At 42.6% G+C, this 72,089-nt stretch overlaps 1 protein-coding gene across 1 annotated transcript; it reads right to left on the minus strand.

Moving 5' to 3' along the window:
- Nucleotides 1–19,444: 19,444 nt before the first annotated feature.
- On the minus strand, nucleotides 19,445–38,519 carry LOC136878696 (uncharacterized). The gene is made up of 2 exons (XM_067152120.2): nucleotides 38,387–38,519; nucleotides 19,445–21,011 (listed from the first exon to the last, which is right to left on the minus strand). The coding sequence occupies exon 2, from the start codon at nucleotides 21,005–21,007 to the stop codon at nucleotides 20,690–20,692; it is 318 nt and encodes a 105-aa protein (XP_067008221.1). The 5' UTR covers nucleotides 21,008–21,011; nucleotides 38,387–38,519; the 3' UTR covers nucleotides 19,445–20,689.
- Nucleotides 38,520–72,089: the final 33,570 nt, after the last annotated feature.

A 72,089-nucleotide genomic window follows, 5' to 3' on the forward strand; every position in this document is an offset into this window, starting at 1 on the left:
AACAGGGGCCCTGTGGAGGGATGGGAAGATTGGAAGGGGCACACAAGGAAGAGGGAAGGAAGCGGCCTTGGCCTTTAGTTAGGTACCATCCCGGCATTTGCTAGAGGAGAAGTGGGAAACCACGGAAAACCACTTCCAGGATGGCTGAGGTGGGAATCGAACCCACCTCTACTCAGTTGACCTCCCCAGCCTGAGTGGACCCCGTTCCAGCCCTCGTACCACTTTTCAAATTTCGTGGCAGAGCCGGGAATCGAACCCGGACCTCCGGGGGTGGCAGCTAATCACGCTAACCACTACACCACAGAGGCGGACGTCACCTGTCATGCTAGGACCTAATATCTTACGTAAAATTTTCCTTTCTGTCTTCCTCATCTCCCCACCTTCTGTTTTTCTTTTCTGGGTTAGACATTCCGATACATACAGTGCTTCTGGCCCTTTTACTGTATTGTAGTGTCTTAATTTTGTTCGTATCGACAGTGATATTTTGTTATATGCGTTTTGTGTGAGTTTGTAAGCTAATTCCATTTTTCTGATCTTATTATTCGCTTCATTATTAACAGGGGGCCGGGATGAGTGGCTCAGACGGTTGAGGCGCTGGCCTTCTGTCCCCAACTTGGCAGGTTCGATCCTGGCTCAGTCCGGTGGTATTTGAAGCTGCTCAAATACGTCAGCCTCGTGTCGGTAGATTTACTGGCACGTAAAATAACTCCTGCGGGACTAAATTCCGGCACCTCGGCGTCTCCGAAAACCGTAAAAGAGTAGTTAGTGGGACATAAAGCAAATAGCATTATTATTATCAACATGGGTATATTTTTTTATATTTTTGCTTCAACCTATTAAAATTTGTAAAAAATATGGCTATAGAATTAATTGTGGCTTACTTCTTTATTAGAGCGTAATATTAAAGATATTATAATATGTTATTATGTTGTGTAGTGTGGCACTGAACTCGTGTTCGCGTGTAACCCAGCGGCACGCATGTCATAGGTTCGCCATCCGTGGTCTAGGACGACATGTATTTTAACCCTGTTAATTCGTGTTAGTGCAAGTATTTATTTGTTTCACTAGTCTAAACAATGTTATTCTTAGCTTACAATAGACATTATGAATGAATGAATGAGTGAATGAGTAAATGAGTGGACGAATGAGTGACTAAATACCTTATTTTCCTGATTGGGTTATATTAGTACACTACTTGACTGAATGTATGACGAATTAATTAATGAGTTGAATGCTCTCCGCTTACATCTGAGCTCCAGGAGATATAGCGTGAACATTCCACGTAGTTAAAGGCCTGACTAATGAATGGATGACCTGTATTCATGCATGCATTAATTTCGTGTGGCTATTTCTAGCCGAGTGCAGCCCTTGTAAGGCAGACCCTCCAATGAGGGTGGGCGGCATCTGCCATGTGTAGGTAACTGCGTGTTATTGTGGTGGAGGATAATGTTATGTGTGGTGTTTGAGTTGCAGGGATGTTGGGGACAGTACAAACTCCCAGTCCCGGAGCCAAGGGAATTAACCATTTAAGGTTAAAATCACCGACCGGGCCGGGAACCGAACCTGAGACCCCCTGGACCAAAGGCCAGCACGCTAAATATTTAGCCATGGAGCCGGACCATGCATGCATGAAAAGAGGTCTGTCTCCTAGTCACGGATAACACCAACTGGTGGGAGAGATTTTATTATGAATGAATGAATGAATGAATGAATTGTTTGATTGGATTGTATTTCGTGAGTGAATGAACACTCCTTTCTCCCAGTCTCGGATAGCCACCAACAGGGGAGGGAGCATTCGTTAATGAATGAATGAGTGATTGAATAAATTGAATGTTCTAAGCCTACTTCTACGGCACTCCGGCAGATAAGGACATCACCACACAGCAGAAACTAACCCGTCAACGACGGGCACGTATGAGCTAGTAATAAGTAAGTGTACAGTACTTAGAAGACAGACAAAGCAGGCTTTTAGTTTTCCGTATATGTTGATATAGCAACGGGATCTCTAGGTTTAAGCAGAATTCGAACCACAGCCGTGTGGCTATTACAAACATTTCAAGAAACCCAGGTGTCTTATCCAGTACTAGCTGTTACCCACGGCTTCGCTCGCGAGGATTTCGTAAGTTGATAAAAATTAATTGCTCCCCGCTACTGCACTAATTCAATAGCGAAGTGGATTCGACAACAGGAGATGTTCTGTGTGATTTCTCTCGCAGAACTCAAGTCTGTTTTCGGAAGATGTATCAAACGCCACCAACTGACGATGTTACCACACACACGGACATTATCTGAAACCCCCAAATTATAAAAACTTGCCGAATAATTGCATTTCATTTACCTCAGAACCTCTTTGTAAACCACGTTTGTGGCATTGCCTTTTGGGGCTAAGAAGACCAAGCTATTGGCAGAGCTAACTCTGGAACATGCGACATGGAACTCTTTTAAGTCGAAAAAAAATTTACGCGTGTCTTAATTTTAAACCAAACCGAACCAAACCAAACCCCATGGCACTACAGCCCTTGAAGGGCCTTGTCCTATCAAGCGACCGCTGCTCAGACCGAAGGCCTGCAGATTACGAGGTGGCGCGTGGTCAGCACGACGAATCCTCTCGGCCGTTATTCTTGGCTTTCTAGACCAGGGCCGCTATCTCACCATCAGATAGCTCCTCAATTCTAATCACGTAGGCTGAGTGGACCTCGAACGAGCCCTCAGGTCCAAGTAAAAATCCCTGACGTGGCCGGGAATCGAACCCCAGGGCCTCTGGGTAAGAGGCAGGCACGCTACCCCTACACCACGGGACCGGCTCTTAAAGGAGATTACAAATACCAATTTTCACGTCCGTAACGTGCTACGTTTATGAGATATACTACAGATATACTCATTTAAAAACTGCCCCACTCCTTGGCTGAGTGGTCAGCATTGAGGCCTTCGGTTCACAGGGTTCAGGGTTCGATTCCTGGCTAGGTCGGGGGTTTTAATTGCGTGTGATTAATTCACCTGGCTCGGGGGTAGGTTGTTTGTGTTTGTCTCAACACTCTCCTCTTCATATTCACTCAACACACCACTTTACCAATCACAACAGGAACACGCAATAGTAATTACATCCCTGCACACGGGAAGGGCATCCAACCGTAAAACAGTCAAATCCACATTTGCGACCCACAGGTGTGGGGAAAGGGGTAGAATAAAAAGATACTCATTTTAAAAATTCACCCGCTATTTTTATTATCCCCGCCCCCCTTATGTGGATTTTGCAAGGAAGTGTGTTCATTTATTTTTAAAGGAGATTCCAAGGACCAATTTTAGCGTCCTTAACATTTTCAGTTTCTAAGATATGTGTAAAAAAAAAAAACTAAAAAAGCAAACCCCATGGCACTACAGCCCTTGATTGGCCTTGGCCTACCAAGTGACCGCTGCTCAGCCCGAAGGCCTGCAGATTACGAGATGTCGTGTGATCAGCATGACGAATCCCCTCGGCCGTTATTCTTGGCTTTCTAGACCGGGGCCGCTATCTCACCGTCAGATAGCTCCTCAATTCTAATCACGTAGGCTGAGTGGACCTCGAACCAGCCCTCAGGCCCAGGTAAAAATCCCTGACCTGGTTGGGAATCGAACCCAGGACCTGCGAGTAAGGGGCAGGCACGCTACCCCTACACTACGGGGTCGGCCTGAGAAGTATGTATCCTCATATACATATTTAGAATCCTTCCTCATATATTTTCACCTCCCCCCCCCATCACCCCTTAAGTGGATTTTCTCAAAACAAGGTTTGTGTTCTTTTATTTTTAAATGAGATCATAAATACCCGTTTTCTTGTCTGTAACATGTTAGGTTTTTGTAATATAGGCCTATTGTAGATAATCTCGCTGCTGTAGAATCTTGGAGCTGACGTTGCCATGGTTACGGCACTTCATTTCTTTATCCGATTCCCAAAGCAGGGGTAGTATGGTGCCAATATCTCCATAATGGTTGGTTTTAGGGCCTTAAAACATGATTTCCGGGGCCGCAGGGCTTACCGAGTTTTGCCTCTTTGCGTCAAGGGGCTTAAATTGAGCTTTGTCTCGTCCTTGTACGACTAATTCGATATTTCGCCTATATTAGCCTAGTACTTTTATATCTCCCCCCGTACTCCCCCCTCGAATTATTTTGAAAATAAAATCCAGCCCATGTCTCTCAGGGATAATGAATATTTACATTAGTAAAATAATTTTTAGAATCGGTCCAGTAGTTGAGATTAGCCATTACATACAAACAAACTTTAGCTCTTTATATATTATTAGTATAGATTCGAACTAAGGTTGTCTTGTTTAGTAGTCATTGTCACTCAGTTATCACGATCTCTCCTCTAGATAGGCTTAAAAGTAGTTTGTAACGATAGATTTAAATAACAGAGTACAGAAAAATAATTTCCATTAGTATTAACATTAAATGGCAAATGTTAGAGTTTTAAAGCAGGTGGCATTCATTCTACGCAAAGAATTGCTTAAGTAAATACCTTATGACGTGATAAAGCAAGGCATTACCACCAGAAACTCTTCCGTTGTGTTCATAACAAATGTCAATGTCTTTCTTTTGGTTTTTATTTGACAAATTGCATGCAGGTCAATGTCAGTGTGTCCACCTGCCCTTTCGAGACACGTTCAGCAACTTTCCTCGCTTTCACCTCACCTTAACTCTAACCTTTAATTTTTATACTGCTTTCGTGTTCAGTGTGTTGCAATATTCACTTGTGTTTATACTTTCTTATATAGAATTCTTGGTAACTGTTTGCGAGGTGACACAGGCGCGACCGGTTCACCTAATACGATGCAAGTTCGTTTTCCTGTCAGAAGTCGACACATTTTTAAACGAGCCTTCCGCTATGGATCATTTTACAATTTTCGCAGACACACAGGTGCCGGAACTTTTGTACTAAAGGAGCATTTTCTTACCGTTTAATCTACCCACACGATGCTGGTTTATCTCAGCACTTTCAAATATCACTGCGCTGAGCCGGCATCGAACCGGCGAGCCTAGGATAAGTAAGCCAGTGCTCCACTTTCTGAGCCACTCAGCCTGGTATGCAGTTGCCGTTGGCGCTGGAGATACACATTGCTCTAGGATTCGCTCAGCCAACACTAGAAGTGAGTACCATTTTGAATCCTGGGAACAAAGATAGACGAGAATAGATCCTACTTAGAGCTGAGGTTGGAGATTTTGGTAACTTTTCAGTTCCCCCTCCGTTAGGGGCCTTTAGATTGTGTACAGAGATCGCTTCTTTTCAATCAATCAATCAATCAATCAATCAATCAATCAATCAATCAATCAATCAATCAATCAATCAATCAATCAATCAATCAATCAATCAATCAATCAATCAATCAATCAATCAATCAATCAATCAATCAATCAATCAATCAATCAATCACCACTGATCTACATTTATGGCTGCCACCCAGGTAGCACATTCCGGATCAATTGTTTACCTAGATTGTTTTAAATGATTTCAGAGGAATTAGAAATGTATCGACCTTCATCCTTGGTAAATCATTGCAATTCCTAACTACTCCTTCTTATCAATGAATATTTTCCTCAATTTGTCCTCTTGAATTCCAAATACGTCTTCATATGATGTAGCGAGCAAGTTGGCCGTGCAACTGTGAGCTTGCATTCGAAATATAGTGGGTTCGACCCCCCGCTGTCGGCAGCACTGAAGATGGATTTCCGTGATATACCATTTTATGACCAGGCAAATTCTGGGGCTGTATCTTAATTAAGGCCACGGCCACTTCCTTTTCACTCCATCCCATCGTCGCCATATCATCAGCATAGAGTAGAGTCCAAGGTGCAGTTTTCTGTAGATTTTTTGTGACGGTATCCATGAGTGTGATGAAGAGGAGAGGCGAGATATCAGATAATCCAGTAGCTGACTCTTAAGATCATGATGGAACAGTTTGACCAATTTTGCATTCCTATCTGTGTCGGAGCGACGTAAAGCAACTAACAAAAAAAAAAAAATTTTAAAAAAAGTCATATTATGATATTTCCTACTAATGTAATTCCACGCCAAATCTTCGCTGACAATTCGGAACATACCGCTTATTCGACCAGCTCCTTTCCTTACTCTCAAGTCTTCCTAGCCCAAAATTTTCAACATCTTTCGCAACCCTGCTCTTTTGTCGGAAATCAAAAGTAACAAACCAAACACTATGGCGCAAAAGACCCAAAGGGCTATGGCCTACCAAGCGACCGCTGCTCAGCCCGAAGGCCTGCAGATTACGAAATGTCGTGTGATCAGCACGATGAACCGTTATTCTTGGTTTCCTAGACTGCGTCTGCCATCTCACCATCAGATAGCTCCTCAATTGCAATTATGTAGGATGATTGGATTTGAACTAGCCCTCAGATCCAGGTAATCAAACCCGGGGCCTCCACGTAAGAGGAAATTACACGGAACAAGTCATGCTGCTTTACTTTGGATTTTGACCGGTTTGTGGATTAAGTAATCATGGTGCGGGTCCCATAAACTGGAACCATACTCTAATTGGGGTCTTACCAGTGACTTATACACGCTCTCTTTTACATCCTTACTTCTTCTGGTCCCCATGACATTGACGATCATTGTGGCGAATGTTGTGCGTTCTTTTGCCAGATGGACAAGTCTTTCAATAGTGTGAATTCCTGTTCATTATGTGATGTTCCCAAGCTATGATGTTCGCCTCCTCCCGCTACCTCTTCGACCTAGTATTTTGCCTTGTACAGTCCGTGTAAAAGGTGGTAATGGTCGTTTGGCCAAGGTAAGACATCTGCAGCGCTTTATGGATCGAATTAATTCCAGACTTGCTCCTGTGCTTCTGAGAACTTCTTGGTTCGTTAGTCGAGCAACCCACGAAATCCTGAGAATACTCCGGAGGTTCCACATTAGAAAGGCGTCCAATCATTATCATCATCATCATCATCATCATCATCATCATCATTATCATCATCATCATCATCATCATCATCACCTCCTTCTTCTTCCTGGCATTTTTTCAAATTATCCGTTGTCCGCAATTTGTGTCGTACAATCGCAGTTTTACTGCCGGATTTCCCTTCCTGAAGCCACCCCTGCGTGAAGGATTGTTTTCCCTAATGCATGTTTCTGTGGTGGTTTTATCGTGATGTGTTGTATGCAAATGGAGACAAATATTATGACGAACTTACTCTCCCGGCCCTCGACGTGCTAAAAAATACCGGTCCGGCCGTGAAGAAATCGAACCCGGGACCTTCAGAACCGGAGGCCACTCGCTGTTCAGATGAGTACGATCTGTGTAAATAAAATTATATTTTTGTCTGCATCTTAAAAATTTTTTGAAATCGTGTTATTTGTGTTACGTTCCATTACCTACTTTTAAGGTTTTCAGAGACGGCGAGATGCCAAAATGTTGCACCGCGGGAGTTATTCTCATCTTTCTTAACCCGTTTACCCTCCAGGGTTGGCTTTTCCCTCGGACTCAGCGAAGGATCCCACCTCTATGGCCTCAAGGCCAGTGTCCTGGAGCGTGAGACTTTGAGTCAGGAGATAAAACTGGGGAGAAGGACAAGTGCTTTGCCCAGGTGGCCTCACCCGCTATGCTGAACATGGGCCTTGTGAGGGATGGGAAGACTGGAAGGGATAGACAAGGAAAAGGGAAGGAAGAAGCCTTAAGTAGGTTTCATCCCGGCATTTACCTGGAGGAAAAGTGGGAACGAGAATGGCTGAGTTGGGAATCGAAACCGCTGTACTTAGTTGACCTCCCAAGGCTGAGTGGACCCCGTTCCAGCCCTCGTACCATTTTTCAAATTTCGTGGCAGAGCCGAGAATCGAACCCGGATCTCTGGGGATGGCAGATAATCAAGCTAATCACTACACCACAGAGGTGGACGGGAGTTATTTTACTTGCCGATAAATCTACCGAGACGAGGCTGACGAATTTGAGCACCTTCAAATACCACCGGGCTGAGCCGGAATCGAACCTGTCAACTCATGTTCTAGTATGTATTGATAGAAATCTAGCTACGTTCCTTCATTTCGTCGAGAGGCAAGTGGGAGATGTGAAATTTCAAGTTTATCGCTTTCTCTGGCCTTCTGTGTTCGACGTATGGCTGTCGTATTGATCAAGGTCTAGATACACCATGTCAACCTTGAAACTTCGAAGGGCGCAGATTTCTCCTGCTTTGTGGCCTTCTCTGCGAAGTCAGACGACGGAGAGGGTGAAATTAATAATAAATTAATTAATAAATCATCATATTTCTGGCCTTGTTACCCTATTTCTTGTATTCGGCGATTTCTGACGCCAAACCAGTGTGGAGGGATGCAATCACTATTGCGTGTTTCTATGGTGATTTTTACTGTGGTGTGTTGTAACGAAATGTGGCCTATATTAAGGAGAAAGCGAAAACTCAGTCCCCGAGCTAGAGAAATAAACACTATTAACATCCCCGGCCCAGCTGGGAATCGAACCCGGGATCTCCTCAAACGGAGGCCACTGCACTGACCGTTCTAGCCAAGGATCCGGATAGATGAAGTAAATAAATCAAATATGTACCGTATAATATCATGCCCAGCTGGGCTGTGTTCGATTTTCGGCTCTGCTAACCTAAATTTAGATCCTCAAATGAAGTAAAGGTCCGCCTCTGTGGTATAGTGGTTAACGTGATCAGCTGACACCCCCGGAGGCCCGGGTTCGATTCCCGGCTCTGCCACGAAATTTGAAAAGTGGTACGAGGGCTGGAACGGGGTCCACTCAGCCTCGGGAGGTCAACTGAGTAGAGGTGGGTTCGATTCCCACCTCAGCCATCCTGGAAGTGGTTTTTCCGTGGTTTCCCACTTCTCCTCCAGGCGAATGCCGGGATGCTACCTAACTTAAGGCCACGGCCGCTTCCCTCCCTCTTCCTTGCCTATCCCTTCGAATCTTCCCATCCCTCCACAAGGCCCCTGTTCAGCATAGCAGGTGAGGCTGCCTGGGCGAGGTACTGGTCATACTCCCCAGCTGTAACCCCCGACCAAGAGTCTGAAGCTCCAGGACACTGCCCATGAGGCGGTAGAGGTGGGATCCCTCGCTAAGTCCGAGGGAAGAACCGAACCTGGAGGGTAAACAGATGATGATGATGATAATATCATGCCCAGCTGGGCTGTGTTCGATTCTCGGCTCTGCTAACCTAAATTTAGATCCTCAAATGAAGTAAAGGAAACCGAGCAGATACGTACAAGTCATGGTCAGTTGTTACCAAATGCTAGTTCCAATAGTGAACAAAACACGGTCAACACGACCGCCTAGGTTTTTTTTTTTACAATTGGCTTTACGTCGCATCGACACAGATAGGTCTTTTGGCGACGATGGGACAGAAAAGGGCTGGTATTATGAAGAAAACAACACATACACCCAGACCTCGTGCCAGCGAAATTGACCAAGGATGGTTAAAATTTCCGGCCCTACCGGGAATCGAACCCGGCACGCCTCTGACCAAAGACCAGCACGCTAAACATTTAGCCATGGAACCGGACAAACAGATAGATATAAGTAATGAATAAACGTTGACACTGCGGTACATGAAGGAATGTTAAAATGTAACATTTAGTTATTACTTTTTTCCAGGACACTGCCCTTGAGGCGGTAGAGGTGGGATCCCTCGCCGAGTCCGAGCGAAAAGCCGAACCTGGAGAGCAAACAGATTAAGAAAAAGAAGAAGAAAGAAGAAGTTATTACTTTTATTTAATTATTTACTTCCCCTTACGAGGTCCGGCTCCATGGCTAAATGGTTAGCGTGCTGGCCTTTGTCCACAGGGGTCCCGGGTTCGATTCCCGGCAGGGTCGGCAATTTTAACCATCATTGGTTAATTTCTCCGGCACGGGGACTGGGTGTGTGTGTTGTCTTCATCATCATTTCATCTTCATCACGACGCGCAGGTCACCTATAGGTGTCAAATCGAAAGACCTGCACCTGGTGAGCCGAACATGTCCTTGGACACTCCCGGCACTAAAAGCCATACGCCATTTCATTCCCCTTACGAGATCTTAAACATGCCAGAAGTCAACGCCATTCGAACTATTTAATTTGAACGCCCTTAAATGGCGCCTAATCCTGCGGAGAGGTAAAGTGTTAACTTATGGGAACAAGAGTTTGTTCGTAGCAGTGGGAAACATGATCGTGAATATTTACTAGGATTACCACATGTAAACAAAAAAGTTTCTCCCGTTAACAAGTCGCAAAAGGCGAGATCAAACATAGCGTTCTTATGCAACAGAGTAGCTCACAATTCTTACCGCTTCTTGTTTCAGACGTAGCCGCATCTATTGCAATACACTCAGTGCTGCCCGCCTCTCAGCTATGATCGGTAAGGCGTCAAGTCTTTGCTTTGACACTGTGGTTATCTGGTTCGGTTCCCGTTAGTTATAGGCTATCTATCTCACCTTCGGAATGTTTGCTGACAGGGTATGAGAGGTGGTGGCATACCATTTCTTATCGAAGCCTAGGTTCAATTCCAAACCTCTACAGTGTTCATATAGAGTGAGGGCATGTGATGGTTCGTTCGTCGGATGGGGACGTTAAACCTTGAACAGACCCCTTGGTGGTATTTGACAGGAGTAGGCTATGTTCCGTCACGGGTTTTAACACCTCCCTACATCATTAGCGTCATACCCAGACGCGCAGGTCACTCACGGGAGCCAAATACAAAACCTGGACCAGTTCTCTTCCGAGACCAGAATCAATCAATCAATCAATCAATCAATCAATCAATCAATCAATCAATCAATCAATCAATCAATCAATCAATCAATCAATCAATAAATCAATCACTTAGTGCTCTACATGTTCTTGAAGATACTGTAGTTTTGTGTAAAACAAGTATAAGCGACGTTCATTATTATGCGTTACAGACGAAATTGAAATCATGACAAATTTCCTATTCAGGAACAAACGTTATAGTAATAAGACATCGGTAAAGCAGGTTTAAAGGCTTGCTTAGACTAATATTCGTAATACTTAACAAATTTGATATTTTAAAAAAGGCGTAAAGAGCACAGTACTATTAAAAAATGAGTCAATTGTCGTAGGCTATTCCTGAGTTTCTCTTCATTTCGTTATCTCGCTGTGAGGTCACTCCTAACATTTCTTTTTACGAAAGAGTTATGTTCAAAATTACAATCATTTTCTTGGAGAGCTTCTACAACTTCTAAAATGTTATCGGAATTTTCTCACAGGTATTTTCGAGTCAGAATTATCTGAACAGGAGGGTCACCATCAGAGCTATCAGTTTGCTGGAGGATCTACAGTATAGAGTTTTACCATGGGATTCCAGCGCATCTTCTACATCTTGAAAAGTCAACCGGTTCCGAACTAATTTTATATGCTGTGGATACAACCTCCCCTCAATAATCTGTAAGTTGAAGTCATGGAACGTAATCATAATCCTCATAAATCAATCACCACCGATCTGCATTGAGGGTAGTCGCCCAGGTCACCCTATCAGTTGTTTGCCTAGTCATTTCTTAAACCATTTCAAAGGACATCTGCTTGGCAAATCATTCCAACCATAACTCCTCTTCTTATAAAGTAATATTTGCCCAATTTGTTCTCTTGAATTCCAACTTCATCTCAATAATCTTTCATACTTTTAAAAACCCCACTCAATAATGTCATTCCACGCATTCCGCAGACAGTTCGGAATATACCACTTAGTCTAGCAGCGCGTCTCCTTACTCCCAAGTCTTCCTGACTGAAACTTTGCAACATTTTCGTATCTCTGCTCTTTTTTCGGAAATCACCCAGAACAAATCGAGCTGCTTTTCTTTGAATTTTTTACAGTTCTCGAATCAAGTAATCCTGGTGAGGGTCCCATACACTGGAACCATACTGTAATTGTGTTTTTTCCAACGACTTATATGCCCTCTCATTTACATCAATACACAACCTCTAAATACGCTCATGATTATATGAAGAGATCTGTAACCTTTATTTACAGTCCCGTTTATATGATTACCGCAATGAAGATGTTTCATTATAGTAACTTCTAGGTATTTACAGTGATCCCCAAGAAGTACTTTCGGGAGATAGTGGGTTCGAATCCCACTGTCGGCAACCTGAAGATGGTTTTCCGGGGTTTCCCAATTTCACACCAGGTAAATGCTGGGGATGTAACTTAATTAAGGCCACGGCCGCTTCCTTCGCATTCCTAGGTCTTTCCTGTCCCATCGTCGCCATAAGACCTATTTGTGTCGGTGCGACGTAAAGCAAATAGCAAAAATAGCAAGAAGTATTTTCACCCCATCAACGCAGTAAATGCAGCATCTTTTATGTTGTAGCTATTCCAAAACTCATTAATAATTTTACTCTTTTCGTCAGAAGTGTATGAATGAAAACCTACAACCTCCAATTAATTAATTGAAGGAATAAGAATCCACATGATCGATACTTTCACTTTTATTTAGCCTTAGGCTATTTCAATAGACATTAAATTAAAAGTTCAGAACATGTTTCGAATGCATTGCATTCATCATCAGCTGCTTACATTTGGCAAAAGTAAAATTAGCTAAGAACAGTCTCACAATTAACGAACTTATGGAAAATTCACAAGACTTATAGTGAACTATATTTTAGTCCATCAGTGTTTTTAACATTAAGATTTTTAATAATAAGTCATACTTTAACTAACAATTGCCTTCAATGCGATCCCCTCTCTACCCCCCCCCCACATCCATTCACACATGCACTACTAACACTTGTTTTTAAGGTTTTAAGAAAAGTGTGAGACTGTTCTTAGCTAATTTTACTTTTGCCAAATGTAAGCAGCTGATGATGAATGCAATGCATTCGAAACATGTTCTGAACTTTTAATTTAATGTCTATTGAAATAGCCTAAGGCTAAATAAAAGTAAAAGTATCGATCAGGTGGATTCTTATTCCTTCAATTAATTAATTGGATCATATAGTTGATACGGATATGAAGTGGAAAGTATGTAACCTACAACCGGCTTTCCAGTCATTGACCGGGTCAGGGATGAATCATGTACTGTATAGGCAATTAGTACGATGGGCTCGCCACTCCCAAAGTGATTTATTAATGACTGATAGATGCTATGAAATAAGAATGGAGAGTGTTGCTGGAATAAAAGATGACAGGGAAAACCAGAGTACCCGGAGAAAAACCCGTCCTGCCTCCGCTTTGTCCAGCACAAATCTCACATGGAGTGACCGGGATTTGAACCACAATATCCAGCGGCAAGGGGCCGACGCGTTGCTGTCTGAGCCATGGAGGTTGCAGAAGTGTATATATTTCTTAATATATTGTGAGTGGGTAGCAAACGCCTGATATATATTGAAATTAAGAGTACACAATTAGATATTTTTGCACGAAATTATGTGCTACTCACGGATTTTGGACATCATAATTACAAATAATGTGATAACATAGAAGTTATTGTTAAAAATAAGTAAAAAACAGTTATAACGAATATTTGGTATCGCAAAACGGGTTGTTAGTGTATTTTAAACTGAGAAACAAGGACTCTATTGCCATTTCTGGTATGTAGGATACGTCAATGCATTTGCTCGCGAGATATAGTGTTTATAGCGCAGTCTGTCTTCTGGTACGGGTTAGAATAAATGTGTTACTTTCACTGACCTATCTCAGCCAACGTCCTTGGCTTTGACGATATGTAAGTGACTGAGGTATGAACGATGCCATTCCTTATGCAGCCAGTCCCTGTTATGAATGATGTGGAAATATCGCTCATAGGGTCTATTGGTGCGTGTATTTCACTAGGCTTGTTAGATTGATATGTAATAGCAACTTCTGGATCGGTGAGGAAAGCAACAAAAAACCACATAACTCTTCATTTCCCTAGTACGCCTCTTCAGTGAAACCTAAGCCATCTATAACAGTTGATGGCGGAGTTGCTGAGGATCAAAGTAGCCTTCGGGATGAACACCCAACATGCGATACGTCAGTGAAATGACTGTAATCTTCTAAAATTTGGTTCAATCGCAGAATGTTCAATATGCCATGGGTAGACACGTCAACAGTCGTGCTGAAAAAATATGACGTCTTCAAATCAAACTAAACTCTATGGCAAAATACAGTATTCCTAAAGGGCCTTGTTCCACCAAGTGACTGTTGTTCAGCCCGAAAACTTGCAGATTACGAGGTGTCATGTGGTTAGCACGACGAATCTTCTCGACTCTTATTCTTGGCTTTCTAGATCGGGGCTGTCATCTCACAGTCAGATAGCTTCTCAGTTATAATCATGTACGCTGAGTGGACCTCGAACCAGCCCACAGATTCAGGTAAAAATCGCTGACCTTGCGGGAATCGAACCTGGACCTCCAGGTAAAAGGAACGAACACACCCCCTACACCATGGGGCCGGCTCATATGAAATATTTTCCCTCGTTAGGCCTAAATGCAGGAAAGAAGCGACAAACACAGCCTAGTGCAAGTGATCATAGAAGGCAGAGATAGAAGGTATGGGTGAACGGAGTGGAATATCCTTGATGACGAATCTCCGACAAGGATTCGACATCGTTGAAAAGGCAAGTCTGATACTGGAAACGCAAGATAGGAAAAATAATTCCGTGACTGTAGCCAGTCTTCTGACAGGAGGCAGCACCCGCAATACAAGATGACACGATGGCCTATTGTAAAGGACAATCATTTTTATAAGATGTCCGACTCGTTGGCTGAACGGTCGGCGTACTGGCCTTCGGTTCAGAGGGTCCCGGGTTCGATAACCGGCCGGGTCGGGGATTTTAACCTTCATTGGTTAATTCCAATGGCCCCGGGGGCTGGGTGTTTGTGCAGTCCTCAACATCCCTGCAACTCACACACCACACATAACACTATCCTCCACCACAATTACACGCAGTTACCTACACATAGCAGATGCCGCCCACCCTCATCGGAGGGTCTGCCTTACAAGGGCTGCACTCGACTAGAAATAGCCACACGAAATTATTATTATTATTTTTATAAGATGCGCTAATAATTAGCACCTCAACTTTACGCGACCAGAATTTGGACAAAAAGTATGGCATATCTTTGGACTAATAGTGTGTTCTTCTCATTGCCTAGAGGAACATTGGAAACTATTGATTAGAGAATTAAGTAGTTGACGTCATGGAGGAGTAGGGAACAACTTTCTATCGCTGAGGACTGAAGGAGAAAGTGAGTGAATGCATTGCGCGATGAAGCCTTGTAGTGACTTGTAAGGGGAAAGGTTAACTACTGTATCTCCCTTCCCTCATACCTTGCTTCATCAGGAAGACTCGTCAGACCCAGCCCACACATCGTGGGAATTAACGCTTACCATTATGCAATATGAGCAATTTTGCACTTACTTGAGAATTGAAGGTAATCAGATATTACGATTGTAAACACAAGTTCCGTACTTGTAACTCAAAGTAGTACTGTATGGTATATATCGGTTAAGGAGTGACTATGCAACAAAACATCCAGTACTTGCTTGGACCTAATTCTTCTTTCCTATTAATTGCTATGTAACTTGCCGTAACAAGATGTATTATGAGTAATGTTAAGTGGACTGTATCCCTATTAGTGGACTAGGAATATGATGATCCACTGGATCATCCCTAATTTTGATTATTTCACCCACCATCGGCAACCCAGGCTATACCTTAATTAAGACCGCAACCCTTCCTTCCTAATCCTAGCCCTTTCCTCTTCCAACGTCACCGAAAACCTATGTATGTTTTAGTGCGAATTTAAAGCAGTGGTAAAAAGTAAAACTTTTCCTAATTATCCTAATGATTTCCTTTGTTTCACGTACAGGATGTTAGAAGAACCGCCCAGTAGTCCATAACGCTGGTAAAGGGGATAAGGACTGTTAAAATGAGAACAGGAACCACCTGTCTAGCACCAAGAGTCAACTGGGGGTGAGTAATTTAATGTAGTTTTGGTACCATAATTTATTAGATGGGAGTCTCTTTAGTCGTTCTGCTTTTCTGAGCTTCAGTTCAATTCTTTTAAACGACGCTGTGAGTGATGATCAGCGTACTTCCCTTCGATTCAGATGACCCCGGGTTCGATTCCCGACCGGGTCTAGGATTTTAACTGTTTATAATTAATTCCTCTGCTTTGGGGACTAGGTATATGTGTTGTTCTCATTGCGCATCTTTATCCACACACAACACTCCCAGCTACAAACCACCACAGAAACACGCAGTGGTGAATGCAACCCTCCACATAGGGTTGGCGTCAGGGAGGGCATTTGGCCGTAAAACAGGATTAAACCCATACAAAGTATCTGGGAAAAGGCTAGAACGAAGAAGTTAAAAATGAGTATTGTTTGTTTATCGTATGGCTTTTAGTGCTTGGAACGTTCGAGGACATGTTCGGCTCGCCCGGTGAAGGTTTTCTATTTGACGCCTTCGGGCAGCCTGAGGGTCTGGATATGGAATGGTAGGCAGAGGGTGAAACCCTGTGTCGGCACATAGTCAACACCTGTCGAATAGCAAGGAGTCTGCTCAAGGCTGAACGTCTTCATCCAACAGATGAATCACTGTCATATGCCCTCACTCCATATCAACACCGCGGAGTTGTTTGGAATTAAATCCAGGTTTCTGGCACGCAGTCAAATTGTATACCACCACCTCTCCTACCCTCCGGCCAAGATTCTCATGGTAAAAATTATGTCCACCAACAGGACTCGAACCAGCTAACCACGCTATCAAACCATATATACTTGACTACTTGACGCCTTAACTATCATGCCCATTAGGCGATCAGTACTGTCCGTATGCTGGTGGGGGTGGGGGGTCATCAACCTGCTTTTCATGAATCTTTATGAATCCTAGGCACAAAACAGGTGAATTTCGCAACATAAGTATGATTTAAGACGTGTGGGAGGCTTCTTTTGAGACATTAGCACCACAGACCTCGCCCATTTGAATCTGGATTAAATTTGCCAGTCAGAGATTGTATTCCTATCCTTATTTCTTGACCGTAATTATTATTTCCTACACCCTGTATGTTACTCCGATATATCTAAATTGTCTGTCTGTGAAGTTATCAGCACACAGGCTGCTTGGGTCCTCAGATAGGACCACCAGAGGTTATATGGTTATCAGAAACAGCAAAATACGATGACGGCGCAGAAATCAGAAATACTACGCAAGATGGGGAGTAAGATAGTTTGCCATTGCTTTCCTCTTTAGCACAGTACGACTGACGATATGATTAACACTTTTCATGACATTCAGACGCACTAGTCGTGCTCCAAATGCCATTACTCAATTCAGGTAGCGGATTTTATAAGCGGTAATGGGTTAGATTTCAACGAGTAAAAAGTTTTTTTCACGGTCGCCCAACCCTACTCTTCTAAGAGTTGCATAAACATTAGGGGCCAGCCCCTAATATTTATGCAAGTTTTCCTACTGACCTTACTTCGGCTCGTTGAAATGTAAAATACCGCCCCCTGTCTCAATACCACCCATAATTCAGCAGCTTCCACACTGTCACAGCCATAAATGAGACTGAGACTTCAGTGGAAGTTACATTTTGCTCTGGCCTATGACAAGAGACAGATGAAAATATACTGCATCCATCAGGCTATGTACAGTTCATTTCTTCAAATTTGTTTTACGTCGCACAGACACAGAAAGGTCTTATGGCGACGATGGGACAGGGAAAGCCTAGGTGTGGGAAGGAAGTGGCCGTGGCCTTAAATGAGGTAGAGCCCCAGCATTTGCCTGGTGTGAAAATGGGAAACCACGGAAAACCATCTTCAGGGCTGCCGACAGTGGGGCTCGAACCCACTCTCTCCCTATGCTAGCTCACAGCCAATTCACCCGTTAGTTCATATTTCAATTGTCTGTAGAGTTTATTGTCGACATCTGCATTACTACTGTGGCATGTCCCTAGGTTCTCTCTTCGTAGACAAAACAGTAAATTATCATTTGTTATTATATCTTATTTTCCACCAACTTATATTACGTGGTTATGGACAGTAAGTCCCATTTATTAACAAAATGTTGGTTTAAACTTCGTCAGTTGTTAAAAATTTCGTCAATAAATTCACAATCCGATAATGGTTCTGTATGCTTCTACGTGCCATTGAAAAGACGATAGTACGGCTGCTCTTGGACGACTGACAGCATTCTGCGGTGATGCTAAACCAGCTCTATTCTCATGTATTTCCAGCCTTAGTTATATAACTGACAAATGTTATTAGCATAACTCTTATCAGGAATTTGTTTTGTTTAATTAGTAAGTTGGTCCAGGGACATGAATGCAGTAAACTAAATAACGAGATTTACCAATGAAACAAATGACTTTCCAAAAATATAATTACTGATCGGATTGACTTCGTGGTTTGTGTCATGCAGCTGTAAGTTTACATTCGGGGGACAGTAGGTTATAACCCTACTATAAGCAGTCCTGAAGATAGTTTTCACTTGTTTCCGATTCTCTCGCCAGGTTAATTATAGTCCTGTACCTTAATTAAGGCCACGATAACCTTTTTACCTTTTTACCTGTCCCATTGTCACCATAACACCTGTTTTAGTCGGTGCGATGTAAACTAACAATCAGTCTTGGATTATTATCTAGCATATAACAGGAGTATTTCTAGATAGTTTTGAAATTTGGTATCCCTTTGTAATATCTTCCGTGGCTATCTTATATGAAGTAAGGTTTAGCACCTTGAAGAAGATGCGTACTGTCCTATTATGTGTCAGAAATAATTGTTTTGCTCTTCTTATACCGTCCCTAATATGTATTTCTTCTTTTCTTCATTCGTTCAGGTTTAAGAGTTGATGGAAATGTTAGGATTTTGAGAAACATAGCTGAAAGGAAGTGTTACTAAGAACGTTATGGTAATAAATGCTACACATTTAGTTACTTTTATTAAGTAAATATGTGAACTTCTAAATAATAATTATTATTATGTCCGTAAAATTTATGTTGATATTAGAAAACGTCTGGGTGTCAGAATTTTGTACCTAGAAGTTCTTTGGCCAATATATTCAACCCTTTGGTCCAAAGGTCATGGGTTCAATATTCTGCTTTAATTTGAGTCTCACTTTATTCTCCATTCCTTAACATAGAGAAGTGAACTTACCTGTGCTAATCCAATTACAGGTAATCAAGTTGAAATTCTAATGGAGAATTCCAACTCGACAGTTGGTATCAGGAAGACAACTGCCGGTGTAAAGGAAAAATGTATCGAAACCTCTTAAATAATGTAATACTAAAAATAGCGTGAAGAAACTATAAGGGCCAGATGTAAATTTTATTACAAAAATGTGACTTTATTCAGCAAGTATGACAAATTAAATTACATTGTCAGTGTCTCAGTATTATACATTCATACCAATATGCATCTCACTGTCGATTTTTACTCCATAAGTATTGACACTGAAAGATTGTATAAGGCAATTTCTAGCTGTTCTAATCAGCTCATGGCATTCAACTACTATACGATGATGATGATGATGATGATGATGGATAGTGGAACTATGGACATTAGTTGTAAGTTAATACACAAAATTCCCGCTTTAAGACTACAATAATATCACAGAAAACTATCAAAGTAATCATCGTGTGCCATCTGTTCCCTTCGACAAAATAATTTCCTTAAAATCATTGATTTACGGTTTCTTGTCATAATAAATCATTTTTTTAATTTGTACTTCTGGTTTGCCAACTACTTTCCGTAATTGGCATTGCTGTCTTATTCTAACTGAAAGGGAATTTAAGCAATATTTTCTAGCTGCCTCCTGATTGTCCTTTCATAAAGTGCAATATATTCTTCGCATTTGATAATTAATTTCAATTTTGAAAATTTCTATTATTGATAGTTTAGTATAGGACATCTAAAACTATTGAAGTATTGATTTTGCCTTGTCAACGTCTACCTTGTGCCTAGTTCTTGAAGCCTCAGTGAAGGTCAGTTTTTTTTTTTTTGACTCTATAAGGTCAATGGCTGTTGAAGTTTAGTATTAAGACTTTGGATTAACTTCAAGGATTTGACAAATATTTGTATGAGTAATTGCTAGCTATGTACAGTTGAATTTTCCTTTTGTAAGATAGAACGTAATTATTAGTTAATTTAGTGATGCGTTTATCTTAAATCTGCCTTAATAATAACCTTAGTCGTTCTTTAAGTACCAAGCTCGATAGCTACAGTCGCTTAAGTGCGGCCAGTATCCAGCATTCGGGAAACAGTGGGTTCGAACCACACTATCGGCAGCCCTGAAGATGTGTCTCCGTGGTTTTCCATTTTCACACCAGGCAAATGCTGGGGCTGTACCTTAATTAAGGCCACGGCCGCTTCCTTCTCTCTCCTAGCCCTTCCCTGTTCCATCGTCGCCGTAAGACTTATCTGTGTCGGTGCGACCTAAAGCAACTTGCAAAACGTTCTTTAAGTTCTTTGTATTCGAAACTGATTAATCAAATATTTCATATCAAAGGTGTGGAAAAGAGTTCAATGCTTCGTCTTCACTAAAGGCTTGAAACTTATTTTCCTAAATGCAAAGACCTTGCCTTTTAACGAAGAATCTCTTGTTAGAACTTGACAGCTAAATACTATTTAAATTCTTGACAGCACACGTGATACAGAAGAGTAAGAGCTCAACAGTTCTTTGCTATACCTGTTATGAATATTCCATAATTATGTATTAACTTACACCACACGTGATGATTTCATTATGACTGCGTGTTCTACTGGACTTCTTTACTCCTTGCCTACTCTATCAACTTGTTGCTGCAGATTGTTAACCACCTCAGGAGGGACGTGGTCTCCCAGGATCTCGAACAGATTGATGGGCTGGTCTCCGGGAATGGATTCGTAGGCCGCCAGTTCAACACCCTCCTGCACCTTTTGGATGGTGGCATCCTTAGGGATCAAGTAAGTGTTCTGCGCCTGTCGGATAGCCTCATTGGTGAAGAAGCTCCCTTCTTTGGATCCCGGCTGGTGTGTAGGGTTTGGACCATCAGACTGAGCCATCGCGACTCCCACGACCAGCAGTACGAATGCTAGACACGCCTTCATGGTTCTGAAAGTATAAACAAGCATGACTTAGACAAACGTAGAGAGTAGTTTTACATGCTCAAAGATTTGTTTTATAGCACAAGAATACAATAATGAAGAGGCATTGTAGATGAATGAAGGTGAATATTGGAATTATATTGCTAGGTAGGGATCTTAGTAACCTGTTATCTTTCACTGTTGATAGCAGTAGCGTAGCCGGGATCGGCCTATGGAGGGAGAGGGGTGGGTACATTTACAAAATGATGATATAACACAATTAAGGTGCTTGTGGGTATGTGGTGCGCGCATGCAAGACTTGTCATTATAAGGACACTGGTACACGTGAATTATGTTGATATTTAGATTGCAGTACACTACAAAATCATAATTAAAATGCCGTACAAGAACAATGCGATCAAGGACAACAGTTTTACAGCGAATGGTATGTTCAGATTACAATCTAAAACCCAACTATCGAGGCTTCTTAGAGAGTAGATTCAACAGATCTGTTGGTTCTGCAATTATGACTCTGAATGTTCATATAGTGCTTTACGGGAGCGAAAGGTGGTGGTCTCGGGATATCTTATTCATAAGTTAGAACTAACAGACATGAAAGTAGCGAGAATGATTGCTGGTACAAACAGGTGGGAACGATGGCAGGAGGGTACTCGGAATGAGGAGATAAAGGATAATTTAGGAATGAACTCGACGGATGAAGTTGTACGCATAAACCGGCTTCGGTGGTAGGATCATGTCAGGCGAATAGAGGAATATAGGTTACCTAGGAGGATAATGGACTCTGTTGTGGAGGGTAAGAGGAGTAATAATAATAATAATAATAATAATAATAATAATAATAATAATAGTAATAATGTTATTTGCTTTATATCCCATTAACTACTTTTACGGTTTTCGGAGACGCCGAGGTGCCAGACTTTAGTCCCACAGGAGTTATTTTACGAGCCAGTAAATATAACGATACGAGGCTGACGTACTGACGTATTTGAGCACCTTCAACTACCACCGGACTGAGCCAGGATCGAACCTGCCAAGTTGACGTCAGAAGGCTAGCGCCTCAACCGTCTGAGCCACTGAGCCCGGCATACAAGCTCGGCATTTTCCTGGTGTGAAAATGGGAAACCACGGAAAACCATCTTCAGCACTGTCGATAATCGTGTTTGAATCCACTTTCTCCCGAATGCAAGCTCACAGCTGCGCGACCCTAACCGCACTGCCATTCTCGGTAATAATTAAGAATAGCCATGCTTCGTTGATCATTTCCTGCACCTCACAATCATTTTTTATTACGTATCGTGTGGTGAAGGGAGTGAATGTATGGGAAGATATTATCCAACGGAATTACTGCTGTCAGAAAGCAGCAATCAGATCTTAAACTCAGTGCTGTCAAGAGAATGAGAGAGAAGGCGGCCGAGGGAAAGTGGTTTGGCTGGAAGTGGAAGTCCCGTTTCTCTCTTCCTTGTATGCCATGCTGTGATTAGATACTCTTTCAAATGAAAGACAACAAAGTATTAAAACACTTGAAGGTATTGTGAATATTGATGTAATTAAAACGTCTGCACGAAATTTGAACGTACATTGCGTTCAAAACTTTGTAGGATAGAAATAGCCAAGTGTGAATTCACCGCCCATTCTGCATTTTTTTACGTCGCAATAATAAATCTAACTGACTGTAAATTTTAAGAAAGGGGTGAGGCAGGATTGTCCACTCTCACCATACCTTTTCAACTTGTTTATTGAAGACACAATATATGTTTTAAAGGAAAGGCCTAAGGGAATAAAGATAAATGGGAGAAGAACCCACAGTATTAGATTTTCTGATGACATTTTCATAGTAGCAGACTCTAAGAAGGAATTTAATAGATTATTGAATGGTCTGTGTACAACATTTAAACATTACATACTTAATAGCAATGGTAAGTAAACCAAAATTTTAGTTGTGAGCAAAGATGGCAGGGAGGTAATACAAACATGACAATAGGAAACTCCAAAGTAGAAAAAGTGAAACATTTCTGCTACTTAGGAAGCATTATAACTGAAGACAATAGATTCACCAAGGAAATTAAAAGAAGAATAGCTCTTGTTCAAATGGCCTTTCAAAAGTTTAGAAACAAGAAAGGCTTTTGTAAAATCCTTTGTCTGGAGTGTACTGCTTTATGGTTGTGAAAGATGGACTATTGGAAAAAGGGAGACTCATTGGGAGCGAGTGAAATGTGAATATGGAGGAAAATGGCGAGGACATGTTGGACTCAAAAATAGACGAATCGAGATGTTGTAAAGGAAGTCAATGAGCAACGGAGACTGATAAAGGGTAGGCAAAGAAGTTAATGAGCAACGGAGACTGATAAAAGGTATGCAAAGAAGGGAGTTAATGAGCAACGGAGACTGATAAGAGGTATGCAAAGAAGGGATTTAAAACTTTTAGGTCATATCCTGAGACATAATGGCTTCTTAGTAAACATCTTTGAAGGAAAAAAATCTAGGAAATAAAAGAAGAGGAAGACCAGTGAAGACTTTATGGGATGTAAAGACTAAAAGGAGGTGAAGAGAACACCAGGATTAAGAGGAAAATGGTTGCAGCGACAAGGCTTAGCTTTTAGTGTATGGTGATGATGATGATGATGATGATGATGATACGTCTAAGATTTTCAGCGATGGACAGATGAGAAAGGACTAGGATTGCCAAAGTAGCGGCTGTGGATTTAATTATGGTACAGCCCCAGCATTTTCCTAGTGTGAAAGTAGGAAACCAGGGAAAACCATCTTCAGATGGCCAACTCGCTCGGTGCCATTCTTCATGATGGTTCTGTGGGAGCTTGATTTAGTGTTTCAGAGAACATGTCATTATAATCCTGTATAAAGTTACTGTTCGCTCTGAAAACCAATCAATGTACAAATTGGGATTCCTCTTCCTAATTGAACATGTTCTCTATCAGTCCAGTCTTTTGTGTTGCATTCATTGTGAACTTGGCAAGTTAAATAAACTCACACGTGAAAGGCCATTCCACCCATTCTAAGTGTAATTAAATCTTTCGTTAAGTACGTTACTATCTATTTAATTTAGCTACGGTAATAAATACTGAAGAAGAAAGCGTTGGTTAAACAGCATTCTATTATCTTGTAAATGTTTCTCTACGAGTCTTCTGTTAATATCTCTCGTGCAAGTGGATGCAAACAGGCAGGTGAAGAACAAAATAAATGTGCAAGTGACTTCCTAATCAAGTCGTAATTTAAATGGTGATACAATTCATGTTCTGCTCTGTGGTGTAGTGGATAGTGTGATCAGTTGCCACCCCTGGAAGCCCGGGTTCGATTACCGGCTCTGGCACGAAATTGAAAAGTGGTACGAGGGCTGGAACGGGGTATACTCAGCCTCGGGAGGACAACTGAGTAGAGGTGGGTTCGATTCCCACCTCAGCAATCCTGGAAGTGGTTTTCCGTGGTTTCCCACTTCTTCTCCAGGCAAATGCCTGGATGGTATCTAACTTAAGGCCACGGCCGCTTCCTTCTCTATCCCTTCCAATCGTCCTATCCCCCACAAAGGCCCCTGTTCAGCATAACGAGTGAGGCCGCCTGCGCGAGGCACTGGTCATCCTCCCCAGTTGTATCTCCCGATCCAATGTCTCACGCTCCAGGAGGTAGAGGTGGGATCCCTCGCTGAGTCCGAGGGAAAGGCCAACCCTGGAGGGTAAACAGAAAGAAAGAAATATATAAGTCATATGGAAGATACGTCTGAGGAACTTGTGAAGAACATTGTATAGCTGCCTTGGTAGATGAAAGGTAAAGTCATTCTAATGAGAGATGCTCATGGCTTCGCGTAAAAGGACATCTTTACTTTACTTGATGAAGGGAATTATTGCAATGCTGGTGGTACGATAACGAGGAAGACACTACAAATAGCTCGGAATGGAGGATAATTCGTCGCTGCTCGGGCCGAAGGTTATATCTCACAATTCTCTTCCTATCCATTATTTTCCTTAAAACAGGTCACGCCTCCCAGCCACACATGGATATGCAGTCCATCAGAACAATGTTTGTTGTCTTCATTTTCGTATGCTAACGTGTAAAGGAAAATGAACCTTAAGCACATTATACTGTAGGAGTGCGTAAATAAATCACGCAAACATCAATTCCTAGAGGGCGGTACGGTAAAGTTCATTTCCCTTTGCACGTAAGCATAGGAAAATGAACACGACGAATATTGCTCTGATGGACGAAATATCCCTACGTGGCTGAGAGGCGTGACCAGTCTTAAGGAAAGTAATGGGTTGGAAGAGCATTGTGAAATATAATCATTTTCCCAAACAGCGACGTTGATTTTCGCAGAAAAATTAACTATATTATGTCCCCAAGGTCCGCCTCTGTGGTGTAGTGGTTAGCGTGATTAGCTGCCACCCCCGGAGGCCCGGGTTCGATTCCCGGCTCTGCCACGAAATTTGAAAAGTGGTATGAGGGCTGGAACGGGGTCCACTCAGCCTCGGGAGGTCAACTGAGTAGAGGTGGGTTCGATTCCCACCTCAGCCATCCTCGAAGTGGTTTTCCGTGGTTTCCCACTTCTCCTCCAGGCGAATGCCGGGATGGTACCTAACATAAGGCCACGGCCGCTTCCTTCCCTCTTCCTTGCCTATCCCTTCCAATCTTCCCATCCCTCCACAAGGCCCCTGTTCAGCATAGCAGGTGAGGCCGCCTGGGCGAGGTACTGGTCATTCTCCCCAGTTGTATCCCCGACCAAGAGTCTGAAGCTCCAGGACACTGCCCTTGAGGCGGTAGAGGTGGGATCCCTCGCTGTGTCCGAGGGAAAAGCCGACCCTGGAGGGTAAACAGATGATGATGATGATGACGTAAGCATAGGAAAATGAACACGACGAATATTGCTCTGATGGACGAAATATCCCTACGTGGCTGAGAGGCGTGATCAGTCTTAAGGAAAGTAATGGGTTGGAAGAGCATTGTGAAATATAATCATTTTCCCAAACAGCGACGTTGATTTTCGCAGAAAAATTAACTATATTATGTCCCCAAGGCGTACGTTAGGTTTTGCAATAACAATTTCAGTTTCGACAGTTTGTCATACATACGGAATATAGTTTTGACAAACAGTAATTGCCGCACACAGTGGCCTACACACACACACAGATATGCATATGAGAGGCTAAGAGGAGCGCTGAACGAGGAACATAGTAGCCACACGTCTGTCGGGTGTGAAAATAGGAAACAGCGCAGATCATCAGGGCTGCCGACAGTGAGATTATAACACACTATGTCCCGAATTCAAATTCGCGCTCGTACCACGAAGCCAACTGGCTTGGTCAGTCGTTTCCTGTGCCCGCGTCCATTGTTTCTTGAGTCCCGACCTGGATAGCTGGACTTTGTGAAGGGCGGGAAAGCGTATCCTGCTTCATGCCGCATGAATGACGTGGAAGAAAGTTCTAGTTGAGCGTTTGGTAAATGAAATAGCGCATGGCTTTTAGTGCCGGGAGTGTCCGAGGACATGTTCGGCTCGCCAGGTGCAGGTCTTTTGATTTGACGTCCGTAGGCGACCTGCGCGTTGTGATGAGGATGAAATGATGATGAAGACAACGCATACATCCAGTCCCCGTGCCAGCGAAATTAACCAATGATGGTTGAAATTCCCAAACCTGCCGGGAATCGAATCCGAGACCCCTGTGACCAAAGGCCAGCACGCTAACCATTTAGCCATGGAGCCGGACTGAGCGTTTGGTAATCAGTCGCAAAATTTTTTAATCTCGGCTGTATTTCCCTCCTGCTACAGTGGAGTAGAGTAAGACAGACTGCTAATATCTCCAAAATAATTCGTGGCTTCAAAAGACATACTTTAGTTAACTAACGATACTCTATTGTTCTTGTGGTGATGATGATGATGGTCTGACTCGTTGGGTGAATGGTCAGTGTAGTGGTATTCGATTCGAATGGCCCCTGTTTCGATTCCCGTTCGGGTCGAGAATTTTAACTGCGCAAGGTTAATCTCTCTGGCTCGGGGACTGTGCATTTCTGTTCAATTTAACACATTTATCTTCATAGACACACGACAAAGAACGCTACCGACCACCACAGAAACACGTAACAGTGAGTACAACCCTCCACATCGGGTTGGCGTCAAGAAGGGCATTCAGCAGTAAAACTGGGACTAATCTTCTTCGAATGCCGACCCGCCAAGAAACTGTGAAAAATCCTTATAATGTAACAATAATGATAATAATAATTCTTTCTTTCTTCGTTTCTTAATCTGTTTACCGTTCAGGGTTGGTTTTTCCCTCGGACTCAGCAAGGGATCCGACCTCTATCGCCTTAAGGGCAGTGTCTTGGAGCGTGTCACTTTGGATCGGGGGATAAAACTGTGCAGGAGGACCAGTACCTCGCCCAGGCGGCCTCACATGCTATGCTGAACAGGGGCCTTGTAAGGGTTGGGAAGATCGGAAGGGATAGACAAGGAAGAGGGAAGGAAGCGGCCGTGGCCTTAAGTTAGGTACGATCCCGGCATTTCACTGGAGGGGAAGTGGGTAACCACGGAAAACCAGTTCGAGGATGGCTGAGGAGGGAATCGAACCCCCTCCACTCAGTTGACCTCCCGAGGGTGAGTGGATCCCTTTCCCGCCCTCGTATCACATTTAACATTTCATAGCAGAGCCGGGAATCGACCCCGGGCCTCCGGGGGTGGCAGCTAAATCACACTAACCACTACACCACAGAGGCGGACATAATAATAATTATTTCAGGTAGGTAAACAACTGATAGTAAATCTGCCACCTGGGTGGCAGCCTATTAGCGGATACACACGTCTGTATAGACACAACAGTGAGGATTATTGGTAGTGTGTCAGCCAATGGATCGCAAAATCGTGGGTTCTAACCCAAATATTTAAAGGGCGCATAGAAATCTATCCGGCACCTTATGTCCTACGAAGTGTGTACCGGTATATAAAAGATCTCTGTTGAGAAATTTCGTGGTACCTGAAAAAAATATTTACGAACTCATTCATAGATCACCCAACAGAGTTCTGACTTCGCTGACATCTTGCAGAGTAAGATAGAACGAAAACCGAGCAAGTGGCTCGCGATTTGAGTCACGTAGCTATCAGCTTGCATCTGAGAGATAGTGGATTCGAGCCCCAATGTCGGCAGCTTTGAAGATGGTTTTCTGTGGTTTCCCATTTTCACACCAGGCAAATGCTACTAGGTCTGTCAAAGCCACGGTCGCTTCCTTCCCAATCCTACTTATTTCCTATCCCACATCGTCGATGTAAGACCTATCTGTGTCAATGTGACTTAAAACAAATTGTAAAAAAAAAACAAAAAAAAAAACAGAAAATCGAAATTGACAAGGAGGTAGCCCAAATGGTGTCAAGTCAAAAATCCGTAGCTTAACCCATGTTATTATTATTATTATTATTACTATTATTATTATTATTATTATTATTATTATTATTATTATTATTATTATTATTATTTTCTATTGGCTTTACATCGCGCTGACACAGATAGGTCTTATGACGACGATGGGACGGGATTACCTGGTTCAAGAAGTGGAAAAAATCCAAACAAAAGCAGCTCGATTTGTTCTGGGTGATTTCCGACAAAAGAGTAGCGTTACAAAAATGTTGCAATGTTTGGGTTGGGAAGAATTGAGAGAAAGAAGAAGAGCTGCTCGACTAAGTGGTATGTTCCGAGCTGTCAGCGGAGAGATGGCGTGGAATGACATTAGTAGACGAATAGGTTTGAATGGCGTTTATAAAAGTAGGAAAGATCACAATATGAAGATAAAGTTGGAATTCAAGAGGACAAACTGGGGCAAATATTCATTTATAGGAAGGGAAGTTAGGGATTGGAATAACTTACCAAGGGAGATGTTCAATAAATTTCCAATTTCTTTGAAATCATTTCGGAAAGGGCTAGGAAAGCAACAGATAGGGAATCTGCCACCTGGGCGACTGCCCTAAATGCAGATCAGTATTGATTGATTGTTGATTGAAAGGCTAGGAACCGGAAAGAAGCGGCCGTGGCCTTAATTAAGGTACAGCTCCAGCATCTGCCTGGTATGAAAATGGAAAACCACGGAAGATCATCTTCAGGGCTGCCGACAGTGGAGTTCGAATCTACTCTCTCCCGAATGCATGCTCATAGCTGCGCACCCCTAACCGCACGGCCAACTAGCCCGGTGTTGTTGTTATTATTACGAGTGTTATTCGTATTTATTAGTATAATAATATTATTATCGTAAGTTTCCTGACAAGTTCCACGTAGAGTGAGTACATGAGACCTAGGTTTAAATAAAATTAGTCAGTCAAATAATTTTAATCGGTAGTTTAACCCGTTGCAATGCTCGTGAGATTAGAAAATGTGTCATCACGCGATATGTATTCCTAGATTTCTAATGTCACGATGAACCACCTCGCTTACACGCACGTGAGTGAAAACCATTCCACTTCATACATGGACACTGGTCACCAACTTTCGTTTTCCATGTATGCTGCCTTTCTTCACTTTCTTCTGTGCCACCCTGACTTTCTTCTAGTTCTATTGTTCGTGGGAGCATCCGCTCTTTTACTGCTATAAGCACTTTCCTTCTAAGAACCGTCGAAAACTTGATCGTGCGCTGTTATGTCGTAGTGAGTGCTGGTTACCTTTACTGTAGCTTGTTCTATGTGACTAACTTCATATTTACTGCTATAGATAAGAAACCAATCACAGCATTTGAATTAAACAGTTATACTAAGATTTGGAAAGAATGTGAAAAGCCACGAGGGAAGTATCGTATCTACGTTGAACGTCCACAAGAATTCTAGGTTTTTCGGATTCAAACCAGTGAACATACACTTAAATATTCTCGTGGCAAGTAAGGTAACATACTGTATATATGTTTCTTCCCTCTTCAAAAAGTACACATAAAAACAGCCACCGTATTCGAACCGTACCCTAACAGGGGACTAAATTGACAGGGTGTTTATTTTCCATCCCTATATTACGTCCTCATAATAATAATATAATATAATATAATATAATATAATATTATTATTATTATTATTATTATTATTATTATTATTATTATTATTATTATTTCTATCTTCTTTCTTAATCCGTTTACCCTCGAGGGTTTGTTTTTCCCTCGGACTCAGCGAGGGATTCCACCTGTACCGCCTCAAGTGCAGTATCCTGGAGCGTCAGACTTTGGGTCGGGTTTGTTTTTCCCTCGGACTCAGCGAGGGATTCCACCTGTACCGCCTCAAGTGCAGTATCCTGGAGCGTCAGACTTTGAGTCGGGAGATACAACTGGGAAGAAGGATCAGTACCTCGCTGAAGCGGCCTCACCTGCTATGCTGAACAGGGGCCTTGTGCGGGGGGGGGGGGTATTGGGAGGGATAGGTAAAAGTGAAGGAAGATACCATCCCGGCATTTACATGGAGGAGAAGTGGGAAACCAAGGAAAGCCACTTCGAGGATGGCTGAGGGGGGAATTGAACACCCCTCTACTCAATTGACCTCCCGAGGCTGAGTTGATCCCGTTCCAGCCCTCGTACCACTTTTCAAATTTCGCGACAGAGCCGGGAATCGAACCCGGGCCTCCGGGGGTGGCAGCTAATCACGTTAACCACTACACCACATAGGCGTACATTAATAATAATAATAATAATAATAATAATAATAATAATAATAATACCTATAGCGTCACAGACCTGATGGGTTTTGAAGTACCAAATGATCAATGCTCTACCCGAAAATCTGCAGATTATGAGGTGGCACGTGATCAGCGCGACGAATCATCTTGGCCGTTATTCTTGGCTTTCTAGACCGGTGTCGCTATCTCAGTGTCAGATAGCACCTGTATTATAATCACGTGGGCTGAAAAGTCCAGCCTTGAAATGCAGGTAATAATGCCTGATCTCGCCGGAAATCGAACCCGAGCTCTGTGTTAAGAGCCAGTCTCGTAGGGCCGGAGCAGCACAGGTAGTTAGATAGAATTCACACTCTTGCCTCTGTTGCTCGATTCTTCTTCCAATTCTTACTAATCCTATATCTTTAAATAAATCCAGCTTTGAGGTAAAGAAATAAACCTAAGATGGGCTGAGAACTACTGATGAAGCGCGAAGAGACGAGATGGAAAAGTTTTCTTATTATTGAAATATGCAATAAATAGGAATGTACGAATTGTGGTAGCCGTAATATTTCATAGAAGACAAATATTTGTAGTTTCACTTCTAATCTCAAAGCCATTTCGCTCTGTACGTGTGAAATATGGAAAGTAATTCCAACACGTTCCAACTCCAAATCTTTGTTAAATGATTAAGCAGAATCTTGCAAGTGAAATGGTATGCCATTAATCTAACTAAGAGTTGTGGTGGAAAAAAAATAGATTAATCACCTATAGAAATACAAGTAAAAGAGAAGAAATAAAATTGGATTGGACGGTGCGGAAACCAGGGTAAGCAGTGGAAAAGGGACTCCAGGGTGAGGATGGCGTACCACTGAGGAAGAAACTTGGGAAATTTGGTAGATCCTGCGGGAAAGAGAAAAGAATATGGCCATGAACTGATGGAGGTCGTCCTCGAAGGCCCTGTGCTTCGTGCGGAGTGAAGGAATAGGGTAGTAAGTCAAGAGTGACCGTGTCTTACATAAAGCGTACTTTGCTCACCAGAGCCTAGAGTTCACTTAACTGTGTTAGGTGGAAAGATAGGTAGCTTCGACATCTGCACCGTTCTCGACACGAACAACGTAACAGTTATTTTAAAGTCTAACATGGAGATATTGAACCAGCAGAACAATATTAGTAATGAAGTATCCAACCTCTTTATGCCATTTCAGACATGAAGTTGCCAAGAATCGTCCGGTCGTAGTAGTGGGCTCGTTAGTTGGAATCCCATACCTTTCCAAGACGCTGGCTGCTATTGCGTCGTTACTGTGATCATTTTGCGAGTGTAAAGGCCTTAAGGGTTTGGATAAACTTAAAACTTAAATTGTGGGTACCTTTCGGGAATTTAATTTTAATGGCAGTAATGATTTTACGTCTTTAACGTCTCTCCAATGACTGTAGATGTCAACAGCTGCCAGAATATTCGAATTTTGTCTTTCAACGTCCTGGAAGCCACATTAGTTGAGCACCTTCGAATATCACTGTCCTCAACTGGGTTCTAATTAATACATAATTACTTAATTAATGATCATATAGCCTCAGCTACCGTGTGCAGGCATTTCAATTTGACGCCATCTGGGTGTCAATGTCGACGTTCCGTTTTACTCTAGGTCCACTAGATGGCAGACCGAGTAAACCAAAACTCTCTTCGGTGTCTATGGCTGAGATTTGATGAATTTTGTTGGGTAAGCACCAAGTGTGTCACCAGAGATCTTTTACATGCCGACATCGTACGGCATGGAGTGTCGAATGGATTTCTTCCCCCCCTTCAAAAATCTGATTACCTATGCCAGGATTGAACCCGCTATCTTCGCATCAGGAGGCCGACACTGTACCACTGATCCACAGAGGCAGCTAACCGCGTTCTAGCCCGTTATCCTAAGACCGGAAGGACAATGACTGACCTACTGCACCACAAAGATCGCCACCAAACAACATCGGATACTAAATGTAGAACAGTGTTTTCGTTTCATTCTAAAAGAAGACTGCCAGATAAATTTACAGAAGAAACCGCAAGGCACTCAATTGAAGTCTTTAAAAGTGAGTAACTCCAGAAGTGTGCAATAAAAATATTCTTAAACGTCTAGGAAACCAAAATTGAATCAGACGAGTACCATGAGACTTCCGATGATTATTCTCTCTTCTTCTTTTTCTACTTATCTGTTTACCTTCCAGGGTCAGTTTTCCCCTCAGACTCGGCGGAGGATCCCCCCTCTACCGCCTCAAGGGCAGTGTCCTGGAGCTTCAGACACTGGGTCGGGGATACAACTGGGGAGGATGACCAGTACCTCGCGCAGGTGGCCTCACCTGCTATGCTGAACAGCCTTGCGGGGGAATGGAAGGATTGGAAAGGATAGACAAGGAAGAGGGAAGGAAGCGGCCGTGGTCTTAAGTTAGGTACCACCCCGGCATTTGCCTGGAGGAGAAGTGGGAAACCACGGAAAACCACTTCCAGGATGGCTGAGGTGGAAATCGAACCCACCTCTATTCAGTTGACCTCCCGAGGCTGAGTAACCCCGTTCCAGCCTTCTTACCAATTTTAAAATTTCCTTGCAGGGCCGGGAATCGAACCCGGGCCTTCAGGGCTGGCAGCTAATCACGCTAACCACTACACCACAGATAATTTTCTCTGTTGATATAAATATGTTTTATATCTGGTGGCTCAGACGATTGAGGCGCTGGCCTTCTGACCCCAACTTGGCAGGTTCGATCCTGACTCAGTCCAGTAGTATTTGAAGGTGCTCAAATACGTAAGCCTCGTGTCGGTAGATTTACTGGCACGTAAAATAACTTCTGTGGGACTAAATTCCGGCACCTCAGCGTCTCCGAAAACCATAAGAAAGTAGTTAGTCGGACGTAAAGCAATTATTATTATTATTATTATTATTATATTTATTATTATTATTATTATATCTATTATTATTATTATTATTATTATTATTATTATTATTATTATTATTATTATTATTATTATTATTATTATTATTATTATTATTAGTCTGTGTCGGTGTGACGTAAAACAAATTAAAGAAAGTTCTATTAATGCATATATGTGAATGAATATACAAAAACCATAATTCTAAAGAGATGCCAACATTCCCTTCTGAGTTATTTTACAAGACTTATTTGCGTAATACACTTTCTTACAGTTGTGTTTTCAACATTATATATCAATATAACCTTGTCATAAACATTTCCTCCCGACCTTCAACTCTCTTGCCAATAGCAATATAAGCTTCATGGGAATGATGCTCTTGCGGTAAACATGTCACCTCTACTAGGCTGGGGGCGGATATGTGTGATTTACTTCTCATCTCTATAAGGCTTGTAATATTATCTTCAAATGTGCATTGTTATGATGATGAGGCTAGGGTTCTTTCATTTTTTGTGCTTTTTTCAACATAAACTAACTGTGAAAAAGGATCCAAGAGTTTGTTTTAATGTCTATATGAATAGTATTGTAAGAACCATAATTTTAAAGAAATTTCAACATTTCCTTGTGAGATACTTCACAAAACATGTTTGGTGATGGTTTCTGTTTTAAGGAGCCAACATCTAGGTCATCAGCCATCAAGACATGTTTGCATAACTTTAAGGTAGAGTTGGAATTCAAGAGGACAGATTGAAGCAAATGTTCGTTTATAGAAAGAAGAGTTAGTGATTGGGACAGTTTACCAACGCAGATACCTATTCGATAAATTTCGAACTTCTTTGAAATTATTTAACAAAAGTGGTTATTCCTGATAGGGAATCTGCCATCTGGGCGACTGTTCTGAATGCAGATCGCTGGTGATTGATTGATTGATTGATTGATTGATTGATTGATTGATTGATTGATTGATTGATTGATTGATTGATTGATTGATTGATTGATTGATTGATTGATTGATTGATTGATTGATTGATTGATTGATTGATTGATTGATTGATTGATTGATTGATTGATTGATTGGTTCATTCATTCATTCATTCATTCACTCATACATACATTAATTCATTCATATAGCTTCAAAGTGTTAAAGAGCTTTCGGGAATCTAAAATTTCGTATAATTACTCTGTATCTCTGAGTATTCAGCCCGAAGCCTGGTTGGATCCTCAATAGTTCCACAATCAGCTGACGTAGATGCCCTAAACGTCACCGAAGAGGCACGCTAGGAAAATGAGGAGTGACTCATTTCCCGTTGCTTTCCTCGCTGAGTCAGAAGTTGTTATTACATATTAGTCTGCCAAAGCCACGGAAATGAACACGCCAACTGACCCCATGGTGACATTTTCTCACCGTTCATAGCAGGGACTGGCTGCATAAGGAATGATTATACTAGTATAGTTCATACCACATTCACTTTCATATCGTCACAATCAAGGATGAGACTGAGACAGGTCAATGTTCTAGCCAATACCAGAAGATATAATGCTCTGTAAACACTAGGTCTTGCCAGATAATAACGCCATTTTTGTACACAAAGAATTACACTATAGATTGAGGCATATAAGTAATGCGATACTTTGTGTGCTTCAAATTATTCTAGTAATTAAAGATCCACCTGTTTCGTGTCTTATGATTGTCTTTAAATCTGGTGAGACGAAGGGCTTCACTCTGGATCCTGACATCAAATTCCAGACCCACGAAGAGCCACATCATAAGGTGCATGCATCTTCCATCCCATATTACATGGTCAAGTACATGTTATCGGCATCACAATCACCTTAGTGTACAGAAAGAAACAGTCATTAACTGGGGCATCTGCACTCTGAAAGCGGTATTACATCACTTTTGTTTCATCATTATTAGAAAATCTGTCAAAGCTCTAATTATTCTGTAGTCTGTATGTATGTATGTATGTATGTATGTATGTATGTATGTATGTATGTATGTATGTATGTATGTATGTATGTATCTTGGGTATTCAGCCCGAAGGCTGGTTGGATCCACAACAGGTTCACCATTAGCTGTCATAGATGGCCTAGGTGTCACTGAAGAGGCGTACTAGGAAAATGAGGAGTGAGGTAGTTTCCCGTTGCTTTCCTCACCGAGCCAGAAGTTGCTATTGCACATCAGTCTGCCAAGCTCACTGAAATGCATGCACCAACAGACCCTATCAGCAACATTTTCACACCTTTCATAGCAGGGACTGGCTGCATAAGGAATGACATTACTAGCGTTACTCATACCTCAGCCACTTTCATATTGTCAAAGCCTATAATGTATATTTTTGTACTAAAATAGAGTATGACGAGATGAGGCCTCTTTGATACAAGAGCCCTCTACATATCGTCGTTTCGTCTCGAAATACCGCTATGTGACAATGTTGAGGGGTGAAATACTGTCCCGCAGCACATGCGTCACTTTGAACAAAAATTCGTTTATACAGAGTTCTACGCTGAAATATTACCACATAGTGGTTTTCCTAGGCGTGCCGGACCCGTGGTGTAGGGGTAGCGTGCCTGCCTCTTACCCGGGGGCCCCGGGTTCGATTCCCGGCCAGGTCAGGGATTTTTACCTGGACCTGAGGGCTGGTTCGAGGTCCACTCAGCCTACGTGATTAGAATTGAGGAGCTATCTGACAGTGAGATAGCGACCCCGGTCTCGAAAGCCAAAAATAACGACCGAGAGGATTCATTGTGCTGACCACACAACACCTCGTAATCTGCAGGCCTTCGGGCTGAGCAGCGGTCGCTTGGTAGGCCAAGGCCCTTCAAGGGCTGCAGTGCCATGAGGTTTGGTTTGGTTTTGGTTTTTCTAGGCACACGACGATGTGTCTCTCAGTCAGGGCCATCCATCAATACTTCACATCACAGCCTGCACGGTTGCTAGGTAACATCACGTCACATATTTTATATCGCTGATTTCGTGACGCAAATATTTAGACGATCCCCAGGCATAAGACGTATTTATATCAACAAAGTATGTTAACTGAAATGAGCAACATCCTTGTCCATGATAAGTTGTTAGTGTAAAATGCATGGGAAACCTAGAACTTTTTATTTAAAAATAAAATAAACAAACGTAAAATTTTAAGACGAAGTTCTGTATTTGAAACAACAGGGAAAAATATAAATGACATCGCGAATGATCTTGGATGATGTAGTAGATGCCATGTTACAGAACTGAATTCCCACCGAAATTCACGTACACAAATAACCACAGCACGTGAAGACAACAGGAAGAAAATGGAAACCTGGAGAGGACTTCAAAGGAATCTTTTCATCTTGTGTTTGAAGGATGCGAAAGGTGTGAATATGTCAATATCGGGTAGAGAGTTACCAAGGGTAGGAAGACGGTGGAAGATACAGCGTTGTTGTAAGGTTAGGCGTGGGCGGGACACATGATGAGTATGCTGGTTGCGTGTAGGGCAGGGGAGCGTGTAGGCTATAGGGCAGTACTTCGTTGGTGTAGCCATTGATTATTTTATGAAGGTAATATAGATCCGAGAACTGTAAACGGCTTCTTAGGTCAAGTATACCCACGGAGTTCTAAATATCAGATTTAGATTAATTCTTAAAAACAGGATTGCGAGTCTTAATAATGAAAGTGAAAAATTTAAAAATACTACTTACTTGAGATTGCATATGGTCCTGAGGTTCACTCGGCCTACACCAAAAATGAGTACCAGGTTAATTCCTGGAGGCAAAGGCGGCCGGGCGTAGAGCTAACCACTCTACCCCATCACGTGTTGAGGTTAACAATGGTGGAAGCCTTTACCTTCCACTCCTCCAAGGGCCTTCGTGGTGACTTTGCTTAGCTTTTACTTAGTTGAGATATGTTTGTGATGGCAGACGAGGACCAAATAGGAGAACAAAAGTCAGTAATGGGGTGAACGCAGGAGACAAAGTATAATTTTAAGGCGTTGAAGTTTTAATGCGATCTCTGTCTGAATGTTATGGAATAAGGCATTCGTATTCCTTCAGTGCGCGTTGCTTATTTCCCCAGAAAGATTGAAATTATGTGTGGAGTTTGAGATCATATGTAACTCCCAACACCATGTGTGTATTTCACGACATAGTCACACCGTGCAGTCTCTTGCGGAGTAACCTCGGCCGGTAAAACGAGACAGTAAGTAGCTTCCCCTTTCGATCAGTGGTAGAGGGTCGATGTCCGGACCCCGAAATCCTAGCTTCAAACCCGGAAGAGGTACGATTTTGTTATTTGATGTCGGCATGTACAGGATCACGGGTGACACATTTTGGTTAAAATTTATGCACATGTATGCTGAGGCTTTACGATATTATTATTATTATTATTATTATTATTATTATTATTATTATTATTATTATTATTATTATTATTATTAATTTAGCCGGGCTGAGTGGCTCAGGCGGTTGAAGCGCTGGCCTTCTGACCTCAAATTGGCAGATGTGATCTTGGTTCAGTCCGGTGGTATTTGAAGGTGCTGAAATACGCCAGCCTCGTGTCGGTAGATTTTCTGGTACGTAAAAGAACTCCTGCGGGACTGAATTGCGGCACCTGGGCGTCTCCAAAAAACCGTAGTAGTATTTTTCCTCAATTGAGTGCAATCTATTACACTGATGGGAATTGAATAGTGGATACCTGACGGGAAATTATCCATCCCTACACCTTGGCAACGGACTTGAATATAAGTTAATAATATCAAATTAATTACCAAGATTGTTTAAATATATTTTACTTGATCCTTAAAGGTAACACCCTTGAAGAAATCTTGGAATTTTGCGGCTAGATAACGAAGCAGAGTATCACTTTTCTAAGCTGTCACTCACCTGTATGACAGAGTACTGTCCTCTTGACAACTTGCTGTCACTGTTGAATCCACTCAAGTATTGCTGTGACGGCATTGCCCGCTCCTCTTATAACTCCCAGAGGAGAGAGGATGCTCCGGATGACCTGGATCCCATGTGGGGGAGGGGGGAGGGGCAAAGTGGCGCACACCGTGCAACTCGTCTGTCTTAACTGCTTTCACTTTACCTCTCCGAGCGGTCGACCACGGTACTGGTAGGCCTCGCCGTCTTCTTGTTGGGAAATATCGCTGTTTTGGCCACCAGTCCCGTAGACTTGAGTGTTGTTGACGAATCTGCGGTTCTTTGTTGCGTTGTAAATAGTCACGCCCTATGGCTCAGACGTAAGAGCGTTGGAGTTCTGTGGCCGAGTTAGCGGGTTCGATCCTAGCTCAGTCCGGTGGTATTTACTGGACGTAAAATAACTCTTCTGGGACAAAATTCTGGCAGCGAGGCGTCTCCGAAAACTGTGCAAGTAATTAGTGGTACATTTCATTATTATTTTACCATTGGCTTTACGTTGCACCGACCCTTAAAGGTCTTATGGCGACGATGGGACAGGAAAGGGCTAGGAGTGGGAAGGAAGCGGCCGAGGTCTTAATTACAGTTAGGCACAGACCCAACATTTGCCTCGTGTGAAAATGGGAAACCATGGAAAACCATCTTCAGGGCTGCCGACAGTGGGGTTCGAACCCACTATCTCCCGAATGAATGCTAACAGCTGCGCGTCCCTAATCGCACGGCCAACTCGCTCCGTAGTTAGTGGTACGTAAACTATTATTATTATTATTATTATTATTATTATTATTATTATTATTATTATTATTATTATTATTATTATTATTATTATTATTATTATTATAGATTGCTATGTCTTTCAGTGTTCAGCCTGCAAACCTCTGTAAATTAAGAATACGACTCCGCAATCCTCTATTTCCTACTAGCTCAGTGTCCTCGTTTTCCGGCCCCGCGGTGTAGGGCTAGCGTGCCTGCCTCTTACCCGGAGGCCCCGGATTCGATTGCCGGCCAGGGCAGGGATTTTAACTGGATCTGAGTGCTGGTTCGAGGTCCACTCAGCCTACGTGATTATGATTAGAATTGAGGAGCTGTCTGACGGTGAATGGCGACCCCGGTCTGAGAAGCCAACAATAATGGCCGAGAGGTTTCGTCGTGCTCAACACACCTCAGAATCTGCAGGCCTTCGGGTTGAACAGCGTCACTTGATAGGCCTTGGCCCTTCGGGGCTGTTGTGCCATGGCGTTTGGTTGTTCTGTGTCCTCGTTTAGTTCCATACATGTTATCATTAAACCATTAGAAACTGAATCTAGCAAGCGTCGCCTTAGTCTCCCTCTACTTCTCTTACCCTCCATGGCCAAGCCCATTATTCCCCTCGGCAACCTATCCTCCTCCATTCGTCTCATAAGACCCCATCACCGAAACCGGTTTATTCGAGTTCATTCCTAACTTGGCCTTTATGAACTCATTCCGAGTTCCCTCCTGCCATTGTTCCCACCTGTTTGTAGCTGCAATCAATCTCTCTACTTTCACGACTGTTACTTACGAATAAAATATTCTGAGTCCACCCAGATATCACTCCCGTACTGTTAAGTCTGTCAGTTTCGTCTCGGAGGTGATTTCTTTCTTACAAAATACTGTTGATCGTAACTTGGAGCTCTCTGCATGGAGAATACACATCGTAAATACTTGAAATGATCTACCTGTTCCACTTTAATTTTTCTTACCTGACATTAAACCTCTTCGGCTTCCTCTCTCTTGATATCACTTTCCTGTTGGAAGTGTTAATTTATTTTAATTATCACAGCAAATCTCTTCAAGCTTCGATATGTTAGATATCAGAATTTCAGGTCAGTCTGCCATGAAATCCAAGCTGTCGTCATAAGCCAAACTGTTTCCTTTATTTCCACCCAGCTCAATCTTTCCCTGCCATTTTACACCCAGTGTATACTGTAGACGACAAAGGTAAAGATTACAGCGGGTCTCCACAACTGAGATGCTCTCCGGCAACAGCTATAGACTACTGTGGGCCAGTCATGGTGTGCGGACCACCGTGCCGGTTGACACATGGAGGTAAGAGTGGAATGAGGCTTTCCTCTCCGTAGATCGAATGAGTGCCTCTTTCTCGTGCGTGCCCTGAAAATGTTTCCAAGATGTACCGTTTCTAGCACGACCTGTGAAGTAATAATAATAATAATAATAATAATAATAATAATAATAATAATAATAATAATAATAATAATAATAATAATAATAATAATAATAATAATCGAACCGAACCCCATGGCATTACAGCCGTTGAAGGGCCTTGGCCTACCGAGCGACCGTTACTCAGCCCGAAGGCTTGCAGATTACGAGGTGTCGTGTGGTCAGCATGACGAATCCTCTCGGCCGTTATTCTTGGCTTTCTAGACCGGGGCCGCTATCCCACCGTCAGATAGCTCCTCAATTTTAATCACGTAGGCTGAGTAAACCTCGAACCAGCCCTCAGGTCCAGGTAAACATCACTGACCTGGCCGGGAATCGAACCCGGGGCCTCCGGGTAAGAGGCAGGCCCGGTAACCCTACACCACGGGGCCAGCTAATAATAATAATTGTTACCGTGTTTTTGTGGTAGTTAGAGGTGAAAGAAGGTGCGGGGTGGTGAACAGGTCTCAAGCTACGAAAGTGAAATTAATTTAAAATTTAACAAGGTTATATTTTCTTTTCAAACTCAGAAATAACAAGAATGGCAGGTACAGAGTAGCAAGGCAACAAAGAGCAACAATAGTATTTACAGGTTTTGGGCTTCGGGCCCAGAACTTGCAATTCTCGAGCAGTTAGCCCGAATTTACATGTACATAAGGTTTAGCAAAGGGGCAGAAAACCCCAATCATGCCCAGGAGCACTAGCTCCGAATTACACAGTAATACCTCCTAGAGGCACGCAGAAACAAATTGCAAAAGAGCGATCCGCTCTCAAAGTTTTAAGCCTATCACAAGGCCACACCTAACTCTACTTTCAAGCTGTCCTCTAAGGACGTAAGCACAGGGGTAAAATACCCAACCTACTGAGGTCTATTATGCGATAAAAGGATAATTACATGACCTCTAAAATACCAAGTTGAGAGGAGGCGAACTGCACTCCTAATGTATTTGTTTCAAAACCTAATTTGGCTCTAGGCCACTGATGCAAGGGCTAATCCCATACTAAAGAGGTGACTTTAGAAAGAAACAAATTTACATAATGTTAAGGAAGAATAGGTTGAGAAAATAAGTTCACCTCAAAACAATATGAGTGGGAGCTCGAGAGGGTCAAGCACTCTCTATCCCAATATGTAGTTTAAAAGATAGAATAGATACAAGTTTCTTTACATTTTAAGGAAGGTTACATAATGGAAAAACTTCGGACCCGCCCCGAGAGTTAAACTGCTGAGCAAGCAAGAAAAGAAGTAATTAATCGGCCATTACCTGGTTGTTGACTGCCGCCGAAGAAAGAGGCGCTTCCCGCCCCCTGCTATGTACTTTACACACGAAAAGATGGAACAGAAGTGGCGCAGAGACCCTAAAATCAGCAGTTTATATACTCTCGCGGAAAGTTCGAGGCGTTTTAGGAAGGAAAACACCCGCCCACAATCTTTTATTGGTGGTTAAAGAAAACCCCTACACAAGATGAAGAAGAAACACATCATTGGTGGAAAATTAATTTAAGAAATTCGGGATTGGCTAAATTCAAAACAAGGGGAAAGAAAGGGTTAATATTGCCAACTTAAACAATGACTGAAGGAAATTTAGCAAAGAACAAACTTTTGAAATTAAATTTTCTCCAAAAAAACAGTTCTTTCACTCCGCACTAGGGTTCACTATTGTTGATCTTCAGTAGTGTTCTCTAGAAGAGAAAGTTCACACTTCTTACTACAAGCAAAACAAAAATACGTCGAAAATGACACAGTTCAAAAACTCCAAAATTTCCAGGTAGTGACATCTTCTGAGAAAGTAGAAAATTAATACCGTAGATAAAGTTCAGACTTCCTCCAGCAGAGGAGTTTCAACTGGCGCAAATTTTAAATAAGCGGCGTGGAGGTGTACCGCCCGGTACAATAATAATAATAATAATAATAATAATAATAATAATAATAATAATAATAATAATAATAATAATAATAATAATAATAATAATAATAATAATAATCTTTTTCTACCGCTTTTTCCCCTCCTGTGGGGTCGCGGGCACGAACTGTGTCGCACATGTGAATTTGGCCCTGGTTTATGCTCGGATGTCCTTCCTGACGTCAACCCTATATGGAGGGATTTAATCACTGTTGCGTGTTTTTGTGATGTTTGGTAGTGTAGTGTGTTGTCTGAATATGAAGAGGAGAGTGTTGGAACAAACACGAACACCCAGTCTCCGGGCCAAAAGAATTAATCAGAGGCAATTAATATCCCCGACGCGGACCTGAATCGAACTCGGGACCCTCTGAACCGAAGGCCTCAACGCTGACCATTCAGCCAATGAGTCGGACAATAATAATAATAATAATAATAATAATAATAATAATAATAATAATTTCATTTAGCACTGAACTGAATTTAGTACTGTCGCCCAGGTGGTAGATTCCCTATCAGTTATTCACTTCGCCTTTTGTGAAATGATTTTAAAGAACTTGGAAACTTATCGAACAACTTTCTTGGTAAATTATTCCAATCCCTAACATTTCTTCCTATAAATGAATATTTACCTTCTTGAATGCCATTTTCATATTCTTATCATGATCATTCTTAATTTTGGAAACTCCATTCATGTTTATTCGTCTACTAACTTCATTTCACGCCATCTCTCCACTGACAGCTCGGAGTATACCGCTTGGTCGAGCAGCTCGTCACCTTATTCCCAAGTCTTCCCAATCCAAAGTATGCAACATTTTCATTACTCTACTCCTTTGTCAGAAACCAGCCAGAACAAATCGTGCTGCTGTCTTTTGGATCTTTTCGAATTCTCGTATCAAGTGGTCCTGGTGTGGGTTCCATGGACTGGATGAAAATGAAAATCCACAGCCTGTTTCCAGTCATTCGACCGGGTCAAGAATGGAATCAGTGAAGCCCCCATCTAGCGGCGAGGACAGGAGACGGGCCGGCTGCTGAAGTCTGTCGCACTCTCCTGGGGAAATGATAAATGACTGACAGATGAAATGAAATGTTAATGGAGAGTGTTGCTGGAATGAAAGATGACAGGGAAAACCAAAGTACTCGGAGAAAAACCTGTCCCACCTCCGCTTTCACAAATCTCACATGGAATGACCGGGATTTGAACCACGGTATCCAGCTGTGAGAGTCCGACGCGCTGCCGTCTGAGCCACGGATGCTTCCTCCATACATTGCATCCATACTTGAGATGGGGTCTTACCAGAGACTTACACGCCCTCTCCTTTACATCTGTAGTAGGCCTACAACCCCTAAATATCCTCATAACAGCATAAAGAGATTTGTAACCCGTATTTATAACCTCGTTAATGTGATTACCGTCCGACTCGTTGGCTGAATGGTCAGCGTACTGGTCTTCGGTTCAGAGGGTCTCGGGTTCGATTCCCGGCCGGGTTGGGGATTTTAACCTTCATTGGTTAATTTCAGTGGCTCAGGAGCTGGGTGTTTGTACTGTCCCCAACATCTCTGAAACTCACACACCACACATAACACTCTCCTCCACCACAATAACACGCAGTTTCCTACAAACGGCAGATGTCACCCACCCTAATCGGAGGGTCTGCCTTACAAAGGCTGCACTCGGCTAGAAATAGCCACGCGACATTAATTAATTAATTAATGTGATTACCCCAACGACGATCTTGTATCAGCACTGAGTACTTACGTCAGCCCCCATGATGTACGTTCATCCAATCAACACGGTAATTAAGCCACTTGGTGAAACTTACAACCTGACTTTTGACTGAAACAATATAATTGTAGTTAAAGCTAAATACGTAAAGAACTAGGCAGATTTTCGTTTTCTTTTAGTAATGTTCAGTTAGTAGTGTTTTGTTTGACCTGGCAAGATTGAGGCCTTCAGGCCTTCTCTTCCATCTAACCATATACATATATTACAATGTATTCTTCTTCTTCGTTTCCGCCTACAATAGACCACGTGGTTCTTAACTCTGGTGAGCTTCTTTCTTCCTCTTAGCCCACTATTCCTTCATTCTAGCGCTATGGATGTCTTTTCCTTCTTGAGTCCATTTCACTCCTACTCCTAGACGCAGTGATTTAGCTGTTACTGACTGGAGAGAGTCAGATGTCTTGTTAACTTTCTGAACTTATCTCGGTTGTAAATGTGATCAATGTTTAGGTATTGTAGGTCATTCCGAACTAAATTTGTCCATTTGGCTTTTGTTGCTTTCCTTCTAGATACAGTGTTGAAGATCCTTGAAGTGAGTCTCTGGCTGTCCATCCTGACTATGTGAGCATAGAACATTAGTCTTCTCTTCCTCATAGCTGTTGTAATGCTCTCTATTTTACTGTACAGTTCCTTGTCGTGCCTGATTCTGTACCCATCTCCTTCTTTAATGGGACGCATAATTCTCCTGAGGATCTTTCCCTCTTTCAGTTCCAGTTTTCTGAGTTGTCTTTTCCGAGTCATGTTTAGTCATTCTGAGGCGTACAGTACAGATGGTCTTACTACGGTGTTGTAGTGCCTAAGTTTAAGATTCAAGGTTTGTATATGTTCTTACAAAGATGATAAGCTCCATCTAATTTACTGCATCTACTCTTCATTGCAGGGTCCTCATTAATATTTGGGGTTATCCATTATCCAAGATATTTGAATGAGTTGGCCTTTCGTATTATTTTGTCCCCCAAAGAAAGGAAGTTGGGTGCTTCTCTGATGTTGGTCAGAAATTGTGTTTTGTTGACAGCGATCTTCAGCCCTATTTTAGCTACTATGCGTTCGAGGGAGGATAGCTGGTACGTAACTTCTTCCATACTTGAAGCTAAGAGTGTGAGGTCATCTGCGAAGGCTAAGCAAGTGACTGTTAACTTGTCTTTTTTCACTATTCGCGCTGCTTTATGGCAATGGAGTTTGTTTACTATCCTTTCCCTTTCCTCGTGCGTAATTTCACTCTCTTCATTGTTCTCATCCCTGTGAACTTCATTGTTCTGGACTTCAACAGAAATATTTCCTTCCTCGTTCAGAAAATATTCAGAATATTTCTTTCAGCTATCCAACGGTTCACTAGGATATACACTGAGTGGCCTAAAATGATGGGAAGACACTGGATGTGATGTTAACAACGAGTTGCTTCTCTGCGAGCCCTCGAAACGGCAGCAATACGTCAAGGCATCGACTCTACAAGGTGTTGGAATCGTTCTGGAGGGATCTGGACCCATGCATCTTGCACTGCTTCTCACAGTTGGTCTTGTGCAGTTGGTGCGGGATTCATGGAGCGTACACCAGCATCGACAGCATCCCATAAACGCTCTATTGGATTAAGATCAGGGGATCTGGAGGGCCAATCCATCGTCCTAACTTCACTGGAATGCTCCTCCACTGCGTGCCACCATACAGCAGTGACATGGCGCATTGTCCTGTTGAAACATTTCATCTCCATCAGGGTACTCTAGGACCAGAAAGGGATGCAGATGGTCTGAAAGAATGTTCACATAACGTGCACCTGTCAGTGCACCCTGCACCCGGACAATGGGGCCTAATTGCGACCATGTGATCGCCGCCCAGACCAGAACTGAGCCACCTCCCGCCTGATCACAACCGTGTTGACAACAAGGATCCATAACTTCATGGGGCATACGCGACACTCTCACGCGCCCATCAGCTCGATACAACTGGAACTGGGATTTATCGGACCATACCACACGCCGCCAATGTTCCGTGGTCAATTGCCGATGTTCGCGGGCCCACGCACGTCGTTAAGCTCTGTGTCGAGGTGTCAGGAAAGGTATGCAAGTTGATCGTCAGCTGGTGAAGCCTTTGGGGTGCAGTTGCGTCCTTACAGTCCTGATAGAAATGGGTTCCTGACTCGCAACAATCAACTCGGTGGTGATCTGACTCACAGTAACCCGTCGAACGCCCAGTATGGTTGTGCGGAGGCGATGTGATGTTCGTACGTTAAACACCTGTGGTCTTCCCGTGCGGCGGTTTACGTGGGTGGTAACATTCTCTCTGCGATATTGAAGTACCGCCCTCGACACTGTTGACCTCAGAAAACCGAATCGGCGTGTAATCTCCGCAGTGCTATGACCCATGCGCCGTGAGCCAATGATCATCCCACGTTCAAAGTCGGTTAACTCGCGACGTGTTGCCATCTACACCACACTGTGGTCTGTGACAGACTGCTCAGCTACACCACAGCTAGCTGCAACGCTCAGGGGTTATACATGGCACATCTCCTAATGGGGCACCCCTTCCCGTGACTTTTGGCACTCATTGTACAATACGTTCATTTGATTTATCCAAAACACTATTCATTTCCCTTTTTGCTTCCTTTCTAAGATTCTTCATTACAGTCCAGAAAGGTTTCCCTGCCGCTTTACCAAGCCTTTCCAGATTATTAACGAAATATTCCCACGGTTTCTTCTTGGACTCTACAATAATTCGTTTCGCTCTGTTTCTTTCCTGAACGTGCATTTCTTTATCTACATCTGTTCTTGTTTGATACACTGTCTTCATACGTTTAAGAGCTGCCCTAACTTTATCATTCCACCAAAATGTTTGCCTTTTCCCGCTTTTACACACAGTTGTTCTCAGACATTCCCTTGCCGTTTGTACTATAGCATCCCTGCACACCACTCATTCTCTTTCTGTAACCTGTACCCGCTGGTCGTCTATTCTTTGCAACTCTTCAGAAATCATATTTTCCACTTACTTCTGTCTAATTTCCTCAGTCTGAAAATATTCTTAATTTATTATTATTATTATTATTATTATTATTATTATTATTATTATTATTATTATTATTATTATTATTTAATGATAATAATATTCATTTTGATGAACACACTCAGGCAAACAACTTCATGTCTGATAAAGTTAATTTGATTTCTTCGGAGTGGAGAGCCATCCTCAAATTAGGTGTTAAATACGCCAACCTAAAAGAAGTTCCCGGTTATAATGGAGGAAAGGACAACGCTCTTTTACGAAGATATGCAAAAGAGACTGAAACGCCAAGTCATGTACTTGGACATTGTACTTTCAATTCTCTTATTATTAACCGAAGACACCACGCAATCGGCGATATGCTGAACAAGAAGGGGTTTGACTGATCTTGTCACTTTTAAGAGAAAGTAGAAAAAATCAATGTCAGTCTCTGCGGTGTAGTGGTTAGTGTGATTAGCTGCCACCCCCGGAGGCCCGGGTTCGATTCCCGGCTCTGCCACGAAATTTGAAAATTGGTACGAGAGCTGAAACAGGGCCCACTCAGCCTCGGAAGGTCAACTGAGTAGAAGTGGGTTCGATTCCCACCTCAGCCATCCTCGAAGTATTTTTTGTGGTTTCCCACTTTTCCTCCAGGTAAATGCCGGGACAGTACCTAACTTAAGACCACGGCCGCTTCCTTCCCTCTTCCTTGTCTATCCATTCCAATATTGTCATCCCCCCCTCCCGCAAGGCCCCTGTTCAGCATAGCAGGTGAGGCCGCCTGGGCGAAGTAATGGTCGTCCTCCCCAGTTGTATCCCCGACCCAGATTCAGAAGCTCCAGGACACTGCCCTTGAGGTGGTAGAGGTGGGATCCCTCGCTAAGTCCGAGGGAAAAACCCACCCTGGAGGGTAAGCAGATTAAGAAAGAAAGAAAGAAAGAAAGAAAGAAAGAAAGAAAGAAAGAAAGAAAGAAAGAAAGAAAGAAAGATTTTTTCTGTTTACTTGTGAATATTACATACATTACGTACATAAGACTCGTTCAAAAAAATATTTTAGAAACAAGCTCTATTATCGTTCTGTTTCTTTGTGAAATTCTTATTGTATAGGAATGTTTATATTAATAGTTCACATGCCTGTGTTCATGTTAATCATGCCCCTCATCATGTGTTTCAATTATTACCTCTCTATCTCCCGTATTCCGTGAAGTGTTGCCTCGTCAAATGTTAATGGACTTTTGGGGTCACCTGTGTGTATATATATATATATATATACTAGCTGATGTACCCGTGCTTCGCTACGGGATTCTCAGAAAGACTGACTTTGTGGATTTCCTAACTAATGTCAACATAGGTCATTACAAAAACGTTAGTAGGAATGTAGGGATTAAAAGCAATGTTATCTTATAAAGTACTTGATCAAATGAAAAAACTGCACATTTTCTCACTTTTAACGTACAGTACGACGGTGCCGATCTAACAGTCCGAAATTCCAGAGCTGGAATGACCAGGCCGCAGACTGCCGTGAACACTCCTGTGCTATTGTTCCGTGAAATATGCAAATTGCTCATTCCAATCAGTGCCTCAGAGTAGGCATTGAATAGCTCGAATGCTATTATGAACCAGTGTGTTACGTACCAGTAGTATAAGAGAATTTATGTACCAGAGGAATGGCATGCTAAAGAAGAAAGTTATCTAACTCCCCAGCTGCTTCCCGCCAATATTCATGCTCGGTACGACCGGGCGTGTTGGGCGTGTGGTTAGGGGCACGCAGCTGTGAGCTTGCATCCGGGAGATGGTGGATTCGAACTCCACTGTCGGCAGCCCTGAAGATGGTATTCCCTGGTTTCCAATTTTCACACCAGGCAAATGCTGGGGCTGTACCTAACTTAACACCAAGGCCGCTTCCTTCACACTCTTAGCCCTTTCCTATCCCATCGTCACCGTAAGACCTATCTGCGTCGGTGCGACGCAGCAGTAATCCTATCTATAGGAGATGAGTGGCAACAGAAGACACAAAGCACATCACAACCAACAATGGTCAATGTACTGTTATTGTTGATCAATTTTATAAGCTTCCTATATTGTAGGCCTTCACATTTAGTTTTCTGACTCTGTGATATTAGGACGTCTTATAAAATTATTTATAGCGTAGACTGTAGTTCCTTATTCTCCGAATTTACATACCGATTTTAATTAAATTCTACTTACCCATGTTCTCGTGACTCGGCACTGATATGGACTTAGTAACAAAAATCCAAATTCATGAATATATCTGTGATCATAGCCGGTAACAATGTGTAAGACATAAGTGATAGGAAATTTAATAACTTTAGTTATGTAGTATTTATCGATTCGACCACTAATAACATAAATATTTCAGAATTAAATTTTAGGCCTTCCCCTAAACTACCATTTCATTCAGCGTGAATAAAAGTATTTACGGCGTGTATTATAGCGACTTATTCCCCGACTTTGAATGCTGATTTTGATTAAGATAGGACCGCTAATAACATAAATATTTGAGAACTAAACTTTAGACCTTCCCCTAAACTACCATTTTTATCAGCGTGAATACAATTATTTATAGCCTAGATTGTAGGGACTTAATACGCAACTTTGGGTAGCAATTTTCATTAAGACACGACCACTAAATGACATAAAAATGAAATGGCGTATGGCTTTTAGTGCCGGGAGTGTCCGAGGACATGTTCGGCTCGCCAGGTGCAGGTCTTTTGATTCGACTCCCGTAGGGGACCTGCGCATCGTGATGAGGATGAAATGATGATGAAGACAACACATAAACCCAGCCCCCGTGCCAGAGAAATTAACCAATGATGGTTAAAATTCCCGACCCTGCCGGGAATCGAACCCGCGACCCTCTGAACCGAAGGCCAGTACGCTGACCATTCAGCAAACGAGTCGGACACCAAATGACATAAATATGTGAGAATTAAATGGTTTTTTTCTAGGGGCTTTACGTCGCACCGACACAGATAGGTTTTATGGCGACGATGGGATAGGAAAGGCCTAGGAGTTGGAAGGAAGCGGCCGTGGCCTTAATTAAGGTACAGCCCCAGCATTTGCCTGGTGTGAAAATGGGAAACCATGGAAAACCATCATCAGGGCTGCCGATAGTGGGATTCGAACCTACTATCTCCCGGATGCAAGCTCACAGCCGCGCGCCTCTACGCGCACGGCCAACTCGCCCGGTAATTAAATGTTAGGCCTTCCCCTAAACTACCATTTCAATCAGCGCAAATAAAATTATTTATGACTTAGATTTAGCGACTTATTCCTAGACTTTGCATACCGATTTTCATTAAATTCCCTTCAGCCGTTTTCTCGTGATGCGTGTACATACATACAGACAGACAGACAGACAGACAGACAGAAATTACGGAAAATTAAAAAGTGCATTTCCTTGTTACTGTGGACACGACTGATACAGAAATACCATCTTTTTTTTAAAAAAAATTCTGAGCAATGCACAGACAAAACTCTTATCTTATATATATAGATTAGGCTTGTGATTACTCGGAACAGCGTTTAACGTTACGCTGTATTTTAAGACTTACTATCCGGTATAGCTAAGGATTAGTAGAATCACAGTATTATTGTTTCCAAGTTCCGATGAAATAGCGCCTGAAAATAAAATTATAAAACTGTCTCGTCTGTTGCCAACGGCCGTAGTCGTGTTGAAACACCGGATCCCGTGAGATCTCCGACGTTAAGCAACATTGGGCGTGGTCAGGAGTTGGATGGGTTGCCACGCGCTGTTGGTGGGGGGTAAGGGAATGGTGGAGCGGAAAGGAACTGGCCACCCTACCGCACGTAAACTCCGGCTCAGGAACACCTCTGCGGAGGTTCGGACCTGCCTTCGGGCAGAATAACCCTTACCTATCTCGTCTGTTCTTGCCGGCCTGCTAGAAATGTTCATACGTGCGGTTAGGGGCGTGCAGCTGTGAGCTTGCATCCGGGAGATAGTGGGTTCGAACCCCACTGTTGGCAGCCCTGAAGATGGTTTTTCGTGGTTTCCCATTTTCACAGGAGGTAAATGCTGGGAACGTACCTGAATTAAGGCCACGGCCGCTTCCTTCCCACTCCTAGTCCTTCCCTATCCCATCATCGCCATAAGACTTGTCTGTGTCGGTGCGACGTAAAGCAACTAGTGAAAAAATAATTATCCTCTTTTGTACTGTCAACCCTCCCGTTTTAAGATCTGAACTGGCAAGCTGACTTGTTACTCAACTAGCTGAAAGTGATAATGGAAAGAGCGGTAATCTTCCTTCTGGTTGTCACGGAACGAAGACGTAATCTTATGCAAATTACTGATTGGTCACGGAAGAACGCCCATACACACGGAAGGGGAACTCCGGAGAAGAGACGTAAGTTAATTACCATGTACCCGAGTTCACCATGACCCATTTGGCTTTTTTGACATAAGAAAAATTCGTAATCTGCGTGAGACGATCGATATTTTATCAGAAACAAAAACAGTGATCTCATGAGGTGAGAATATGTTAGTTTAAAATGAAATAATAGTCCCGTGGAAGTGGTTTCTCTGACAACCTGATACTAGCATTTTCAGTCCGTCTGGTTGGGCAGGACTTGTCTTGGCAAGTCCAAGGCCCTTAATGAACTGTTTGACATATGCATGAGTTTAATCTAGCTTTTAGTTGCTTCCTGTGAAGGGTTTAGAAAATCCTGTAATCTCTGTAAAATGTCTATAATAAAATAATTGTCTTGCTTCGGTCCTTGTTAAAAAATCACCCTCTCATCTTTTAAAATCAACGCAAGAGGTGTTTAAACAATTATAATTTACAGAGTGTTTTTTATATAATATCTTCACGACACGTGATACTCATCATTTTATTTATTCATTCATAGATTTTAGATGTTAATCCAGTTAATTGTAATTTGGCTGACGATGACCAAAACAGTTCTTTCAGTTTTTTTTTTTTTGCTAGTTGCTTTACAGATAGGTCTTATGGCGACGATGGGACAGGGAAGGGCTAGGAGTTGGAAGGAAGCGGCCGTGGCCTTAATTAAGGTACAGCCCCAGCATTTGCCCGGTGTGAAAATGGGAAACCACGGAAAACCATTTTCAGGGCTGCCGACAGTGGGGTTCGAACCTACTATCTCCCGAATACTGGATACTGGTCGCACTTAAGCGACTGCAGCTATCGAGCTTGGTCAAAACAGTTCAAAACACGTACCAAAGAAAATATGATTTTCTCTTAAATTGTGAGTTTCAATCTATCAAGTATTGGATTCCAGCCCCACTGTTGGCAGCCCTGAAGATGGTATTCCTTGGTTTCCCATTTTCACACCGGGCAAATGCTGGGGCTGTACCTTAATTAAGGCCACGGTAGCTTCCTTCCCACTCCTAGCCCTTTTTTTTATCCCATAGTCGCCATAAGACCTATCTGTGTCGGGGCGGTGTAAAGCAGATTGAAAAATAAAATAAGAGATGAACCCGTAAACTAATATTCTTAAGAAATGAAACCAAGAGACGTAGAGGCATTGTCAGCGATGATACGTCGAAGTAAAGTGTAAAGAAAGCGTGAGGAGTACGGCTCGTCCATCTCAACGCGAAGGTAAACAGGTGCGTTGTCGTGCCTTGCCTCGAGCGCAGTGGCGAGCAAGTTGTTGAGAAGTTTTGGAGATTAGTTTCTCATTAAAGGCACGACACGTACCTTTCGTTTCAAAGAGTACTGCATAAATTAAAAATATTTGTTCTTTGTAGGTTTAGATGAATTTAGTATTGCATAAGTTGTATGAGTGGCTTTGCAGTGTGTATTATGGTGGGGGCTGAAATAAATGTGTTACTTTCATTGATCTATCTGTCTCACCCTCGGCTTTGACAATATGAAAGTGACTGCAACATAATGCCAATCCTTTTCCAGCCAGTCCCTGTGATAAATGGTAATAATAATTTCGTGTGGCTATTTCTAGCCGAGTGCAGCCGTTGTAAGGCAGACCCTCCGATTAGGGTGGGCGGCATCTGCCATGTGTAGGTAACTGTGTGTTATTGTGGTGGAGGATAATTTTATGTGTGGTGTGTGAGTTTCAGGGATGTTGGGGACAGCACAAACACCCAGCCCCCGGGCCATTAGAATTAACCAATTAAGGTTAAAATCCTCGACCCGGCCGGGAATCGAACCCGGGACCCTCTGAACCGAAGGCCAGTACGCTGACCATTCAGCCAACGAGTCGGACTGATAAATGGTGAGAAAATGACTCGTAGGGTCGGTTTGTGAGTGCATGTCAATAGGCTTTGTAGACTGATATGTAACAGGAACGGGAAACTGCCCTACCCTTTTTTTCCTTTGTACGCCTCTCCAGTGATGTCTAGGCCACCTGTGACACCTGATGGCGGGACTGTTGAGGATCCGACCAGCCTGTAGGATGACTACGAGTCTATACATATACCGGGCGAGTTGGCCGTGCGGTTAGAGGCGCGCGACTGTGAGCTTGCATCCGGGAGATAGTGGGTTCGAATCCCACTGTCGGCAGCCCTGAAGATGGTTTCCCATTTTCACACCAGGCAAATGCTGGGGCTGTACCTTAATTATGGCCACGGCCGCTTCCTTCAAACTCCTAGGCCTTTCCTATCCCATCGTCGCCTTAAGATCTATCTGTGTCGCTGCGACGTAAAACCACTAGCAAGAAAAGGTCTACACATACATAGACAATAATTCATGATAGCAAACTAAATGTTTTCATATAGATCAAGTTAATTCCCGTGCCATGAGTTCTCTTGGAATTTTGTTCTGATTAACTGAAATTAATGGCTTAAGCGCCCTTAACTTATACTTCTTTTCTTCGTATCATTGATATCTTCTCCCCCATCTGGTCATCAGCGTATTCTCATTCTTTATGTAAATTGTGGAAGCGTGTAACCACCACCTCAGAGAGTGCAGCACCAAATTCTGTCATATTTCTACATGTTGGGCCTGAGCAAATGTCTCCAGTACACCTACAATGATCTCTGCTTTCTTCACAGAACTGTTAATGGCACTCTTAAATCCACATCTTTATTACCTCTTTTCCCGTTATATGTTCATCCACGTAGGATTCGTAATAGACCACTGTTCCTCGCGTGCAACACTCCAGAATCGCTCCATATTCTATCACCTCCCACAACAGGACACGCCCTTCATGAAACTGACGTGTTCACTCCTTATTATCTCTTCAAAACCAAACTGAAACTTGTACTAAAGGAGTATGCATTCGATTCTCTGTTGACAACCTGGCCAGAATATTGCTTACTATTTACTCTACGTCGCACCGTCTCAGATAAGTCTCACGGTGACGATGGGATAGGAAAGGCCTAGGAGTGGGAAGGAAGCGACCGTGCCCTTAATTAAGGTACAGCCTGGTGTAAAAATGGTAAACCACGGAAAACCATCTTCAGGGCTGCTGACTGTGGGGTTCGAAACCACTATTTCCGGGATGCAAGTTCACAGCTGCGCGCCCCTAACCGCACAGCCATCTTGCCCGGTGCAGCCACTTCTTGGCGCAATCTAGGTTTTCCTTTGAGATTCCAAACTTGTGTTAGGATCTGTTTCGTCAGCCTGCTGTCAGACATATGGAACATATGGCCGAAGAAAGTCAGCCTGCTTTTCCTGATGACGTCCGTTAACTTTGCCCACCTTGTTATGCAGTTCTTCATTATTTCTAAGCTTCCATGTTCTTTCCTTTTTAAGGGTCCTAAGATTTTTCCCTCTATACTTCGTTCTAGTTTCTCTAGTTTTCGTTTTGATGGTTTATTTCTCAAGCTCAGTGTTTCTGATGTACATAAAACTTCTGGTCTTACAACTGTCCGGTAGTGTCGGATCTTAGCTCCCCATGATACTGGTCTCTTATTGTATGTTTCAGGAGTCTTCATGTAGGCTGCCTTAATTTTCATTAATTTCGCCTCCACACCCTGTTTGTCACAATTCCTGATATCTATTTACTCTGCTAAATATTTGAAAGCTTCAACCTTTCGAACATTGCCCTGTGTTTTGTTATTTTAAATGTCCTGTCCTTAATATTAGCCGGTATTCATAGAATTATCTGTCTGTAGTATTATTTCTTTTTAGAATGTCTATGTCTTACTTTTATGTTTACATTTTTAAATTTTGTTTATAGTGGTTAAGTGTAAGAGAGGGCCGTGAGCCCTAACTTCGCCACAAATGTAAGTCAGGAATAAATTTCGTTTCTTCAATTGAGACTTGGGACCTATTTTGCCTGCCTGACGACAAAGTTCCTGAATCTGTTGCTCAACTGCTTCAACGGACGGTGCTAGGATTGCAAGGCCATCTTCAAAAGCCAGACAATCTAGACGAGGCCTAGTTTTAGATCCCCTAAATCAAATCATCTTTGAACTTCCTTTCCTTAGAGTGCTTTTCTCCATTTCCTGATGACCTTTTCTAAGGCACAATTATACAGTCAGTAAAAACTGAGTAGGCTACTTTATACCTGTATCTGATTACTAATAATTAATGATAATAATAATGTTATTTGTTTTACGTCCCACTAACTACTTTTTAAGGTCTTCGGAGACGCCGAGGTGCCGAAATTTAGTCCCGCAGGAGTTCTTTTACGTGCCGGTAAATCTACCGACACGGGGCTGTCGTATTTGAGCACCTTCAAATACCACCGGACTGAGCCAGGATCGAACCTGCCAAGTTGGGATTAGAAGGCCAGCGCCTTAACCGTCTGAGCCACTCAGCCCGGCACTAATAATTAATTAATAAATAAATAACATGATCTTTGGAACGATCTTCAAAATCTGAACCCCCTTATCGTCAACAGTTAGTTTGTTGATGCCAGAGAGCCTTAAGGCGGCGAGGAAGAACGGTAGTCCTCACAGAAGGTATTAAATGTGCCTTACAGATAGACTTTCACTGTGGTGTCTCAAGTGATGTCAGACTGTGTGTTAATTTTCTGTCCGTTTATATAATATTTCTTGAGGAGTGCTGCTCTACGCATTCATTGTACGATAATTGTTCTTGCATATTTTACTCAAATACAACGGGCCGTATACGCAAAACCTGATTTTTTACGTGATTACATTTAAAAGGATAGGTGTATCACTTTCACTGTGAGTCATTGTACATTGTTTGTAATAACACTGCCCCGCAGAGCAAGCAGTCGACGCAGCGTTTGTTTACATCACTGAAGGTACCTCGACAGAGTTGAAACTGAACATTTTGATGTCACGACTGCATTGAACTTAAAACAGACTTTCAGTATTATTGAATACTGTATTTCGTCTATATGAACGGCAGTCCGCTCATTTTCCTCGGCTGCACGCATGGCAAGTGTTGCGACACAAATTAAACCTTGCTCAGGGCTTTCACTGGGCCACCGGGGGCACTCAGTCTCTTTCTTCTAGGTCACACAGTGGGAGCTCCTTGCTACGTGATTTTCATGCTTTACTACTGCCGCTCTCATTGTTCTGCGTCGCACGCGAATACATGAATATTTTCTCAACTTACAGATCGAAAGTATATACAGAATTTTTCAAGTTCAGGATATCCCGTGATTTCTCCCCAGGAACTCGCACCTCGTGCGACAAGTGTACGTTACGGGGTTCCTGCCGAGTCTGACAATATTTCTACTTATCCTTCCTGTCTGACCTCCGTATGTAAATTCTTGTTCCTTTCTCCAAAAACTTGGGAGAGATTACTAATTTGTTGTAATCCGATTTTTTAAATACATATATTTATTCTTCTTCTTCTTCTACTACTACCGCTTTTCCCACACTTGTAGGGTTGCGGGCGCGAACTGTGTCGCACATGTGGATTTGGTCCTGTTTACGGCTGGATGCCCTTCCTGACACCTGCCCTATGTGGCGGGATGTAATCACTATTGAATGTTACTGTGGTGGTTAGTAATGTAGTGTGTTGTCTGGATATGAAGAGGAGAGTGTTGGGACTAACACAAACACCCAGTCCACGAGACAGAAGAATTAATCAAACGATATTAAAATCCCCGACCATGCCGGAAATCGAACGCGGGACTCTCTGAATCGAAGGCCTCAACGCTGACCATTCAGCCAGAGAGTCGGACTTTTACATATTTGCATTTAATTTTTCCTATTACATTTAGTTTGCCCATTACTACGTTAAACATTAAAATAAACCTAATAAGTGTTTATACCAATTTTCTGATTTATCAGTGTTTTGTCCTAGAGTTGTAAAACAGTATTTATCGTCGGACAAACACGTATTCGATTTAGTATCTCTTCATTCGTGATTCGATCTACTCATATCATCTTCAGCATTCTTTTGTAACACCACATTTCAAAAGCTTATATTTTCTTTCTTTGTCAACTAGTTATCGTCCATGTTTTACATGACACAACTTACGAATACTGTCAGCCTGCTCCTCAGGTAGATGTCTAAGGTCTAACAACATCTCATCCTGGGTAGGCGAAACCGATGAACATGACACAGAGCTACATTTCAATAAGGGAATTTTACAATTAGCAGCAAATTTGAACGTGCACGACTTGCTCTGAATGTCGAGCACTAGACCAGTAAAAGACATGAAATCCGCTCCCAAAATAATGCGGCAAGACAAGTGTTTAGCCACCAACAGTTTAACCTTCCAAGTAAATTTAGCAATTCTAATTTTGACATACAGAAAACCTAAAATTTCTAAGGGGGATGAGTTCGCCGAAACATATTGAACCGAAGTCGAACAAAAATCAGGAAGTTTACAAACAGTTTTCAATTTGGAGTACCACTCGGCCGAAATAATGGAACACACGCTGCCAGAATCTAAAAGAGCAGTTACCGGTTCATTATTCAATTCAATCTTGAGAAATGGAATAGGTGCGGGGGTATCCGCCGTAATCCTAAGACATTCTTTGGGACATACAAATGGGAATGTAGAACAGTTCTGATTTTTCCCTGAATTTTCGTCGGATTTAAACTGGGCTGAGCCTTGAAACGATGAATCTGCCGACTCAGCCGGAGCCACTAGTCACTTATGATTGTTGGTGGAAGTTGCACCCGAAGTTGAGCAGGAGGGGGTGCTGTTAGCATTAGGGCAGTTCTTGGCAATATGTGAAAACGCGCCGCATTTAAAACAGCCTTGTGATGACCCTGCTCCATTCCTGGTCCCATTGGGTTTAATCAAGGGACACTTGTTCCGAAGATGGTCAGGTGACCCACAAGCATAGCATTTGCGAGGTGTTACGGTTCGGCGAGGTGGAGGCCGAAAATTACTAGAAGACGGAGGGGGTTCTTTCGCGACATGTAAGGTGTCGGCGTATCTAACTCCTTCCGCTGAGACAGCCATGACCTCTAATTCGGCAAACGTTTGAGGATGCGACACAAAGCTCAAGTATGTCCTGTATGATGGAGAAATGCCTTCCACAATGGCCTGTACAATCTGATCTTCAGGGAAGTGAAGAGCAAACACCCTGGTATAGAATTTAATATCTTGGATGAAGTCGGCAAGGTTTTCATCCAGACGTTGTACACGGTAATAGTACTTCTGAATTAGTGATGACCTAGCCCTAGCCGAAATGAAGTTTGCTAATAAATGGCGTGGAAGTCTTCTATGGATGATTGTTCAGCAATTGCCCTATCTTGTCTGAGAGGACACCAATGAAATAAGGGTAAATTATCTGAAGGATTTGACACGGAGAAAGAGAAAAGACAAGAGCATGATCTTGGAATTCAACTAAAAACCTTAAGAATGAAATAACGTCACTGGTAGAGTTAACAGAAAACTTAGAAATACCCCTGAGCAACATTACTAATGGATGAGGCAAACTGCTGAACCCGGGTGACATAGTAGGTAGAGGTCTAAGTGGCGAAGAAGCTAATTCAGAACGTGCATTATTCAAAGAGGTACGGCGTTCCGACTCATTGTCTAATGGGGAAGAGGTTTGTTGCACTCCTACTGATTTCCTATTTTCTTCTCCTTTAGGAGAGTCTTCCTCCCTAACTACGTTTACCGTAGCGGGTTGGTCGGTTTTGGGAGGGACTGCCCCAGTTAACAATAGGCTAACCTTACCGGACAAATCAGAAAGGTTTTCGAGAACAACACTAGCCTCCTTCCTTTGAATGTCATTCAACTTTAGAGACAACAGATCGTTAACTCTATTAGAAAAATGAAACAATCTAGCTTGCACACGTTTAAGTTGATTAGGTGATGGATGATTTTCTTCAAAAAAAAAAAAACTAACTACAGATGGTTCATGTTTGTGGGTTACTGTAGTCACGTCCTAGTTCGTGAACCATGGGCAACGGCTGAGTGGCCTAGTAAGTGGTCCTGAGAGTCGGGATACCAGTTGCTATGGAATTGGAGTGGGCATCTCGGACATATTCTGAGTCGTGGCCCTCCTTGTGCTCAGGCGGCTAGGACTATACAATTCACCGGTGGTCCATAACCCGTTAGAGGAGAGATCCTCACTTGGACTATGTGCAAGTACGGCAGCATCCTGCTTCGTGAATTTACCGAGCTCAGAACACTTTAAGCAAGCCTCGGACCTATGGGAGTAACGGAGTCCCACTCCCATTTGACAGGCGAGGGACTCCTTGGAAACAACTTGGCGAACGAAATGGAATTCGGTGGGGAGCTATCAATATTAATGGGGCTTATGGAAGAAAGAAGGTAGAACTGGCTGAGTCAGCAAAGAGGATGCATCTGGATGTGCTAGGAGTAAGTGATATTCGGGTAAGGGGAGATAATGAGGAAGAGATAGGAGATTATAAAGTGTACTTGACGGGTGTTAGAAAGGGAAGGGCAGAGTCTGGGGTAGGGCTCTTTATCAGGAATACCATTGCACGCAACATAGTTTCTGTTAGGCACGTAAATGAGCGAATGATGTGGGTAGATTTGTCAGTGGGAGGAATTAGGACAAGAATTGTGTCCGTGTATTCACCATGTGAGGGTGCAGATGAGGATGAAGTTGACAAGTTTTATGAAGCATTGAGTGACATCGTAATCAGGGTCAACAGCAAGGATAGAATAGTGCTAATGGGCGATCTCAGTGCGAGAGTTGGGAATAGAACTGAAGGATACGAAAGGGTGATTGGTAAATGTGGGGAAGATATGGAAGCTAATGGGAATGGGAAGCGTTTGCTGGACTTCTGTGCTAGTATGGGTTTAGCTGTTACGAATACATTCTTCAAGCATAAGGCTATTCACCGCTACACATGGGAGGCTAGGGGTACCAGATCCATAATAGACTATATCCTAACAGACTTTGAATTCAGGAAATCTGTTAGAAATGTACGAGTTTTTCGCGTATTTTTCGATGATACAGACCACTATCTGATCTGTAGTGAACTAAGTATCTCTAGGCCTAGGGTAGAGAAAGTGAAATCTGTCTGCAAACGAATAAGGGTAGAAAGTCTCCAGGACGAGGAAATTAGACAGAAGTACATGGATATGATTAGTGAGAAGTTTCAAACAGTAGACAGTAAGCAGGTTCAGGATATAGAAAGTGAATGGGTGGCATACAGGGATGCTGTAATAGAAACAGCAAGGGAATGCCTATGAACAACTGTGTGTAAATATGGGAAAAGGCGAACATCTTGGTGGAATAATGAAGTGAGAGCAGCCTGTAAACGTAAAAAGAAAGCTTATCAGAAATGGCTCCAAACAAGGGCCAAGGCAGACAGGGATTGGTACGTAGATGAAAGAAACAGAGCAAAACAAATAGTTGTTGAATCCAAAAAGAAGTCATGGGAAGATTTAGGTAATAACCTGGAAAGGCTAGGTCAAGCAGCAGGGAAACCTTTCTGGACAGTAATAAAGAACGTTAGGAAGGGAGGGAAAAAGGAAATGAACAGTGTTTTGAGTAATTCAGGTGAACTCATAATAGATCCCAGGGAATCACTGGAGAGGTGGAGGGAATATTTTGAACATCTTCTCAATGTAAAAGGAAATCATCATGGTGGTGTGGTGAACAGCCAAGCTCATGGGGAAGAGGAAAAGGATGTTGGTGAAATTATGCTTGAGGAAGTGGAAAGGATAGTAAATAAACTCCATTGTCATAAGGCAGCAGGAATAGATGAAATTAGACCTGAAATGGTGAAGTATAATGGGAAGGCAGGGATGAAATGGCTTCATAGAGTAGTAAAATTAGCGTGGAGTGTTGGTAAGGTACCTTCAGATTGGACAAAAGCAGTAATTGCACCTATCTATAAGCAAGGGAACAGGAAGGATTGCAACAACTATCGAGGTATCTCATTGATTAGTATACCAGGCAAAGTATTCACTGGCATCCTGGAAGGGAGGGTGCGAGCAGTCTTTGAGAGAAAGTTGGATGAAAACCAGTGTGGTTTCAGACCACAGAGAGGCTGTCAGGATCTGATTTTCAGTATGCGCCAGGTAATTGAAAAATGCTACGAGAAGAATAGGCAGTTGTGTTTAGGTTTCGTAGATCTAGAGAAAGCATATGACAGGGTAGCGAGGGAAAAGATGTTCGCCATACTGGGGGACTATGGAATTAAAGGTAGATTATTAGAATCAATCAAAGGCATTTATGTTGACAATTGGGCTTCAGTGAGAATTGATGGTAGAATGAGTTCTTGGTTCAGGGTACTTACAGGAGTTAGACAAGGCTGTAATCTTTCACCTTTGCTGTTCATAGTTTACATGGATCATCTGCTGAAAGGTATAAAATGGCAGAGAGGGATTCAGTTAGGTGGAAATGTAGTAAGCAGTTTGGCCTATGCTGACGACTTGGTCTTAATGGCAAACTGTGCAGAAAATCTGCAGTCTAATATCTTGGAACTTGAAAATAGGTGCAATGAGTATGGTATGAAAATTAGCATCTCGAAGACTAAATTGATGTCAGTAGGTAAGAAATTCAACAGAATTGAAAGTCAGATTGGTAATACAAAGCTAGAACAGGTCGATAATTTCAAGTATTTAGGTTGTGTGTTCTCCCAGGATGGTAATATAGTAAGTGAGATTGAATCAAGGTGTAGTAAAGCTAATGCAGTGAGCTCGCAGTTGCGATCAGCAGTATTCTGTAAGAAGGAAGTCAGCTCCCAGACGAAACTATCTTTACATCGGTCTGTTTTCAGACCAACTTTGCTTTACGGGAGCGAAAGCTGGGTGGACTCAGGATATCTTATTCATAAGTTAGAAGTAACAGACATGAAAGTAGCAAGAATGATTGCTGGTACAAACAGGTGGGAACAATGGCAGGAGGGTGCTCGGAATGAGGAGATAACGGCTAATTTAGGAATGAACTCGATGGATGAAGCTGTACGCATAAACCGGCTTCGGTGGTGGGGTCATGTGAGGCGAATGGAGGAGGATAGGTTACCTAGGAGAATAATGGACTCTGTTATGGAGGGTAAGAGAAGTAGAGGGAGACCAAGACGGCGATGGTTAGACTCGGTTTCTAACGATTTAAAGATAAGAGGTATAGAACTAAATGAGGCCACAACACTAGTTGCAAATCGAGGATTGTGGCGACGTTTAGTAAATTCTCAGAGGCTTGCAGACTGAACGCTGAAAGGCATAACAGTCTATAATGATAATGTATGTATGTATGTATGTATGTATGTAACTAACTACAGATGCTAGCTCAGTAGTATTATCAGTGATCGTGGAGAGAGCATCGTCAATCTCTTTTACTCCCAAAATGGGGATGGAAATAGGCAAATCAAGGGAATCTTTAAGCCTGTTAGTATCTACCGCAACCGTGCCTCCAGATTGCACATTTCTAATTGTTAATTCATAGATTAATTCCTCCTTGCGCAAATACCCGGGATGGAGGACATCACGAGGGCCGGGTATAATGACTGACACTTACAAATTTAGAACAATGGAAAAAATCCAGCGACGGAGAAAATTGTTAGGGTTCAAATCAAAAGCAATGTTTAGCCGTCAAAAGGGGCTAAATTGAGACCTATTCAACCACGCTCTGCTACCACTTGTTACCGAGTTTTGGTGGATCAGCAGAGGTGAAGGTGCGGCCTGGAATGGGTCTAACTACAAGGTCGAAAGATGAATTAAAATTTCAACAAAGGTTATATTTTCAAAACTTAACAATGGTGACATAGAATTTGAAAACTTAACGAGCCAACAAGAAGCCAAAATCAGATACAAGGAAATTTCAAGTGTTAGGGGATATTACAAGGTCTGGGCTTCGAGCCCCACAATCCCAATCCTTGAGTTATTAGCCCAACTTTACCAAGGTACAAAATTGAACAAAGGGGCAGAAAACCCCATCATGCCAAGGAGCACTCGCTCCTAATAACAATGTTAAGCCTCCTAGAGGCACACAGAAAACGAATTTAGGAAAGAGCAGACCCGCTCTCAAAGTTCAAGCCTATCAAAGGCCACAACGAATTTCACTTTTATCTGCCTCCCAGGCACATAAAGAAGCAGGGGTATTGAATACCCAACCTACAGGGCCTTCGCAATGAAAATAAAACATCAGGTTAAGTTACTGGCCCAAAGTACAGAGAGGACTGGAGGCGTGAACTTGCACTCCAAATACACTTTTTAAAACCTAACTGGCTGTAGGCCGATACACAGGGGCTAATCCCAAGCTAGGGAGGTGACCCGTATGAGAAAACTTTAATACATTAAAGAAGAGCAGAACGGTTATGAAAACGTAGTCACCTCCATTTCAAAATGAAAGTGAGCTCGAGAGGGTAAAGCACTCTCTATCCCCGACTTAAAGTTCTAGAAAACAGAAGTTTAGCAAGAAAAAGGGGTTTACATGTTTTGTTGTTTACATATTAAAGGTTTCGAACCCTCCCCGAGAGTTACACTGCTGAGCTAGCACGAAATAAAGATGTTAAAAGGCCATTACCTTGTAGAAGAGCTGCTGCTTGAAGAAAGAGGCGCTTCCCGCCCCCTGCTACATATCCACACACAGAGTGAGATGTTATACGAGTGGCCCCGAGACAAGAAAATCAGCAGTTTTTATACCCTCGTGGAGAATTCGAGACCTTTCAAGTATGAGTAGACACACCCCCTCAATTTTATTGGGTCGCTAAAAGTTATACATCAACATCGAAGAAGAAACACACTATTGGTCAAAAATTAATGAAAGAAATTCGGGATTGGCTGAGTTCAAAACTGGCGGCAGAAAGATTAATACTGCCAACCCCAAAATTCAAAGAACAAAATTTAGTAAAGACAAAACTTAAGAATACAAAATGTCTTCAAGAGAGTTCATTCCATTACGCCAGAGTGTATTACCATAGTTTTTTTTTTGGTAGATACATCTGTTAGAGAATGTTCACACTTCTTGATCAATGAAAAACAAAAGCAAATCAAAAACACTCAGTGACATCTTCTGATAACTAGTAGAGTTAGTTCGGTGGTTAAAGTTCCGGGTTTCTCCAGTAGAGAAGTTTCAATTGGCGCAGCAAGATTTGAACTTGCGTCGCGTAGAGGTGTACCGCCCGGTACAATTATAATAATAATAATTGTTACCGAGTTTTTGTGGTAGTTAAGCATGAAAGAAGGTGCTGGGTGGTGAATAGGTCTCAAGCTACTAAAGAGAAATTAAATTTTAAAATTTAACAAGGTTATATTTTCTTTTCAAGATTAGGTAACAACGAATAGAACAGGTACATAGTAGCCGAAATACAACTTGAAATGTACAATTACAGGGATTAAAGAATTTGGGCTTCGAGCCCTGAAAACACAATTCTTGAGCAACTAGCTCAACGTTACGATATACCAATTTCAACAAAAGGGGCAGAAGACCCCACTCAAACCCTGGAGCCCTTGCTCCAAATTACACAGCAAAGCCTCCTCGAGGCATACAACTCTCAATTTTAGAAAAGAGCCACTCGCTCTTAAAGTTAAGCCTCTCCCAGGCCACACCAAACTCAACTTTCAAGTTGTCCTCAAAGGACATATACACAGGGGTAAAATACCCAACCTACTGAGGTCTATTAGGTGAGAAAAGATTAATACATGACCTCTAAAATACAACTTGAGAGGAGGCGAACTTGCACTCCGAATACACTTTGCTTAAGACCTACTTGGCACTAGGCCGTTAATACAAGGGCTAATCCCATACTACGGAGGTGACTTAAAGGCAATTTACATTACATTAAGGGAGAATTGGTTGAGAAAAATAAGTTCACCTCAAGACGATGTGAGTGGGAACTCGAGAGGGTTAGCACTCTCTATCCCATAATGTAGCTTTACAAGAGAATAGAAGAAAAGAGTAGTTACATTTTAGGAAAAGGTTACATAGTGGAAAACGCTTCGAACCCGCCGCGAGAGTTAAACTGCCGCCCTAGCAAGAAAAGAAGTTATTAATAGGCCATTACCTGGTGGTAGATCGCTGCCGAGGAAAGAGGCGCTTCCCGCCTCCTGTTATGTACTTAATACACTGAAAGATGGAACAGAAGTGGCCCGGAGACCCCAAAATCAGCAGTTTATATCCTCTCGCGGAAGATTCTAGGCGTTAGGGGAAATAAAACACCCTCCCACAAAATCTTTATTGGTTCGGGAAAAGAAACCCCTACATAGAGGAAAAAGAAACACATTATTGGTGGAAAATTAATTAAAGAAATTCGGGATTGGCTAGATCCAAACTAAGGGGAAAAAGAGGGGTATACAGCCAACTTAAACAATAACAGAAAGAAATTTAACAAGAAACAAACTTTTGAAATAAAAATTTCTCCAACAAAATAGTTCTTTGATTTCGCACTAGGTTGCACTATTGTAATTCTTCAGTAGTGTCCTCTAGAAGAGAAAGTTCACACTTCTTACTTCAAGCGAAACAAAAACACATCAAAAGTGACACAGTTCAAAAACTCAAAATTTTCCACGTGGTGACATCTTCTGAGAAAGTAGAGAATTAATAGAATAGATAAAGTTCAACCTTCCTCCAGAAGAGGTGTTTCAACTGGCGCAACTTTTAAATAAACAGAGTAGAGGTGTACCGCCCGGTACAGACCTCCCCCCCCAAAAGTTCCTCCAAGGGGTAACACAGAAGAACATAAGCTTTGTTTCCAAAATAAGGTCCAAGTTTTGATGTTGATATTAAGATTAATTGCGGAAGCATTTATAAGATTTTAGTAATTTGGTTGGTTGCAATTTCAAAATTTTGTTGTTGCCGGTGCAGTAAAGTTTTTATGTTTGTAGAATTTGTATTTCTGAAGATAAACTTTTAATACTTAAAGGTGAAGAAAAATTTTGCAATGTCCACCAAATATTGTTGTTAAATTCCCAAATGTAATTATTGCTTATGGTGACTGTCCATGTAGTTGATGTAGATTGAGTCGGATGGCCAGACCGGCCGTTGCAGCTTGCGTCCAACGGAGGCCGCTCGGACCCCTCAAGTACCCTGAGATACCGCTCGCCCGCACTATGAGGGGAGCAGAGGAGTTGAAGTACGCCGCGCCCGCGGTGAACAGATACAGGCTGCGGGCATGTAGCAGGACGTGCGCCGCACATCAGCCTTGGCCGTGGGGAGAGCTCCGGCTCGCCGTGCACATGTCGTCCTCGCTGGAGAGGAGGGGGCCCATCCCCCTCCCCAGTCGCTGCACGGCGCTGCGCGGCTGCGGGGGCGCTGAAACATTAAAGCTAGGCGGCAGAATTGTGTTGGACAATTATTTTCTTTGAGGGTACAGGCTTGTGGAGAGGTTGAGGGGCCAGCGGCGTGTAGATATCCATGGCATTTACTATTATGAAGCCACAGTGTAAGGTGGAGCAGGAGACGGGAGCGTGGTAATGGCCGTGGCAAGAACAGGATGGCAGTTTAATGGGTCGGGGCAGGTTTCACAAACATGCTTACATAAGAAACAAAATCCTATAGAAGGGGCAGAATGCCTTAAAAGTGAAACTCAAAAAAAAATATAACCTTCATATCCTTTCAAAATAATATGAAGCAAGTTAACACAGAAATTACACCGGTTTCACCTGGGACAGGTGAACCCTAAATATCCTCTCGGTGGCTGGATTACTTAGCAATAAGGTAACCGGCGTAAGAAAATCGAGAATGATACAAGGCCCATGAAATCTGGGGGCAAGCTTGCCCGCGGGAACAAAATTTTTGACCATAACCTGGTCGCCTACCTTCAAAGTGGTGGGTCTCCGTCCACGATCATACCTTTCCCTAACCTTTTCATGAGACACTTTAAGATTGGCTTTAGCCTTCTTCCAAAGATCTTTAATGTTATCCGGATCTATTGTCTCGGGTAGAATGTCATTCAAAGACCAGAGGTTAGAGAGCGGCGAGTTGGGAACAAACTTAAACATTAAAGAAGCTGGAGTAAACTTGTGAGATTCATGAACCGCCGAATTCAAAGCAAAAGCTATCCAATGCAGGGACGTGTCCCACCTGGAAGGATCTTCATGATGATAGGCAATGAGTGCGGACCTGAGATTACGGTTAACCCGTTCAGCCAGAGATGGTTGAGGATAATAAGCAGATGTAGTTACATGAGAGATGGACAAGTCAAAACAGAATTTACGAAATAAATTTGATGTAAAAGCCTTAGCATTATCAGATACAATGTATTGGCACGGACCAAAAGAAGCAAAAATAGAATTTAGGCAAGTAATGGTGGACTGAGCGGTAGCCAGCTTAGTCGGAAATAACCAGGAAAATCTTGTAAAACCATCTACACACACAAAGATGAACTTGTTGGCATTACCCTTTGACTGGGGGAAGGGTCCCACATAATCGATATACAGGCGTTCCATGGGGCGCGACGCTTGATGAGAAGACAAAAGGCCTACTTTAGTGGACATGGTGGGTTTACTGATCAAACAAGATTTACAAGCTTTTACAAGTTCCCGAATTTCACCGTCCATACCTTTCCATATGAACATTTCACGAATCTTTTCACGAGTTTTAAAGATTCCAAGATGCCCCCCCAATGGGGTCTCATGATAGTATTTGAAGATCATAGGTACAAGAACCGCTGGAACAACAACTTTCATCAACTTATCATGCCTCGAAGGGCAACATAGAACACCATTCCTCAGAACATAAGGGACAACATGTTCCCCAGAAGAAAGGGTTTCCATTATAGGAGCCAGCGTCGGATCTTCACGTTGGTATTTCTCAATATCCCTAAAAAGCATGGGAGCATCTGTTAAGATGGCATTAACACCAGATAGTATGGACTCGGAAGGTGATGAACTATCGACCGGTTCGTGGGTTTCGACGTCGTTATGAAACATACGGCTGAGTCCATCAGCAACAGCATTTTCGGTACCTCTGATATGTCGTACATCAAATTGGAAGGCAGAAATACGGATGGCCCAACGGGCTATACGACCAGTACGACGCGGCCTACCTAAGACCCAGCTTAAGGCTTGATTATCTGTCTCCAGATCGAATTTGACGTGTTCCAGATAGAGACGGAACTTTTCTAAGGCGAATAAGACTGCCAAACCTTCAAGCTCATATATGGAGTACTTTGCTTCTTGAGCTGACAATGTCCTAGACGCATAGGCGATGGGTCGCCTCCCTAGTTCAGTTTCTTGAAGAAGAACTGCAGCTACTGCTGACGACGATGCGTCGGTTTGGACGATGAATTTCTTCGAGAAATCAGGCATAGCGAGTACAGGGGCATTACAGAGAGCTAATTTCAGATCTTCGAAAGCGGCTTGTTGAGAAGGTCCCCACTCGAATTTGATGCCTTTCCTACGAAGAAGGTTTAAGGGCGCCGCTCTATTAGCAAAGTTAGGAATGAACTTCCTGAAGAAATTCACCATACCAATGAATCTAGCGATACCTTTGATGTCCTTAGGAGGTTTAAAATCACGGATGGCCTGTGTTCTAGAATGATCGACTGCTACACCATCGGGTGACACAATATGCCCTAGGAATGACATAGAGGGCTTAGCAAAGGCAACCTTGGACAACTTAACAGTTAACCCAGCCTTACGAAGGCGATTCAGAACTTCTCGCAGATGATCTAGATGTTCTTCAAAAGTCTCGGAAAATACGACGACATCATCCAAGTAGTGATATAAGTACTCAAATTTGATGTCGGAGAAGACCCTATCTAGTAGCCTAGTGAGCACAGCTGCCCCCGTGGGGAGCCCGAAAGGCACGCGGTTGTATTCGTATAAATTCCAGTCCGTGGCAAACGCTGTAAGGTGTTTAGACTCTTCGGCAAGGGGAATTTGATTATAGGCCTGATTCAAGTCCAAGATGGTGAAGAACTTGGCCTTGCGAAACCATGAAAAGCAAGAATGAAGGTCGGGAAGGGGCACAGATTGCAACACCACCTTCCGATTGAGAGCCCTGTAATCAATGACAGGCCTGAAGCCTCCTTGGGGTTTCGGGACTAGAAAAATAGGCGAAGAATACGCTGACTTAGAGGGCCTAATAATACCATCCTTCAACATCTGATCGATGATTTCTTTCAGAGCCTTCATTTTAGGTGGAGATAGCCTATACGGTGGAAAACGGACAGGAATTGAATCCGTGACCTCAATTTTGTATTCAATAAGGTCAGTAACACCAAGAGTATCAGAGAACACCTCGGGAAACGACTGACACAGTTTCCGAATACTATCAGCCTGCTCCTCAGGTAGATGTCTAAGGTCTAACAACATCTCATCCTGGGTAGGCGAAATAGATGAACATGATACAGAATTACACTTTAACAAGGGAATTCTACAATTGGACGCAAATTTGAATGTGCACGACCTACTCTGGAGATCGAGCACAAGACCAGTGTGAGAAATGAAGTCCGCTCCCAATATGATGGGGCAAGACAAACGCTTGGCCACAAACAATTTGATCTTCCATGTAAATTTAAAAACCCGAATTTTGACATGTAAGGAACCTAGAATTTCTAATGGAGATGAATTAGCCGAAACATATTGAACAGGAGAAGAGACATAGTCAGGGAGTTTACAAACAGATTTCAATTTAGAATACCAATCAGCCGAAATAATGGAACAAACACTGCCTGAATCTAAGAGAGCTGTTATAGGCTCGTTATTTAACTCAATCTTAAGAAAAGGAACAGGTGCGGGGGTATCCGCCGCAATCCTAAGACACTCTTTAGGGCATTCAAAAGATGAATTTGAAGGCTGGTCGTTCTCTGCATTTACAACCTGTTTACTAGGGGCTGAGTCTCGGGAATATGGATTAGTCGGCTCAGCCGACGCCACTAGTCACTTTTTATTATTGGAATAGCTGGAATTTGCACCAGAAGTTGAGCAGGAGGGGGTGCTATTTGAGTTTGGGCAATTCTTGGCGATATGTGAGAAGGCCCCACACTTAAAACAGCCTTGTGATGACCCTGCTCCATTCCTTGTCCCACTTGACTTGATCAGAGGACACTTATTCCGCAGATGGTCAGGCGACCCACAAGCATAACATTTACGGGGATTGACTGGTCGGCGAGGTGGAGGCCGAGTGTTACTAAAGGAAGGTGGGGGTTCTTTCGCCACACGCAAGGAATCGGCATACCTAACTCCTTCCGCAGAGACGGCTAATGCTTCCAGTTCAGAGAAGGTTTGCGGGCACGCCGCGAAACACAAATATGACCTGTAGGGTGGTGAAATCCCTTCGACAATAGCTTGCACGATCTGATCCTCAGGGAAGTGGAGAGCAAACACCCTAGTATAAAACTTAATATCTTGGATGAAGTCTGCCAGGTTTTCATCCAAGCGCTGTACCCGATAATAGTATTTCTGAATAAGGGAGGACCTGGCCCTAGCCGGGATGAAGTTAGCTAGCAAATGGGCGTGGAAATCCTCAATAGAAGATTGCTCGGCAATGGCTCTAACTATTTTGTCAGATAGAACACCAATAGCATAAGGATAGATAATTTGCAAAATTTGACATGGGGAAAGAGAAAACACAAGGGCATGATCCTGAAATTCCACTAGAAATCTTAAAAATGAAATTACGTCACTGGTGGTGTTGACGGAAAACTTAGAGATACCTCTAAGCAACATTGCCAATGGATGAGGCAAGCTGCTGAACCCAGGTGTCATAGTCGTTAAAGGTTTCAAGGGCAAGGAAGTTAATTCAGAGCGGATGTTACTCAATGACGCACGGCGTTCAGATTCGTTGTTCGATGGGGCAGAGATAGTTTGAGCAGCAACGGTTATCCTATTGACTTCTCCCTGAGGAGGCTCTTCCTCGTTACCTACCTTCACCGTGGCGGGTTGATCAGTTTTGGGAGGAGCTTCGCCGGTTAGCAATTGAGTGACCTTATTAGACAATTCAGAAATAGTTTCAAGGAGCGTATTAGCTTGCTTCCTCTGAACGTCATTCACCTTTAGAGACAATAGATCATTAACTCTATTTGCAAAGTGATACAGCCTGCCTTGCACACGCTTAATTTGATTAGGAGATGGATCGTTTTCATCAAAAAAGCTGACTACCGATGCTAGCCCAGTAATATTCTCGACGATCGTGGAAAGAGAGTCATCAATTTCTTTCTCTCCCAAATTGGGGATGGAAATGGGCAAATCAAGGGACTCTCTAAGCTTGTTAGTGTCTATTGCAACCGTGCCTCCAGATTGAACGTTTCTGATAGTTAACTCATATATCAACTCCTCTTTGCGCAAGTAGTTAAGGAGGAGAACATCGCGAGGGCCGGGCATGATGACAGAACAATTTTGAAAAACTCAAAAAATTCCAGCAACTGAGAAAATTGTTAGAGTTCGAATTAAAGCAATGTTTAGCCGTCAAAAGGGGCTAAATTGAGACCCATTCATCCACGCTCTGCTACCACTTGTTACCGAGTTTTTGTGGTAGTTAAGCATGAAAGAAGGTGCTGGGTGGTGAATAGGTCTCAAGCTACTAAAGAGAAATTAAATTTTAAAATTTAACAAGGTTATATTTTCTTTTCAAGATTAGGTAACAACGAATAGAACAGGTACATAGTAGCCGAAATACAACTTG

The sequence above is a fragment of the Anabrus simplex genome, chromosome 8 (genome assembly GCF_040414725.1).
Source record: "Anabrus simplex isolate iqAnaSimp1 chromosome 8, ASM4041472v1, whole genome shotgun sequence".
Taxonomy (NCBI): domain Eukaryota; kingdom Metazoa; phylum Arthropoda; class Insecta; order Orthoptera; family Tettigoniidae; genus Anabrus; species Anabrus simplex.

Coding starts and splice junctions, on each gene's coding strand:
- LOC136878696 (XM_067152120.2), bottom strand. CDS start 21,007: ATGAAGGCGTGTCTAGCATTCGTACTGCTGGTCGTGGGAGTCGCGATG.